Consider the following 71,770-nt stretch of genomic DNA (forward strand, 5'->3'; position numbering starts at 1 on the left):
CGAAGAAAACATTTCGTTGATACTCATAAACATAAAATAGGTATTTTTTTTCTAAGAATCTCAAAATGAGTTTCTCTTTTTCTAAGGTTGTAATATTTTATGAAAACAATAAATAAATGTGAGAAACAATTTATTATCTATAATAATAGTGTTTATTTATTTCATGCAATATGTACATATTAATAAGAATTCCAAAGAATATATGACTGAAAATAGAATATGAATATATATATGTATTTATTACCTTGAGAGTTGCATTTCACTAAAGGGCGCTGCTGGGTTTTCTGATGAAGTTGAACGGTATATTTTATTATTAGAAATTTATTAAGGTTAGATTTGATATTTCACTGGGCGAAACAACTCTTCGAGTTCTGTCTTAGACCAGAAAAGTTAAAGACTTACTCTCTGACGTAATTACTTTCCTTATTTTCTGTTTCAAATTTCGGAATTTTACGTAATCAAAGTACAACTTCGACGCTATCAAAGTCGCAAGTAACAGTAGTGTATAATTTCATAATAATTTCTCTGTTGAACTCGAATCGCTTTACATTACTACATTCTATTATTGGAGGATTTTTTACTGGTTCAGACTGTAACCCTTACATAAAATTCTTATAATTAAATAACAATTTTATTTTAAAAAAAAATATCTTTCAAATCTATTCGTACGTTTGTCATGAATTTCATCTGTTTGTATATTCTGCGTAATTATCTTCCTCTATTTCAATGACAAATTTCACGCATTTCCTTTAAAAAAAACTTCAGTGTTAATCCACGAAATAAAGCTACATTTAGTTCTCTTTTTTAAAAAAGGATCTTCTGTAATATTGGGGAGTCGATTTACTCACGAATGTGCCTCGCATCGTCATTGTTTGTCATTAAGCTCATTGCTTTTTGAACCATGTTTATGCTTTTTCCAAGAGCATAAGAGAGACATCAGTCAAGTTACTGACGAATCTGTGTCGTTTCGTGATTGTTCTGTCACTTACCTCATACCAACTGTTCTCTTGGTATCGGCTCCGGAAGCTTTACGTTTCTTTTGAACTTCTTTCGAAACCGAGAATTTTTCATGGTACTCTCTCAAAGGTTGGATCTCAGGCAGAGAGGTTTTGAAAGCCTCGGCGTATGTTTGAAAGTCGCCTAACAATTCGGCTTCATCTCTCCACGGTTTAAACAGAATGAGTAAAGCGTGACAATACTGCTCTTCTTCTTCCTTCGGTTCATGAATGTAGTGCTCTATGATGTACGGTTTCCCTCTCCGTCTCATCAAACCCAGTCCCTTTTTTAACTCAATGACATTTTCATTTCTTTTCGCACACTCTATGTACTTGATGGAATCATAAAATCGTCCAAACTCGTACAAGCTCACGTTTTCCAGACTATCTGGTCGATTGGGGTATTTGTCGTCCACGAAACCCTTTTGGCAAGTTTCCTTGCTCGTGGGATCATTTTCTCTCAAGCGGGCAAGCTCCGCGAATCCTTTCAACACCTTGGATCGTTTTTCTTTTACATTCGTGTTAATAAATCGTATGGTGTCGGACATTTGGTACAATTTTTGACCCATCATGAAGTCGAGCGCTTCGTAGATGCCGACAGATTTATTTGTTAGAGATTTTAACCCAAAAGCAAATAGTTTTTTAGACAAACTATCGTGCCCCAACTCGGCGAAGGATTCATCCATTTCAGCCCGGTCACCTTTTGTCACGTACCCCGTGACGTATCTCGCCACTATCTCACTGTCATCCGCGACAAATTGCACATCTATGTTGGCTTTCGAAGCCAAAAGCAATGCCGGGTTGTAGTCATTTATGAAAACTTCGTTTTCTTTTCTAGGTAAATCATACAGACGTTTTTGCCGTTTTCTCATTTTTCGGTGGCGAGTTACTGATTCAGTGGAATTATAAGTCGCAACGTTTGTAACGTTCCGGGGGAAACCGTAACAACACACTTTCACTTCCTTGTTTCCACTCTTTACCTTTCGGTAACAACTGGTACAGCATTTATGTGCTTGAAATTTTTTGACTAGGCGATGAAGTTCCGGACTTTCAGCTCCGTTTGGAATTGTACACGAGACATGCTTTTGCACATACTCCAAAATATCTTTCGGCAAGGAAGAACCAATTATGGGAGCGCCCTTGGCCCAAAGCAAGCAATGGTAGTGGGCTAAACCTCGAGACTGGTATTCAACGCGCACAAAATGGTGGGCTATCTGCCCCAGAACCGGATTTTCCTTACACAGCACAAAGTTGTTGAGAAGCGATCTCACTTTTTTGTGAAAATGCTGGCTGACGGTAAGAGGATCAATGTTTAATAGTTCAGTTACGGTCATTAATTCTATTGCTGGTACATCGGCATTCACTTTTCTTAGGTGCTCGTGAAGTTTGATATCATTGTATTCGGCGGGATTGAACGTTAGCAACCATGTTGGGGGTCCATACTCTCTAACCATAGCTAGAACACGTTTTTGAACCTTATACCAGTAATCCTTTGTTCCTCGTATGTGGCCCATGAAAGTCGCCAAATTGCTTTCGAGCTCTTTATCGAGGGATTCGACTTGATTCATCAAGTTCTCGACTGATACATTGATGGGTTTTTTGACGCGCAAAACAAAATTCATACTACTGTTTATCGCTTTCATCGCGCATTCTTGGTACAAATGGAACAGATACGAATAATCTCGCCTAAACATTGCATTTTCGTTCAAGAGACGAGAAAGGCGGTAGTCAGTTTCTGTTATTTTCCCAAAAGGTCTTTCGTCGCTTTTACCGAAGCGAGCCTTTGAAAACAAGTGCACAAAGGTCATGTACTCTAGATTTTTGTCCCAATAGCTAGCTGGTTCGGCTTCAACACGCTTCATTTGGAAAGAAGCTAACAAATCCTTCGGGGGTTGAACATTCACCGGATGGATTGTATAGTGATCGTAAAGATCTTCAACTTCATCTTTTGAAAGCTTTCTTAACAATGCTTCTGGTTGCGTTACAATTCTGTAGGCGTCATCTCGTGAGAGATTAGACCCATCAACTACAGCGCCAACGCAATTATTAAAAGCGTTTTGATCCGTTTCCGCCTGCTGATTATCTATGGCCGAAGCGTTCTCGCTTGAAACCACTGCATCATGACTGTCGTTCACTAAGGCGAGGGGATCATTTCTTCTAAGCAATTCATCTGGGGTTGATGAATTCTCACGCTCATCGACAATCTCTTCGGTGCCGCAAATATAATCCTCATTGATCTGAGTGGCATCGATGAGTTTGTACAAGGGATTAATATTTTTCAGTACAGTGATGGCTTTTTTCAAGGCTTCTAGACGCACTATTTTTTGCCAAATTTTTCTGTCGCAGGTGGGGAGGCCATTAACCAATATGTGCAATTCGTGATTTTTAGGCAATGACGTCGGTATCATGTCGAGATTTTTTTGAACTGGAATTGGGAGGTATATGATTTTACCTTTCAAAGCTTTCACCGCACCAAAGTGAAGGTTTGAGTTCGATTTGGTTCCTAGCCGGACGACAGTATGAAAGGACTTCACAAGTTGGATTAGAGCTTTTTCAAACATGTTCAATCCAGCGATTTCCACTGGAGGAGCGTCAACTCCCAAACCATTAAGGAAACACCTATTTGGAACTTTTCCTTTCCCCAATTCTTTAGAACAGTAAGGACATAAGACCATGTCCATTTCTATAAAGTTTGGATTTTTCAACAGCAATCCAGCTCTTAAAATGAGATAGGCAGGGTTTTCAAAAACTGAGGTGTTTGCCAGTTTTTCTACGGACCTTAAATCAGATTTTCTTAATAATCTAGCACAACAATCGCAAGGAGTGTCGTGAAATTCATTTGTATCTCTCTCAGCTCTAGTAAATTGTTTACTGTAGTAAGCCAAGATTTCACTCTCGTCGAGACTAGGCCTTACATCGTTTTCGGTGCCTTTTGTCGCCTCGTTATCATTTTTGGAAATTTTTAAGCCACGTGTAGCAACAATTTTTCTCAATTCTGGTATAATTTTCCTGAGAGATTCATAATCTCCATGATCAATCTCGTCGGTCAACGTCGATAAAGCGTTTTGCAACGCTCTAACAGAGTAAATTTTGCTCATAATATTCCTAATCCCCGAGAAATGAGGAGCCAATTCTCTGAAGGCTCTCAAGTAACTGTGACATTCCTCGCTCTCGGAGCAATATGCGAAATGCCCAAGATACGGGAAGAGTTTAACCTCCAAATCTGAATCATCCGACGGCAACACTACATTAGATTTTTTGTAAAATTTATTTTTAAAGGAGCAAACATCAAAATCAGACCCAAATAGGTTACTTAAAGCGCTCTCGCTCGCATTTGCTGCCATGTTGATGAAAGCTATGACGGCAAAAATGGCACGTTCTCTAACGTTGCAAATGTCGCTGCATTCCCAATACGAACATTTTCCCTTCGTTTCAATTAATCCAGATTCGTTAATGACGATGTTCGCCTTTGGACGTTTCTCTTTGGAAACGTCTTCTACTTCGTTGAAAATATTTGTGACAACGCCCAATTGATTCACTTGTAAGCAACGTTCAATGACAAAGGCACTGTCTGGTCCATTTATGTCGAGGAAGTTGCCATTTTCATCAACCCATAATTCATTACTTTGTTCCACACTATGGCACTTTTCTCTTAAAACCATTTTGAAAGTTCCATTTTCGTCAAATTGTAATATTTTTCCATATCGCGTTTCACTGTCATCGTTTTTCCTTATTTTGCCATGATTCCCCAAAGGAAAGTACGAAGTCTCTCGATAAAACGCTTCGGTAAGACTGGTGTGAAGCCTTTTTCCGCCAATGATTTTGACAAAATTGTGACTATTTACCAATCCAATTTCTTGCAATTTCTCGGCAAAGCTTTTGAATTCTTCAATAAGGATACCGCGCTTTGCATGGCAAGCTGAGTATATCTGCCTTTTCAAATGAAAAATTTTTCCACACAGTAATTGGCATTGGAGTTTGTGCGATGTAAATTTGGAATTTTGTTTGCCACATGCATTAGCTAAAGTTTTGGACGACATCAATCGTTCAGTAAGTCGCGTAACTAAAAAGCGCTTAAAACTTTCCGCAATCATTTTTTTGTTTTTGGTTTTAAAAATACCTCTATTAAAGTAAACTTTTTTAAGGGGATTTTTTGCCTTACGCTTGACTCTGTACGTCGAGTTTTTACCTTGTGAGTGATGCTTTTTTTTTGAATAATACCTTTTACAAGATAATTTGGTTGCTTCTGATGTTTTCACAACTTGGGCTTTTAGGGCCCTTTGGTTTCTAATTCTTAAGCGTTCTTGCTCCTTCTTTCTACGTTCTCTAGAAACCATTCTAAATATCTAAACTCTCTCTTAGAGGCAACAAAGGTCTCTCTTTGAGCCACAAAAGGTCTCTCTTTAAGCCACAAAAGGTGTCTCTTTGAGCCACAACAGGTCTCTCTTTGAGCCACAAAAGGTCTCTCTTTGAGCCACAAAAGGTCTCTCTTTGAGCCACAAAAGGTCTCTCTTTGAGCCACAACAGGTCTCTCTTTGAGCCACAGAAAGGTCTCTCTCTTTTGAACCAAAAGATATCAGTAAGTGCCAGGAAGGCACACAATGAAACATAAAATCGTGTTTACCTAATGAAATTTGCTAATAAACAGCAAGGTATAGCCTAGTCCGCTTTTAAAAAAGCGTCAAACCCAAACTAACCGAAAATGCCGCTTAAAAACAATGCGAAAATCAAGAAAAGGTACCCAAAAAGTCTTGAAAAATTGACGGATCCTGAAACAGAAATCGTCACTTCAAGAAATAATTGGGCGCAGCTAAATCTTCCACGTGTTAATCTCGTTAAGGTTCGAGCTTCGTATGTAGTTCAGTTCAGTTTTTTTGAGGCATCACTTTTCCGTGGCTAATATAATGTAGGTTCCCACGGGATGCAAGCAATCTGTTAACATAGACGCATTTTTGGAACTGGATGCATTCCATTTAAGGAATTTTCCCCCCTGTATAATAATTCGATCGAAAAGGTCACTGGTCAATCAGCTATATGGTCACTGGTGTTTCAGACTAAATTCTAGCGTACTCCTCCAAGCTCGTCTCTATACTCTATGGCAAGAAGACGTCAGTGACGTCACTACTTTTTTGGTGAATCGGCTGCTCCGTGTTATGCTTATAGTTTGAAGCAAAAAAAAAAAAATAATAATAATAATGCCATAATTTCCATTTCTACCCGATTTGAGTCTTGGAAAATCAAGGAAAGTGGCGATAATACTAAAGCATTATAGATGAGTAACAAAAGTGTTCATTAAAACAGTTTTACGACCATGTTTACATGTGCGCAGAATTGACAATGTTAAACAACTTTGGCAATTGGAGTACACAGGGTTGCATTTTTGCTATATTGACGTTGGTGTGTGCTAATTCACCTAAATTGTTGTGAATACTGTCGGTATTTAATTTAATTCTTCAATTCTTGAAATTAAAGCCAAACTAGGGGACATCATCATACTTTAAGATATTTTCCAGATTGTGTTTAAGTTATCGGAGCCATTTTTCAACGTTACCATGTTGGTATTTGTTTATCAGATTAAATAGGGCCGACCATTGATTTATTTACTCAAATTGAAGCCAGCATAGAGTGCTTCATCATTCGTTAACATATTTTCCTTCATCAACTTAACGTTCAAGTAATTAATTTTATATTTACTTGACTTTAAAACCCTTTTCCTCTAGATTTTGTACCAAGGGATAATAGGTGCCAAAGAATGCTTATCTCTGGATTTAAACTTGTATTTCTTTAATTTCGAATATGATAAGGTGTAAATTTCAAATAAGTGTATTAATTATTCCTTTGTTTTGACAATAGTTATTTTATTGATTTTAGAAATTATAATGAAAAAAAATTATAATGAAAAGAAAAATAAATTATAATCATTGAAAAAAAATCATTCTTGGATATCCACCCTGCAGGAAAATCAGGATTTTATTAAAGATTGCCATAGTCTAAAGCTTAATTATCAAAAATTAATTCACACTTCTGTTTGAAAATTCAGTGAATAATTCTTAAAAGGTTGTTAAAGGGAGAATGAAATGGCTACATATCAATTTTTTATTTATATTGTTTAAATATAATCAAAATAATCTATGCAACTTAAACCAAATTCTTCTGTTAATTAATTTTATATATATTTTTTCCAAGTTTCAAAAGCTGATTTTCTAATTATAAGCTTAACAAATGACTATAAAAATATAACTACTTAGTTAATTTACGTATAAGTGCAATGCAAATTTTAGTATCTCTAATCGTAACTCTTGTTTTTGAAAAGGGAGGATAGTATTTTTATGAAAAATCAATTTGCGACCGGCACCTCACGTGATTTTTTTCAGTCATTACAGCACACACTACTGCCAAGGAAAGGGAAACTCAAAACATGTGCAGGAAAATTTACGTGAAGTGTTGATCGCCAATTGTTTTCCATAAAAATACAGTCGTTCTTTCTCAAAAATAAGAGTTATTGGTCACCGATACCGACCTTATCTTTTTGTGCCCAACAATACTTTTAAGAACTATTTTGGATTAATTTAATAAATTTTATGCCCAGCTAATACTAGTCATAAAAAGTTGAGAGAATCCCTCTGGTAGAACCTGTAGTTTAAGTAACTTACGCATCCATTTCCTCCTCCAATTGATGGAGGAGCATCTCTTCGGCGGCCTCCTCCGGCACCTGCGGGCCCGCAACCTCTACCACGACCTCCGCCACGACCTGCGGCCCTGCGGCCTCAGCCACGACCTGCGGCCCCGCGGCCTGCGCCACGACCTGCGGCCCCGCGGCCTGCGCCACGACCTGCGGCCCCGCGGCCTCCGCCACGGCCTGCGGCCCCACTGCTAGTTGGCTCCGTGGGCCTGTTATTAATAATGAAACTTTAGAGTACGTTTAGCATTTGAAAATTTATAAGTTCATAGGACTCTCAGTAAGTCTATAGCATTACGAAGTATAGGTAGCGTCATACTTATGGAACGTATAAACTTATGCCTTAAGCAACTAATAAAGTACTATACCACGTCGAGCCCAGCACTGGCGTTCAAAGTGACCGTAGCGGTTGCAGTTGTTGCACCGGCGTCTTTTGCCGATGCCGCCGCTACGGCCACGATTTTGTCGGTATCCGTTGCCCCGGGCAAGACGGCCGGCCTCACCGCCCCTTCCGGATCCTCGGCCCCTACTGGGCCCATGCCCCCTTCTCGGCTCGCGTCCCCTTTCATTTACGTTCAAATTTATGGTGCAATTTGCACCAGTGACGGTGAAATATCTGTCCATTTTGAACTGAAACAAACTTTAGTTTGTTAAAAAATATTTTTGCTAATTTACCCTCTTCAGACGAGGATAAAAAGCTGGTATGCTAAACCTGGTGTGATATATAAACTATGAGTGGGAGAATAACAGTAAAATAGGATATTGTCCACATAAAATTGTATAATTTGTTATTAAATTTTGAATTTAAAATCGTAGGGATCATTAACCAAGGCTTAAGATCTATATGGTCAAGAAAACGTTTTAATAGATTTGAAAGTCAATATATAAACATTAAGTGGGATAAGAACAGCAAAATAGGATATTGTCTACATAAAAATGTATAATTTGTTATTAAATTTTGAATTTAAAATCGTACGGCTCATTAACCAAGGCTTAAGATCTATATGGTCAAGAAAACGTTTTAATAGATTTGAAAGTTGATATATAAACACTGAGTGGGATAAGAACAGCAAAACAGGATATTGTCTACATAAAAATGTGTAATTTGTTATTAAATTTTGAATTTAAAATCGTAAGGCTCATTAACCAAGGCTTAAGATCTATATGATCAAAAAAACGTTTTAATCGATTTGAAAGTCGATATATAAACTATGAGTGGGATAAAAACAGTAAAATAGGATATTCTCGACAAAAAAATTATATAATTTGTTACAAAATTTTGAATTTAAAATCGTAGGGAAAGAAAATTAGAAGCTTACTTACTTCTTCTTGCTAGTCCTGATAATAAAATGACCGCGACGCGAGAGACGTTGTACTACCAAGCGGGGGGGGGGGGAGTGATCGAAAAGTTCACGAATTTTCCCACCACCCGTTCAGCAACGAGCTACGATCACCAATCGGTTAACTACCACATTATTTTCTCACTATGGTACCGCTGACCTGCAATTTAACCACGTTTGTATTCGATAGGTCTCGCTGAACGTAGTTCATAAAAGCGCGATAAACGGTGAGATGCAGCAGATATTGTATATTCGCTAATAAAAAATTTCCCTTCGATGTTCAAACTAACATACAAGGACACAAAAGTAAGGAACCGATATATTTTTATTGCTTTTCTTGAATTACAATCTAGAAAGAACCATAAAATGGTTTTAAAAGTGGCGGTATAACAACTTTGTCCTGTTCCTAGCGACTTCTCACGGGAAAGGTGATAAACACATATATCTTTGACAGTCGCAAATGGCAACGTAAGCCTTGGTCGAAACTAACAACTGATAAAAAATTTAACAAGGTATCTTAAGTAAAGTATTTCACCTTGGACACTTAATTAAACAAAAATTAGGCCCGCCAGTAAGTTTTTAATAGAAAAAATGTTATATTAATTGAAAAACACTAAGCAAAAGTTTTAAGGCGGTGAAATGGCAAATTAGCGTCGTCTGCTGTAGAGTAATGGCAAATTAGCGTCGTCTGCTGTAGAGTAACTTTTTGAGGTACTTCCATTTTTGATTTAATTAACATATTTAGACTTAATTGTTTTTGATAAAACTTTTAAAAGGCACACCTTTAATAGTTACTTGTTAATTTGAAAGTATTCCGAAAGCTAACTTCAATGTAGTTTTTAAATGATTCGATGTACAGGAGCACCAAAAACCCCATGTTATTCCTATGGGAAAATCAGCGAAAATCTGTGAATTTTCATTTAACATTACTGGAGGGTCTCGGTTCTTATCTAGAAGGGCCTCCCGGCCCTCTAGAATAGGGAATCTCAGAGTAGGATTTTAGCCATGTCATTATCAGGTTAATGTCAATATACTTTATGCATGACGTCACGAGTGACGACTTCTACACCTGCCCCCACTAATTGACGCAGAAAGACCCAGAACACGGCTGTTAAAGATTCCAAGCAGACGAAATCTATAAATTCCTCCCCATATATTTGAGGAGAATTCTTAACAAACACTTCGAATTTGAATTTGTGTCAAACCCTATAAGATTGTTTTAGGTATTTCAACAGACGAGTGGGGTCTATTAAACACACTTTTCTAATTTCATGTATATTATAATTTCATAGTTAAAATATTGATTATTATAATGAAATTTTGGTATTTGACCTATTTCTAGCTTAACACTTAAGTGTTGAGCTAATTTCAGGTTTACAAGTGGGGACCTTAACCGTCTTCCAACCTTATATCTGGGGATATTTGTGTATAAATTATTAGATTTTGTACTAGTGTCGAAGCCTATATGGTTCCATCAAGTATTTCAATTTCATTTTTCACACTCGATAAATTTACAAGTGGGGACCTTCACTGTTATTTCAACAGACAAGTGGGGTGTTTTAAACACACATTTTCAAATTTCATGTATATTTTAATTTTATAGCTAAAATATTGATTATCAGAATGAAATTTAAGTAATCAGTCCTATTTCTAGCTTAGCAGTTAAGTTTTGAGCTAATTTCAGGTTTACAAGTCGGGACCTACCTTATATCTGGGGACATTTGTGTATAAATTTTTAGATTTTGAATTAGTGTCAAGTATTTGAAGATAATTTTTCACACTTGACAAATTTACAAGTGGGGATCTTCGCTGTCATTTCAACAGACAAGTGGGGTCTTTTATACACACATTTTCTAATTACATGTATATTATACTTTTGTAATTAAAATACTGATTATTATGATGAAATTTACGAAATAGGATCTTTATGTTTCCTTCAAGTATTTGAAGATATTTTTTAAAACTCGAAAATTTTACAAGTGGGGACCTTCGCTGTCATTTCAACGGACAAGTGGGGTCCTTAAAATATGTTTTCAAAATTCATTTTTATTCACATTTTTTAATTAAAATATTGATAATTATGATGAAATTTACATTATATGTAACGTTGGTCCCATTTTAAAATGTGGGGAACTTGGCCGTCTTTTAAATGTACATCTGGGGACATACAGTTTTTTTAATCGAGTTAATGTTTTAAACGAAGTTAATTTAATGACGCCTAAAGAATTAGGAAAAGTAGTTTTCGTACGTCAAGTGTAATTAAATTATGAAAAAATCACCGTTCGGTCTGTGAGATACAAGATTTTATATTGTTATAGCTGAATAATGTATATTTTCTATTTCTAAAGTAGCGACATCTATCTGTGCTTATTGTAATGAAAACCCATTTTTGAGCCCCCACATGTACGCCGAAGAGACCATATGGTCCTCATTTCGTACAACTGGGTACCCGGGTGTGTGAAAACCTCTGGCGACATCTCTCGGATATGTGTTAATTTCCATGGTCCCCACTTGTGATGTGAAAACCCCAAGTACCTTACAAGTGGGGACTTTTTCAAAAAAATTAATTTGGGCTCTAATTAGTCTAATTATATCATTTATCTAATTACTTACATGTGAGGACTTTAAAATGTCCCCACATGTAAGTCGGGTCCCCACTATGTGGGTGAAAAGATTGTCAGAATCGCCACTTGTCAATCTTATGCAGACGCAGACAGACACGGCCGGTGTAATACCTCTCACGTGACATACGTCACTCGGAGAGGTAAAAATGGACGATTTACTGTATTTTCTTCGAGAAAATTTTGTTTTTTAGAGATTTAGGATTTATTTGTTCATTTTAATTAAATTAATACCTGGATTTTGGCACATATCTAAAACGTAGTTTACAAATTAAAAATGGTTAAAATTTGCTTGGTTCCCGAATGTTGAAGCATTTCAACATCAAAGAAAACATCATTTCACACAGGCATGTTTTCATTTTTTTATGTTTTATTTCATAATTAATACTCGCTGTTTTACGGTTATTAAGATTCCCACTTTCAAACAAATTGCTATGCCATAAATGGCTTGCAGCCATCAAACGGTCGGACTTAGCCACCGGTAATAATAATTAATTTCGTTTGCGGTGATCACTTTTGGGAAAGTGACTATGGCGTACGTGAAGACGGTAACAAACGGAAATTACTTAAGGAAGACGCAATACCTTTATTGTTTTACTTAAGATTTAAGGATTCTGGCTTAAAAGTATACATAATGATTGTATAAAGTTTAATTTGGTATTCCAAATGAAACTTTTCCGTATTAATTTTACATTGAGAAAAAAGATTATCTTAAATATTAAAATAAATATAATTAATATTTAATATTTTCTTCGTTATTTGTTCGCTTATTGAGCGTTACATCGTTTTAAAAAAGAACAATTAAACATTGTTGAGAGACTTGACTAATATATACGTTTGACATGAAGCATACACCTGTTGCTTCGCCTTACTCAAATAGGTAGTATATAAAGGATTCGAATCACAGCTGTAGATAAGAACATTGCACTTGCGTGAACCTTTGGAGGAAGACCCCGGCATTGGAAGGCTAGACGCTTCTCATAACCCTAGCCGATCGCCGCCTACGTCTTAACCTTAACGATGATGATGGAGATAGAAGCCAATATGTACAGAATTGTGTCCATGTGGGATGGACAATGACCAGAAGATGGTGGTGTTTAGAAGCCAGTGTGTACAGACTGGTGTTCATGTGGGATGGACAAAAGACCGGAAGATGGTTGTGTTTAGAAGCCAGTGTCTACAGACTGGTGTCCATGTGGGATGGACAAAGATCAGAGGCTTGTGGTGTTAGATAGGCAATGAAGTAATACCCTGTAAGTGGAACACAATATCCGGGAGCTGTAAATGCGGTCCGGGAATTTAAAACACCTTTGCTCCGATTTGCAAACTGCGAACGCGGTCACGTGGGTGTAAGAACATTCAGACAGACACACAGACACGTCGAATTTAAAACCTCTCCGTGACATACGTCACTCGGAGAGGTAAAAACCAAGCAAAAGTATACTCAAGAAATTCGAAGCTTTGCCATGACTGTCCACTTCTATTCGCCTAAAGTGTATGCATTTTTAAGGAAACCGTTCTGTTTGCCCCATCCAAAACTTTGCGTGAATGGACAAATAAAATTGATGGCCAACCCGGGCTCTCTACTGTAAGCTTCGGGTTTATCAAATCTGAGGTGGAAAAATCAAAACATCCAATATTGAAAACGCTCTCTTTGGATGAAATGTCTTTTAAAAAACATACGGAATGGACAGAAAAAGAATTTTCCGGCTATGTTAACTTGGGGTTAGGCCATTGAGCTCAAGACTCTGACGAGATCGCAACATCAGCCCTAGTTTTTATAGCTGTTGCTATAAATGCACATTGGAAAATGCCAGTTGGCTATTTCCTGGTTCATGGAACCCCCAGCTCCATGTTGAAAACTCTGGTAACAGAGTGTGTTTTCAATATACACTAAATTGGGGCTAAATGTATCGCTCTTGGTTGTGATGGGCTGAAAAGTAACCTCACAACGGTTCAATTACTTGGAGTAATAATCTCAAAAGATGTCATACAGAGCATTTCCCGAACCCTGGTACTATATTATTTTGTCTTTTTTCTTTAGCCTTTACTCTATGTGTACACTGTTTCTAAGTTATTTTACACCATTCAGCAGATACTAGTGAGAAGGTATAAATTGCTCTAGACGCATGCCACATGCAGAAACGTTTGAGAAATTTATGGGAGCACTATGGTGTTTTTCTAACCAACGCACGGGCGAAGAAGAAAAAATCAACTCTTTTCTTTATATAATAAACATTGCGTATTTATTTAGCGTATTGGCTTGGTATATGTCTCCATCTTACATAGCTACAGGATTACGAGGGTTTAACCATGGTAAATAAGCTTAAAATAAGCTTTTAAAATTTCACATATATTTTAAAAGCCAAAAATTGAAAGTAAACTTGGCAGCGCAAACTATTATAAGCTCTGTATCGAAGGGTATGGACTTTTATGGAGAAGGCTGTATCCAGTATTCCAAGAAAGTGGCCCAACATTGAAGTTTAAAACATTCATGGATAGGTAGATAGAATTTTTTACCTTTATTATTTATGTCTCGATACCTTCGACATATCCTTCCTCTCTTGGACTTCCACTGATTGTTTGACGTTTTGAATTCGAAAAATGCTATGAGTAAAGGCTTTAATTCGAACTTTAAATCTAGAAATTACAGAAAGGCATTTCTAAAGAAAAAATAAGTTCTACTAAATCTGACTGACACCGAAGTCAACTTAATTCAAAAAAGTCCAAGGAAAACAGTCATTTTGGGTTTTGCGGAAAGATATATTACAATCACCACCAAAGTATATGTTAAAAACACTAATTCTATTCTGATCAATATAAAAACCACTCATTGCTTTTGAAGGTACTTTTTGACCTACAAACTGTTCCAAGACCATCTTGAATTGTATTTTATTACAATTTGACAAAGAGGAGGCTAAAACAATATTCCTAGCTGTCGAAAAATTCACTGTATTATGTGACCACTGGTGGGCTCAAACCACCAAACTTTCGGTTAACTGCCGAAGGCGCTAACCATTGCGCCACGGAAGCTTTGAAATTACATGGTCATCAGGTACTGTGGAAAAACTTTGACTTTTTACGTTACATCTGAGACGTCAAAACACCGCTCTCGGGTGGGCTCTAACCACCAGCCTTTCGGTTACCAGCCGAAAGCGCTAACCATTGCGCCACGGAAGCTTTGAAATTAAATGGTCCTCAGGTATTGTGGAAAAATTTTGACTTTTTACCTTACTTACAAAACTTCTCTACAACATTCCCGGGTGGGCTCGAACCGCCAACCTTTCGGGTAACAGCCGAACGCGCTTACCATTACGCCAAGGAAGCTTAAGAATTAAATGGTCGTCAGGAATTGTCGAAAAATTGTGATTTTTTACGTTACTTTCAAGACTTCACAACAACTCTCACGGGTAGGCTCGAACCGCCAGCCTTTCGGTTAACAGCCGTAGGCGCTTACCATTAAGCCAAGGAAGCTTAAAAATTAAATGGTCGTTAAGTATTGTCGAAAAATTGTGACTTTTTACGTTACTTTCAAGACTTCACAATATCGCTCCCGGGTGGCCTCGAACCACCAACCTTTTTTTTACAAGCCAAACCCGCTGACCATTGCGCCACGGAAGCTTAGACATTAAATAATCGTCAGGTATTGTGGAAAAACTTTGACTTTTTATGTTAAATCTGAGACATCACAACAATGATCCCGGGTGGCATCCAACCGCCAGCCTTTCGGTTAACAGCCGAACGCGCTAAACTTTGCGCCACGAAAGCTTAGAAATTAAATTATCGTCAGGTATTGTGGAAAAACTTTTACTTTTTACGTTACATCTGAGACTTCACAACAAAGTTCCCGGGTGGGCTCGTTTCACCAAACTTTTGGGTAACATCCGAACGCGCTAATCATCACGGTGAGGAAGCTTAGACATTACATGGCCGTCAGGTACTGTGGAAAAACTTTGACTTTTTACGTTACATCTGAGACTTCAAAACTACGTTCCCGGGTGTACTCGAAACCACCAAACTTTCGGTTAACTGCCGAAGGCGCAAACCATTGCGTCACGGAAGCTTTGAAATTAAATTGTCCTCAGGTATTGTGGAAAAACTTTGACTTTTTACGTTACACATGAGACTTCTCAACAACGTTCTTGGGTGGGCTCGAACCACCAAACTTTTGGGTAACAGCCAAACGCGCTAATTATTGCTACACAGAAGCTTTGAAATTAAAAGGTCATCACGTTCTGCGGGAAAACTTGGACTTTTTACGTTACTTATAAAACTTCACAACAACGCTCCCGCGTGGGCTTGAACCACCAACCTTTCAGTTAACAGCCGAACGAGCTAATCATCACGCCAAGCTTAGAAATTACATGATTGTCAGGTACTGTGGAAAAACTTTGACTTTTTACGTCTCTTATAAATCTTCCCTACAACGTTCCCGGGTGGGCTCGATCCACCAAACTTTCGGTTAAAAGCCGAACGTGCTAACCTTTGTGCCACGGAAGCTTAGAAATTAAATGATCGTCAGTTATTGTAGAAAAACTGTAAATTTTTACGTTACTTATAAAACTTCACACCAACGCTCCCGGGTGGGCTCGAACCGCCAACCATTCAGTAACAGCCGAATGCGCTTACCATTACGCCAAGGAAGCTTAAAAATTAAATGATCGTTAGATATTGTGGAAAAATTGACTTTTTACGTTACTTGTAAAACTTCACTCCAAAGCTCCCGGGTGGGCTCGAACCTCCAACCTTTCGGATAACAGCCGAAAGCGCTAATCATCACGCGAAGGAAGCTTAGAAATTACATGGTCGTCAGGTACTGTGGAAAAACTTTGACTTTTTACGTTACATCTGAGACTGCTCAACAATGTTCTTGGGTTTGCTCGAACCACCAAACTTTTGGGTAACAGCCGAACGCGCTACATAGAAGCTTTGAAATTAAATGGTCATCAGGTACTGCGGGAAAACTTGGACTTTTTACGTTACTTATAAAACTTCACAACATTGCACCCGGGTGGGCTTGAACCACCAACCTTTCAGTTAACAGCCGAACGCGCTAATCATCACGCCAAAGAAGCTTAGAAATTACATGATTGTCAGGTACTGCGGTAAAACTTTGACTTTTTACGTTACATGTGAGACGTCACAACACCGCTCTCGGGTGGGCTCTAACCACCAGCCTTTCGTTTAACAGCCGAAAGCGCTAACTATTGCTCCTCGGAAGCTTTGCAAAAGATTGATCGTCACGTATTGTGGAAAAACTTTGACTTTTTACGTTACTTATAAAACTTCACTCCAAAGCTCGAGTCCCGGGTGGCCTTGAACCTCCAACCTTTCGGATAACAGCCGAACGCCCTAAACTTTGCGCCAAGGAAGCTTAATATTTAAATGATCGTCAGGTATTGTGGAAAAACAACGTGCACTTGTAGAGCAAAAATTTTACTTTCTAAATATGTATTTAAATTATACTGAGGTACAAATCTGAATATGAAATTAATATTTTTCAAAAATATCACCGGCCGAAACCCTATTTATTTTTGTAATTAATCCTGCTCTAATTAAGGTGTTTAATTGAGTAGAGAGCGATATGTGTACTTTTAGAACGCATACTTAATTATAAATTAAATTTGAATCCAATAGGTAAACATTATAAAATAAAACGCAAAAATCGAAAGAAATAAATAATAGTTTAAATAAATGAAAACTTAAATTATTTTGGTTATTAATCTTGATCTAATGAAGGTGTTTAATTGCTGGCAAAATTAAAAATAGAACGTAGAACGAAATGTTTTCTTTTAGAATAAGTATTCAATTATAATTTTAATTAAATTTGAATCCGATAAGTAAACATTATAAAATAAAACGAAAAAAAATAATAATTAAAAACAAAATAAAATGAAGACTGACCTATTATTATTAGCGGTGGTGGAATTTGAACTCGTCGATTCAACTCCATAAATGTTAAGTGTCTGATCACTCATGACGTCGTTGCCGACTTCGGAATTACACTTCGGCGGAGGAGTTTCTCGATGGACACTTAAGGAATTAGGCCTAAAAAGAAAAATCGGAATTAAAGGTTAAATAATTATAAATTTCGAAAGAAGGAGCCAGCCAGCGCCGAGGATTTGTTAAACGAGAAGCCTTGTATCGGTTCCAACTTCCACCTAAGGTTAATCAATTTTTATAAAACATAATAAAACACTCACTCATTTGGTAACGCGGCTGCTGGTAATGTCGCATTTTCAACATGACTCAAGGCTATTGGGGTAAAAAAAGGGTGGTCTTAAATACAAATAAATATGACATAACGACCTTCGTTTTAAAGTTTAACCTTAACCATTTTCACATGGTAAGATTTATTCGAGGGGTAATACACTTTTAACGAAAAATTTTAATAGACCCAAGTGTTTTAAATTATTTATAGTCGTCTGTGGATATTTAATATTAAATGATTTTAACTAGTTTTAAATTAAATATAAAGAAAGGCTTACCACTGTGGGGATTTTCACTTAATGATTGATTTAGGTTAAGGTTTAAGAAGGCATTGTTGTCAGCAACAAAGTCACACTTTCGGTTCGAACCTTATTTAAAAAAATATGCATAAATAAATAAATAAATATTTTGTAAAGGCTTATATCTTCAGATCTACAGTAGATAGAAAAAAATGTAAAAACATCCTCAGAAAGTAGACATTCCGTAGACCATTCCCTCAAATGTTCATCAATTTCTTACTTTTAATAAAATTGCTATAAATTGTTTTATAATTATAACCAGAACTTTATACTGTATATTTTGAATTACAACGAGGTGTTGAATCATAATAACAAGATTATTAAATATGCCGGGCCGCCCAAGTTGACGTTCGTCGAGTTGAACATAAAACGGGGTCAAAGATAACAGTCTGAAAAATTGATTTGAAAAAAAAGCACAGAATTTTTTCTGTTTTCTTGTATTTTATATAGTCTGCTTTAAATAACTAATATGACGTAAATCTCTACTAACTAGTTACGTAATATAATAGAAACCAGATCACCCTGATCAAACTAAAATACTTTAACCATTAATTTTAGGAATATATATTACGGACAAACAAACACAGAGGCAAAACGGACGCCCGTTTAAGCTAGCTATACATAAAAATCACAGGGAACCATATAAAATTCATAAAAAATGAAAAAACACCCGTACATATTTCAAACCAGGATATCAGAGAATATCAACGCCTTCCTAAAACACCATACAAAATAACTAACCTTCACGCTAGCATAATACAGTTATACAACTTCAAACCCAAATAATTATAAATGGTAATTAAATATTTGAGAAATTAACTAATTTAAATAAATAATGCCGTGGGGAATTTCTGAATTAACTATTATTGTAGGCCTATAACTAATAATTACGAATTACTAAATATTTAGGGAAAAATTCAATAGAAGACGAAAAATATGAATAGATAGAAATGAAATAATATATATAAAATCAGCCTTACTCTTACGTCATAAACAGAAATAAACGGATGTGTACGGGTATTATGAATTATTTTGAAGGTCTAATCGAGCGAAGACATGGACGTAAGTAATTAACTATAAGTTTAAAATGACTTCTATACTCGTCTAACTTAAACCATTTTACGAAAAATTGGTGGAACTATAGGCTTTGGTTAATTATTTGTCCCCTTATCAACAAGTAACCGCGATGGAGGGTTCATAGTGAGTAACACCTTTTTTAGACCAAGATAACGGATAACACTTCGAAGGATGACTCATAGTGCTTATATCTTTTTTATAACCCTCAAGGTGGATTAGCTATGCATAGGTTTTTTAGTATAATTTAGTAATTTTTCTACTGTGGTATTAGAGAAATTCATTGGAACCGTGTTTGCGCGTCTAAGGTATAGAAATGACCTCGAATAGCTAAACCACCCTATAATCTAATCCCCGGGCAATTTTGGGGGGTGAAATATACAATAAGGGGCCATAAAAAGTTTCCTTACCGTAGAATTTATTTAGTTGAACTTTAAACCCACCTTATTTTAATTTAACCTTATTCTTAACCGTAGTTTAATGACATGACAATACCACATGACGTTAATTTTCAAATTTCATTGTTGCCAGTGCCTAGGGCACGTTTCTAGTTGGCCAATGAACTTGTTTTAACTGTTAAAAAATATAAATTTTGATATGTACATACTCTTGTACAGGCGTGTTTTTCCATGTACATACACTTTAAGATAAATTTCTAACAAGATTTATAGTCTATCATAAAAAATTTCAACTTCCATCTTAACCTTAGTGATATTTATTATGTCTATGTTGGGAAAGTTTGCATAGAAATAGGCCAAAACAAGGAAACACCTCCGAAGCCCCCTGTAGCACGATTTACGCTCATCTTCCAGGGAAGAGGCGTAGGTCTAAGCCTTTGTCATAACTAAGTTAAATGTCAAGTCGTCAACCAGGGACAAACGTAGAGCTAAGCCTATGTGGTTATTAAGTTAACGAGCTTACCATAAAGTCCGGTAGTATTTGCTTTTAACAGGTTGAGAGGCTCGTACAATAATAAACACCACACTGTATCCAATTGACAAAGGCTTATAATACACACGTAAAATTTAAACTACTAAGGGCGCGGGAGCCGCCACCGTCTTTGATTCAATCACAAAGCCGACACAGACACGACTGAGTCTACACCCCCGATTGAAGGCTGCTTCCCGCCACTTCCCTCTCCACATTGCATCACTGATTAGACCCTTGAGCGTGAGAAAATAACTAGGCTTACAGCGACATCTATAAATGTACGGTTTAATTTAAATAATAGTACTTTTTACCTCTCCGAGTGACGTAGTCCAGGAGAGGTTCTGTAACGGCCGGCGGCCGTGTCTGTCTGTCTGTGTGTCTGTCTGTCCGTTGTTACACCCACGTGACCGCGTTCGCAGTTTGCGTATCGGAGCAAACGTGTTCGCCATTTCTGAACTGCTTTCACAGTCACGGAAATGGCTACTCTACTTGAATTCTCACACCACCATCTTCTGGTCTTTGTTCATCCCACACGGACACCAGTCTGTACTTACTGGCTTCTAATGACCACCATCTTCTGGTCTTTGTTCATCCCACACGGACACCAGTCTGTACTTACTGGCTTCTAATGACCACCATCTTCTGGTCATTGTCCATCCCACATGGACACCAGTCTGTACACACTGGCTTCTAATCACCACCATCATCTGGTCTTTGTCTATCCCACATGGACACCAGTCTGTACACCTGGCTTCTAACACCACCATCTTCTGGTCTTTGTTTTTGTCCATCCCACATGGACACCAGTCTGTTCACCTGGCTTCTACTCCATCGAAATCGTTTGGTTTAAGACATTCGCGGCGATCAGCTAGGGTTACGAGAAACGTCTAGCCGCTCCCTAGGGTAGGATCGTCTACCAAAGGTTTTCGCATTTGCGGTTGTTCTTGCTTTTAACTGTAGTTCGACACCCTTATATACTACCTATTTGAGTAAGGCGAAGCAACCGGCGTATGCTTCATTTCAAACGCCAATATTAGTCAAGTCTCTCAAGAATTTTTAATTGTTCTTTTTAAAACGATGTAACGCTGAATAAGGTGAATAACTAACGAAGAAAATATATTATAATAATTATATTTATTATATTTATTTTAGTATTTAAGGTAATCTTGTCTCTCAAAACAAAATTAATACGGAAAGGGTAAAACAGCAGTCTATGTGTTTGTCTGTCCGTTGTTACACTAGTGCTTCGCGTTAGCAGTTCGCCTTGTGTTGATGTGGAAAGAAATTCTACAAAACCTTAATATTTGGTTTTCTCATAATTTAAAATTAATATATGGAAATACTTTTCGTAATTTCTATGCCTTTAGTAGTTTTGTAGCTTTAAAGCTCTGTTTCATTTTGATATCCCAAGAATATTTTTATAATTATTATTTGAAATGGATGTTTATATATTACTTAAGCTATACTACATCTGTTTATAGCATAATCCTTTCGTTTTTGATAAGAAGAAGAACGATACTATGTCGGTCAAATGAACTTTTATTTGTCAATAGGCTTAGTGAACCCAAAAGTAAAGGCTTGGGTTTGGTTCTCGTTTCTGTAATGCAGAGACATTAACGGTTCAGAGTGGGCCGAAAGTTAAATACACTTTTAAATAATCAGGCTTAGATTTTATAATTGAATAAACCATCATGGTGAAAATCTAAGCCGCGTTCAGCAGAGCTCAGCGCTGTTAGCAGTGTCGTACAGAAGGGGATTTTGTTTTTGAATTTTAACGTCACGGTGCTCAGCGCGGTCACCAAAGAAAATAGTCGGGTATTAGGATAACGTGACGTAAAACTCGTAGTTCTCAGCTTGGCTGTAAAAACATGGAGGTATTATTACAAATAGCTCTTGCTGATTCTGATGGGACTATACCTATTTAATTGGCGTGAAACCAGTTGATCACGCGAGAATTTTAAGAGACATGTTAGTCTTTTTAATTTTAATTATAAAGGCCGGTTTACAAAGGCGCGTAAAGCCGATACAACACTGGGCAGACGTTGAAGAAGAAGCGTTTTTAAATCTCGCGCCTGTAGACGCGCTCCTCCAACAGTTCCCTGTTTCCGCTTCGGTTCGTTCCCTGTCGTTTACATACAAGCGATACAATAGGTCGCCTATAAAGATATCGTCTGCTATTTGTGTCGGTAAATTTGGAGAAACGTGATCTAAAATGGCCGTGACGTTGTTGACAACACTTCTTCTACTCAAGAAAAAACTGTTATTAATGAAAAAGAAACGACTATTTCAATTAAGATTATAAAAAAACGTCTTGGTTTGGACCAAGGCCGAAAAAACAAACGATATGTCTGAGGTTTATCAGTTGACTGAAGTTTCAGATATTGCAATTTCTTTTTAAATTACTTTTATTCCTTTAATCCTTAATCAATATTTAATTCAATCAACTTATTTTTACTGTTAATCGATCTATTCCCTCTAAATTAATTTCAAAAATTACATATCTACGCTTTTTCAAGAATAATTCCATTTTCCGAAAACATTTTATCATGAAATTAATTATTTTGAAGGGAGTACGTGTTGGGTGACGAATATTGAATATTTGAAATATTATACGAAGTGTCTAAAAAGAGCAAGCGATCTTTGATATAACTCGAAAGGAAAATGTAAATATTTGATAGTGGATGCATATATTGGGGACGCGAATTTATACATTTAACTTCGAATATCGAAATGTTACATTTTTTTGTCGCGACTATGAAGGAAAGGTTGCACTGCAGTTTCCCTCTCCGAACTTCAAAGCTTCTTGGCCATAACTCAATCTAGATTTGGAACGTCATCACCCCTTACTACATTGTTGGCGTTACTTGTATTGTACACCGGTTACGTATTACGCGGAATGATTTTATCAGGCGTAGAGACCATTTCCGAAAACACACAGGGGCGAGGAGACCATTGGGGTATTCTTCCTTGCACCAAGGGCCATCGTCAGACGGTGCCAAAGTTCACTACAGGCGGGAGGAAAGTCAACTCGCACTGCCTCTAGCGGTGCTTCTAGGCGAGAGGGAGAAGACCCCAATGGCGGCATCGCCCCAGTGTTTTAGTTTCTCCTTATGTAATTTGTGTACGATCGGTCCATGGCAGTTCTGGTAAGGTATGATGTGTTCAACCATTTTATTTCCTCAGGAAATAACAAGTCATCGGAACTGAGAAGTATTTCTTTTTATGTAAACTTTACCCTTTCCTTTGGTTATATTTACACCGATATCATATTTTTCCAGTGCATAAAAGGAGAGCTACCTACTAAAAGAAACAAGACAGGACCGAGGTTGTTGCTTTGTCTTAAGTAGACAACATAAGTTTATAAATTAGTTTGAGCAAAATAAATTCTTTATCATAATTTCTTGACATCAGTCTTCCCAGCAACTTACAACAGATTTAACCTTTTTTGGTGCAAACTTGAAAATTTGTCAAGGCAACAAGAATTAAAACTGTGCTTCCAACTTAGTAATCATCGACACGAAATCCCTTCAAAATAATTAATTTCATGATAAAATGTTTTCGGAAAATGGAATTATTCTTGAAAAAGCGTAGATATGTAATTTTTGAAATTAATTTAGAGGGAATAGATCGATTAACAGTAAAAATAAGTTGATTGAATTAAATATTGATTAAGGATTAAAGGAATAAAAGTAATTAAAAAAGAAATTGCAATATCTGAAACTTCAGTCAACTGATAAACCTCAGACATATCGTTTGTTTTTTCGGCCTTGGTCCAAACCAAGACGTTTTTTTATAATATCTGTCCCTTCAGTCTTAATGTAATTAAAATTTGAATAATTTCATGTTTTTTGTACCGACATACATTTGGGGTGTATCTATTTCTAATAGCTTAAAGAAGTACTTAAGTATAGTTAATTATATGAACTCATATCCAATAACATAGTTTTCGAAAAGCATATAATGTTGTACTTTATATATGAAGTTAGTTCAAAAATGACAGTATTTGAAATGTAGAATAAATTTTTTTATTTGTTGTGTACACTCTAAACATATATCAATGAGAATTTTTGAGGAAATGCATCATGAGTAGAAGAGCTTGAAGACGATGTCTATATAAGCATATTGTGTTGTACTTTATTTATGAAAAGTTTAAAAACGACGGTATTTGAAATATGGAAGAAAAATATTTGTTTCGTACACTGTATACATATACAGTGTTGTCGAGATCAGACCAACAGCTTCCTTTATGTACAACCCCCAATACTGCCAACGGGTGATGTCGTGCTAAATTATACAGGGTGTAAATAAATGTTTAGAATTCATGTTTTATTGTATTTAAGTGACAACGAGTGGCAAGATACACAAAGAATACAGGAGAATATGCGTGAATGCAACAAAATATTTTAAAGCACAGTCCTACGATTAGTCTTAGAACCTGGGCCTCAAATTGCAACCTCTAAACTGTTTAGTAAACAACTCAACGTAAATATTCGAAGTGTCTACCATTGTGGTTGAGGCACTCTTCCAGATGACTGTCCGTGTCTTGCATTACATTTGCAACCACTAAACTCATGACGCATGGCAAGACTAATGGTATTGCCGTCTTAGGTACTTCTCGTCCGTTAAGGCTTGATGTAGGGGGATATGATTATGCCTGTAGTAATGCCCTTGTAAACTGGCACGAACAGTAGAATGGCTTAGTGCAACTTCTTGTTCCACCGCTCTACTACAAGCATGAGATTGGCTTCAAAACTTTCTACGATGTCAAAGTCTGTATCCTCATTACAGACTATACAGTCTCTTCTACGTTCACGATCTTGCACTATCGAAATGACGAAAGTCCTCGCACCCAAATGTCGGTGTGGAGACCGTTCGGCATAAAGCACTACCTTTAGTTGAACCAGAGAGAATTTTACACATGTGTAAAATTCTCTATGGTTGAATGTTACCGCGACCTTCACCCAAAATAAACTTGCTGCCCAATTTTTCCTGGTTAGAATAAGTTGGCATTTTGCTAGGAAACGAGACCAACTACTGTAATTCTACTACTTAGCGACACTGAAAGCCCCTTTATATCTAAAAAGACCGGAAGTTCCTCAAAGTTGAGTTTTCAAAGATTGTCAGCTTGAGCAGCAGGTCATAGTATGTATAGTGGTGAAGGTCGCTTTAACATTCGACACGTGACACCACGGTATGTTTGGTCCTCCAATGTCCTGACCCTATAGGTCCAAACAATTACCATCCAGTTTTTCGGCTCAGCGTTGCGGTATTGCCGGTCCCATTTGAAATACAATTTCTGTAGTGTTACAATTTTAACAATACGCCTGTTAAAAAGGCACAAATACCGAAAAAAGAAACCATTGTAATAAAGGTCGGCCCCCTAACCTTAAACTATGAACAAAATAAAGAAAACATAAAGGTTTCTTTGGGAATGACTTTGAAGCAGAAGGTCCGAGTTGTCTGAGGAACCGAGAAAAAAGGCCGTAGTGAAAACTAATCGTCGTTACGTAGCAGTTAGGACCGAATTTAATTAGTTAGTCTCGTCTTTTAGCAAAATGCCAGTGTATTCAAACCAGGGAAAATTGAACATGATGTTTACGAGGATTACCCAAAACGGCAAAACCTTTGCGTGAACTAATTGAAGCCGATCCATTATTTTTAGAAAGGTACTGTTCTCTGACGAGGCTATTTAAGGATGGTACCTTAAACCTTCATAACGTGCATTTTTGGGAGGGCATTCTTGGAAACCAAATTATCGGACCCTTTTTCTTGATAAGAAAATCTCTGAAGGCATTTACTTGGACTTCCTGCGTCATGAGTTCGTTGCTTGTAAAGTAATTGAAAGACATGGACAGATGAAGAGTGCCTGCACCACAATGGTAATCACATTGAACATTTACGTTGACGTTGATGTGTACCAAACGGATTCGATTAGAGGCTGTAATTTGAGGCCCAAATTCCAAGACTTATCGTAAGACTGTGCTTTAAAATTTTCTGTTGCTCCCCCCACTTGACTGGTATGCTAGGTGGTATTTCAGTAGAAGAAAATTTATTGAATTAGGGATAGCGAGAGATGGCTAGTGATATGGCTTAGTTATGGGCTAGACGCCCTTGTTTTATTGGCAACATTATTACATTGAATGTTGCCAGATTAAATTGTTGCTGGTGATTTGGCGAACTATGCTAATGATATATTAAAATTTAAATGGAAAAGTTTCATTTTGACACATTCCTTACCCTAAAATTTTGTGTTTGGAGCCTATTAATGCATTATAGTGATAATGTAATTAATTTTAGTGTTAAATAGGAAAACATTTAGGCTGAAAGAACAACTGGCGTAGTTTAATCTTATTTTGTTATTTCAGTTAAGGGTTATCTATAGTTACCCAAAAAAAACCTGTTGTTTTCGATTAATTTTAATTAAATATGATCATTAAGTTGAAATTAACGGCTTATCTTCTTTTACTAGTGTTATTTCAGTTTATTATACGAGTTTGAACAAGAAATTCTGCAAACTTTAGAGGAGTGACTGTTTGACTCTTGCAGAACAATCACTACTTTGCCCCAAAACTTTTAAATATCACGCCTTTTCAATGGCTCTCTTTTCAAAATGGGGAAAAAAGCTTTTAAATGACAATTTAATTAATCGTAAGAATTAAACAGGAAAATGGAGGCTGGGTGAAAGATTTGTTAGTTTAATTATAAGGTATCCATGAATTTACCCAAAACACGAATCTTTCACATTCTGGGAGCACTGCCGTGCTCCCAGCCAAGTCGAGCACTGACATCCTTTTCTCGAAGCAACTCGTGGCACTTTTAAGCCCACTGTAACTTCGTGATGGGTATAGGTGAAAGTCTGAAATTTTGCTTGCCGCGAGGACTGTCAATCCTAGCTATTGTTTCCAAATTTCAAGTTCCTACCCTATATGCTTTTCGAAATATCGCAGGTGAAATCTACCTTATTTTGTCACTCACTCACTCACCGATCATCAAAATTCTAAGGTACTTCTAGAGGAGATAGAAACTTAAAATTCAGGATTTAGTTTTCATTTATTTTATAAAGCACAGAAAAATTAAAACATCCCGAATTTTTTATAAAATTGTTCTTTAGTTCTTTATTTTAAAACTAGATGGCGCTGCCGTCTTTTCAACAGAAATAGTGTGTGTTCTTGATGAAAGGACGTAATGGTCCAAAGTTAACCGAAAGTTAAATATATATTAAAGCTAATAGGAGTAGTAGTTTAATAGAAATGTGTCGTAACTGATGCTACATTCTTTTATTAGGATATCGCGTACAATCTTTATTGCATATTCTCTGCGGGTCGAAAGGGGTAATTCAGCGTAAATATGGACAAACGTTAGCGATTATATTGGCAAACGAAGTACCACGAGAGGGTCTTGTTTTAATATAACTACCGAAGTATAACGAGAGGGTCTACAAAAAGAAGTGAGATCCTAAGAAAAACATTAACATGTACAAAAATGGGCCAAGCCTCGCTTCGTGCCCTCTCCGCCGTAAAAGTTCTGAAATCCCATGTAGAGCCAAGTCTGCCTTTTGGTCTCATTCAATCGCCAATTGAACAATTATGTTATAAATTAAGTACTTTTCCTAATTAATAACCAATATTCTTTGACTCTATCATTATTATACATCTTTGTTCGTATCAAAAATATCGTGACTTGGCAAGCGCAGGTGTACATAAGGTTATGCATAACTCGCCTTATAAACTTGTAAATAGGGTTATGCATAACTCACCATATAATTTGTACATAGGGTTGTGCATGACTCATCTTATAAACTTGTACATATCCCCTCGACCATAAACGATTTAGTGAATATCCCTTCGACTTCCTTTTAATATTACTTACTTGCGATTGCCAAGTCACGATATTTTTGATACGAACAAAGATGTATAATAATGATAGAGTCAAAGAAGATTGGTTATTAATTAGGAAAAGGACTTAATTTATAACATAATTGTTCAATTGGCGATTGAATGAGAACAAAAGGCAGACTTGGCTCTACATGGGATCTCAGAACTTTTTAGGGCGGAGAGGGCACGAAGCGAGGCTTGGCCCATTTTTGTACATGTTAATGTTTTTCTTAGGTTAATTATACTTGATTGAGTTTAATTTAACGGCTTATCTTGTTTATCTTGTGTGGATTTATTTTATAATAAAAGTTTCAATAAAATATTAACTTAAATTGCAATTACCCTAAAATTTTAATGTATGCGCTTTTGATGTATTTTAATGATCATTTAGATTAATTTGAAAGTGAAATAGGAAACTACTGTGGCTGTACGAAAAACTTGTGATGTTTTAATCTTAATTTGAGCGTGGTTCGTGAGAGTGGATTAAGCTTAAAATTTATTTGAATTTTTTACCCTATTTGCAATGTTTAGTGCAGTTTAATATTTTTGCCATATATTCATCATTATGGTACCCTAAACTTTTGGGTAGTTTAAACAGTTTATTTAAAAGTTATTTGAGCTTTTATCCAAAAATGTATATTTTGGTTTAATTTCACGTTAATTATATTTAATTGAGTTAAAATTAACGTAGGATTGTGTTTTGGCAGTGTACATTTAGGCTATAAAATGAGTTTAAATGTATACTTCACCTTAGTTGCAATTTTTAGTGGAGTTTTCGATTCTTATTTTACCCTAAACTTTTGAATTTCGCGCCTATTAAGGTGCTTTCGAGATAATTTAAATTAGCTTAAGTGTGAAAGAGAAAACATGGGGCTTTACCAACGGCTTGGTTAGATACAATCTTAATCAAGGACATCATTTAAGAGTTATCTGAGTTTTCATCCAAAAAAAATGTACATTCGGGGTTTAATTTCACGTTAATTACACTTAATTACGTTGAAATTAACTTGTCGTCAGTGCTCATTAAGCTTATAAAATGACTTTTAATAAATAATTCACCTTAACTCTAATGTTTAGAGGAGTTTTTGATTATTTCCAACACATTGCGTTAAATTTTTATCATATCCTGTGCTAGGTTTGTGGTAAAGATTATCTATACAATATGTTAATGAATGATGTTATTCTATAGTTTAGCTTGAATACCAGTAATTAAATCAAATACCTATACAATTCATAGCAATTTAAACCAATAAACAAACGGCAACGTGGACTGTGGAAATAGCAAACAACGTAACCCTCCGTTTCTAACGTGGTTACGTTGAGAGAATCTGTGATGTAAACATGAAAATTATTTGACTAATTAAATTATATAACGACACTGTCCTCCTGGATTAACCAGCACCACTGTTACTTATGAATTAAACAATCCACTGTTGGTAACAAATAGTTTATAAAATGATAACGTAACATCACAGTATAACTGATTCAATAGGACCAAAATTGTTTTAACGAATAATCTGGTCCTCTACATTGGTTTAGTTTTAAGGAATTATATCACACACCTTCACAATTAGTAGCATTTTAGTGAGATTAACAAATAATGAAACCGCGTATACCTGTCCTCAAATGAGAATGTTGAGTGAACTGCGCTAACCAGTAACCTATACACCACTCTTTTAACTGCCGTAGGAAAACACATTGAACATTTTGTGATCTTTCCTGTAATATTTTGAAGTTGAATTCATCACAGGGTGAAAACACTACCGTTGATTTCTAAACCATTAACAAATAATGAAACCCAGTATACCTCATACGTAACTCTCCGTTTCCAACGTGGTTACGTTGAGAGAATCTGTGCTGATGTAAACATGGAAATTCCTCTACATTGGTTTAGTTTAAGGAAATATATCACACACCTTCACAATTAGTAGCATTTTAGTGAGATTAACAAATAATGAAACCCTGTATACCTCAGTCCTCATATATTTGTTTGTAGCAGGAAACGAAGCAGACTGCGTATTTTTGGAATACAGAGCTGGAAATGAGCTTTTTTTATCTTGAAAGGGGAAAGACTATATAAATACTATATTACATAGACAAACTAAAATACAACTTAAGCCTTGGCCGTAAAGAACGTTCAAAAACTTACTTTAAATGATATAAAAACCTCTGGTAACTGTAATTATTTACCTGAATTACTTTTCTAGACGAAAATTCGACCTGATAACGACCTATTTCTTATTAAGGGTGCTACAGTTAATTAGAAAATACATATAAAGGTGCTCAAGCTCGGATGAAATAGTAAAGTAATCTGTCAGCGTCTACTGCTAGATAGTCTGACTCAAAAGTAATTTTGACGTACTTTCAGAATTAACTAAAATTAACATACTTAGAGTTAATTGATTTAAATTAAACTAGCCGATAGCACACCTTGAATACATAATTGTTAAATTAAGAGTATTCCGAAAAGTAACTTCGCTCTAGTTTTTCAGTTAGAGGTGGCTAAATATCACGAAAAACCCCATGTTAATCTCCATAGGAAAAATGGTAAAAGCATGTGAATTTTGCTTTAACGTTACAAAAGAGTATCAAGTCATATCTACAAGGGCCTACCGGCCCTGTAGAATTAAAGGAACGCAGGAGAAGAAGACGACGTTGGTGGGTACACCCTATATGGTTGGAGCGAAACCATGAAGGATATTATCACACACTGGTAAGCTATCTACATAGACAAGGCTTAAAGGCTTACTTGTATATGGAATTAATGATAAATCTTTAAAGCTTCAAAACATGCGATTGCACGATCACGTGTATTTTAAGAATTTTACACGTATGTCACCTCAATTATTCGATGAACTCGTTTCGTTATTGGAACCAAGAATTAAAAAGTACCCAGTATCTCGAGAACCCATTTCCCCAGGTCATAGATTGGCTATCACGCTGCGGTAAAATGAGTCTACCAGCAAACGTTCCGTAACAACGCAGGTAAAGTTTCATGATTTTGTTAAATCAAATAGATTCTTAACCACTGGAGATAGCTTTATGAGTATCGCTTACGGATTCCGAATTGGAAAATCTACGGCCCATTGTGTGATAAAGGACACTTGTGATGCCTTATGGGAAGTTCTACAACCCATATATCTTAAAGTGAGTAATTATTGAGATTATCGTAACACGTAACTAACAATATTGAACAGGCTCCGGCACGGGAGTCCTGGAAAGATGCCGCATACGAATTTGGCCGTCAATGTTAGTTTCCAAACTGCTGCGGTGCTGTGGATGGCAAACACGTCATCATCCAGCAACCTCCAAACAGTGGATCTATGTATTATAATTTATAAAGTAAATAATAGTGACAGTTCCAATGAATTGACTATTAACCACATACGTGTTGGCAGGGCACAAATTCCGTGGTACTAATGGCAGTAGTCGATGCTGCGTATAGATTCTTGGCTGTTGATATTGGAGGGTTTGGGTCTAGTTCCGACGGAGGTATATTCAAGGCTTCCGCAATCGGTTCAGCACTTGAAAGCAAACGACTGGGTTTACCATCCCCATCAAAATTACCATGAACCAACGTGTTTGCACCATATGTATTAGTGGGGGACGAAGCATTTCAACTTCAAGAACATTTCTTGCGACCGTATTCTTCAAAAGAATTGAACCCGAAATCTCGCGTTTTCAATTATCGTCTCAGTAGGGCCAGGTAAAAAGGCCTCGCTTATTAGTAAACAATAATGAAGACGTGCAACTACCTAGTTTAATGTTTAACCATGGATATGTCTTTTACAGGCGTTGCAGCGAGAATGCTTTTGGAATATTGGGTGCGCGCTGGAGAATATTTCACCGGTCAATGACCCTAGCACCTGACAATGTTGACAAAGTGATCAAAGCCACGGTAGTTTTGCACAACTACTTGATAACCAAAGAAGCACGTATGCCATCATCTGAAAAGGTGTACTCCCCTCCTGGATATTCGGATTTCACTGACAGCTTAGGAAATTATCGATATGGCGCGTGGAATGACGAACCCGATAACGCTCTTCATGATCTTCAGAGTACCAACGCTAGGAATTCCACGGAAAGGGCAAAGCGGTGCCGTGTGCATTATACAAACTATTTTTGGTCGGAAGAAGGAGCGGTTCCCTGGCAATGGGATATGCCTGGTGTAATTCGACAGTAATGTAATACAATGAAATGAAGAGTTTAGTCTACATTTTAATGTGTCAAGTGTACAAAATAATGTTATACATCTCTTATTTACACAACGTTCCATGTTGAAAGGAACGTCATGGGGTTTCATGTGTCATATATTTTCGAACAACTCTCATTAGTTCAGTTTCACAATCCAATTGCAAATTGTCAGGCACTAAAGTGAGGAGATCAGCCAAATATTTGCAAAAGCGTTGAGGACGTGTGTCGACGTGTTTTTGGCATTCGTGCGTAATTGAGGCTTCTAGAAGTCTATAATGATTGGGTTAGGACCTTTGAAAGCGTGAAAGAATGACATCGCCAGTTTGCAGGGTCATGCTGTTTTGGTAGTCATTATACAGTAGCGTGCCGTAGGACAAAATCCTAGAGCTTGGGTCATAGAAGACCGACCGCCGCTAGCTGGTTGTTGTTTGGAACTATGTCTATCTATACTCACCGGTCAACCCTTGATAATTCCTTTTCAACATTGGTGACCTCGACATCTTTATCACAGACAGTATCTGGAACGCGCTTCCTTTTTTTTTGGTGGTTGGATGGTTGATGCCCTGGTCATACCCTTGTGTCCTGAACCTGAGGCATTGTCACCATCTAGGGTCGGCATGTTGTCAGATGCTACTACAGTTTCACGCACCGTTGGAGTTGTTTTGGGGCCTGAGCTTGAGATGGTGTCACCAGCTGGATCGAGGATTTCAGGACATGATGTGTTCGTTTTGGAGGTTGAAGGCTGATCAAATTCAAGGCCAATGTCAACGAGAGGTTCTTCTCTGCTGTCAATGTCTTCATCCCAGAGTGTTTCACATCCAATTGACTTAAGTACCTGCAGTGATTTGCAGTTCAGTTTACCTAACTACCACATCTAGTGGTACTAGACCGTCCCTAGTGTCTTGGGTAAAAACACTGTGCGGTAGCTACACGTATGGGTGGGGTACTTGCTTAAGCTATGTACTTACTTTGTCCGCGTCTTCACCATCATTTTCATCATTGGTCTCATTACCACATTCTTGAATGTTTGACACGGTGCTAATGTGTTCAATTGGCGTGGTTGTTATATTGTTTAAGTTATGTCCATAACGATTATATTAAACGACCAAATACTTACTCTCGACGAGTAACCACATCCTTCAAAAACATTAGCTGTCTGAAAAAGGGCCATTTAGCTAAATTTATATCAGACTCTTCCACGTATTGTTGGCCGGACATTTTTTGACTTATGGCATGGAAATTTGTACGGAATTGGTCCTTCAAGTACTTCCACATATTCTTAACGTCCTTGACTATTGAAGCAATGTAAGGTGTGTCCAATTACATTTTTGAACTATACGAATTACAATACGTTTACTAATACTGACCAGACATCTTCATTATGGCTGATACTTCTTGCCATTTTACACCTTGTACATTTTGGTCTCGGTAGTTGACATTTGTTTTATCCCAGATTTCCGGGTAATTTGTGATGACATTAATAAGTGTTTCCTTTCTTTCAGCATCTTTTTGCCTGATTGAGGACTTTAATGCCTTGTGTTGCTCTTTTTTCTCTTTTAATGACATTTTCAGTCCCCTATTTTCCCTTTGAACCCACGTTCATACGACGCTTAAGCAGACGAAATACAACATTGCCTCCCATTGGTTGTCATAGGCACGTGACATTTCGCTAGAGCTAAACGCTGACACCCATCACGCGAGAATATCTGCCGTGGCAGATCGGGAGCTCGTTCACAAATTCAGCCTAATACGTCATTAAAAGCCCGTTTCTGTTCAGCTATCGCGCGCGTGTGAACGATCTCGTGAGAACTAAAAATCCGATTAAGCGTCAGGCATATACTTTCGGCTTCCAATTTTGGGCTTTCTCGCGCCTTTGTAAACCGGCCTTAAAAGTTGTTCTTATCTATCTCTATAAATATGTTATCATACAATTTTTGTTAAGCCTTGGTACCTTGCACGCTGTATTCATTATTGCGCTAGCGTAATTTTTAAAACACCGATGACCGGAGAAAAGCGTTCAGCAAAGCTATGACGACAGAGCTCGCCGGTTAACGTTTTCCAAAATCCGCTGTCTTTTTTGGTGAGCTCTGCTGAACGCAGCCCAGATCAGTGAAAGGTCTGATCGTAATCGGATTATAGCTTCGTGTTTTCATGGTGCCTTTCAGTGCGTGTAGCCACAAATAAGCTTTGGTGTTATGAAACCTTAAGAGTCATGTGTAACAAACTAAGAAAATCGTTAAGGTGAAACGAGAGGCTAGTGTTTACACGGCAACCCTGTTGTGAATCTGGCTTTGAACATAGAGGGTATACAGTTGAGGAGTAGAAAATTGGGCCTTTACAAACACGTAAAGGTAATATCCCTGCAAAGTTTTATCTCTTCATTTCCCGTTTTCCCCCCATCGGATGATTTTAATGTGTACAAGTATATCCTTATTGGATGTAAAATGTCGTCTGATTTAGAGTATACTCCCTATGCTTTGTATACCTCTTTAAAGGGAGGGTGAAGAGGAAAATCAAGTGATTTTTTATCGATTCCTTAACTAAAAATAATACTTCTTTGCATATTAAAAAAATTATGAAATAGCTGTGAAACTTTTAAAAAATAAAAAAAGACGACGAATTTGGTCGATTTTCAAAAATTTTAAACAAGGACTGCCGACCAATCAGAGAGCGCCCTCTTTCGAACCTATTCAAAGGGCAAAATCGCGCGCTTTCGCGGCGCGCTTACCCATACTTTTCTGAGGCGTAAATTGTGGAACAGAGGCGCTTTAGAGTTTAGAGACCCAGCTTTCTTAATTATATCAGATAAAAACTCAAAATACATCGGAATAGTACTTCTTTTTAAGGTTTTACGCCATATTTATTAAAAATTTCGGTTTAGTTTTATAAGTGAGCGGAGAAAACTACTATAAACATCTGCTAAACGCCAAGGCTTAGTGGTGAGTGACAATTTCCTTTTTATAATGCAAAACTGCAAATGTACCAAATATATATATTATCCATATAAAAATGTTAATCTAACGAATGTGTTCGCAGTTGAAGTGATAAACAAAAGCCAGTGACAAATATCATCATGTCAAGCGCAATTTGCGCAGTACGAGGTTGCCCTATTACCGCGGAAAACGCCAAGGCGGAAGATATCCAATTACATCATTTTCCAAAATTTCCTGAGAATAGAAAATTATGGTGCATGGCATTGGATAAACGTGATGACTGGGTTCCCCGAGAAAAGTTGAGAGTGTGCTCAAGGCATTTCACACCAAGTTCATATGGTTCCAGTGAAATTCGGAAATATTTGAAAAGAACGGCTGTACCAAGTGTTTGGGGACCCATTTTATCTCTCAAAGTTCAAAAATGCACCAAGATGGATAGCAAAGAAACTTTTGGAAATGTTGGAACATCTGCTGGCTCTGAATCAAGAATGAATTCAACCAAAAATTTCCAAGTAATAAAGAAATGGTTTTCTTCAGGTATTGTTCTAACCTCTGCAATATTCTTTGACTTATTAGATGAAAAACAAAGCGAAATGCCAGATGAAAAAAAGGACAAAATGCCAAAAGAGTTCTATTGAAGAAGATTGCTTTGAGGACCCTGTTTTTTCTGATGATGAGGATATTTTCCATGAGGAACTAGTGCCGGAACCCATTGGTTCTTCGGGATCTACTCTTGCATTGGGTATTGATTCAAGTTCGTCATACGAGCCTAGTCCTTCTGGTACTCAAGAAAGTGAAGAAATAGAGTCAGAAGACGAGTTAGTATACAACGTTTTACACTTATGTTCAGGTTTTCTAATTTTACAAATATGTTGAGCTAGATGTTCAGAGGGGTTTGTTCCTGAAACCAAACCACACCTAGAGGATAAATACTTGGGTTTTCTCTCCCAATTGCTCCTCCTATTCAAATTTTGCCGAAAACCAGACTGCCAAAACCCAATCATCCATTTGAGTAGAAAGGTTTCAGGAACATGTTTGACAGTGACGACTGAATGTTTAGCGGGTCACGAGGACATTTGGGAAAGCCAACCTAGATTTGGACTAACTACGTGGGGGAATTACCTACTGGCAGCATCAATGTTTTTCTCAGGAGAAATACCTGCGAAGTGTTTGAGAGTTTTTAAAAACTTGAATATTAAAGTTTTTTCAACAAGAATGTATTTCATTTATCAAAGGATGTTTCATCCCCTAATAGAAAAGGTATGCTCTTGAATAGATGTTGGATGTTTTCGCTCTTTTCTAATAAAAACCATGTAGTTCTGGGTTGCCGAACAAGAAAAACTACTACTCTTAGATCCCTTGAAGAAATACACCCTTTGTGGTGATGGCCGAGCTGATAGCCCTGGTTTTTCGGCAAAGTATGGAACATATACTTTTATGGATGCGGAAACTAACAAAATTGTTCATATTGAAATTGTTCAAGTACTAAAATACTTGCCTACTTTTATTGGATATTTAAAATAAAATTACCCCTAATTTTAGTCAACTGAAGTAACTTCCTCTAACCAAATGGAACTAGAGGGTTTGAAAAGAGGATTGAAATTTTTCTCAAACATGATGATTGTCATTGGGAAAATTGTCACAGATCGTAATCAAGGAGTGATAGCTTATCTGAGGGACAAACACGCTGATATTGCTCACGAGTTTGATAATTGGCACGTTGCCAAAAGTAGGAGTCGGATATGATTTGAGTTGTTTGACAACTATAGACTATTTTACGCACCCAATTAATTCTGTTTTATGTTTAGAAATAAAGATTAAATTAGTTGCAATTGGTAAAATTAAAAAGAACAATGCAGTAAATTGGTGGATACCCGGGATAACTAATCACGTATACTGGATTGCGGCATCATCGTCAACCAAAGATGAAAGAATAGCTAAGTGGGTCTCACTACTAAATCACATTACTGACGTTCACGAAGGACATTCTAAGGAATTTCCAAGATGTATGCATGGGCCAATTGAAAAGAAAGATGAGAGAGTATGGCTTCAAAGAGGTAAATAATTCTTTTGGTAGCAGCCTATTGTCCAACCTAAGTTTCTTTACCTTTGTTAGGAACTAAACTATTTGAGGAAGTTAGCAAAGTCATAAATAACCCATATACGCTTGCGGCTATTTGCCAGCTTTCAACCAAATATCAAACCTACTCGGTGGAAGTGTTTCACTCCGTTCTCAATTCATTTTGTCCAAAAATGTATCATTTTACGAAAGATTCCATGTACTCGAGGTTTGTTGGATTCAAAAATAATCGGTAGTTTCTTAGTTGCTAAGTATGATAATCACAAATGTAAATTTGAAACGTACGGTATGCCTTGCTGCCCTTCACTATAATGAAAATGGTAAAAAAACAAGCTGTAACAGCTGAAGGAGTAGAAGAATATTACATAAATTACCCTAAAGCTAAAGGTGGCATTGCTACAGTAAAGAAAGTGTTAGAAGAAAGCACATATGGTAAATTAAATTTCATATGCCTCAAATTATCAGCATATTTAAACTGATACATGTTATCTCAATGCGTGTTTAGATAGAGGTAACGGGCAACAGTTTCCTAAAATAATTATCTCCTTTCTAATTATCTTGCAGAATATGTCGAAAAACTAATGGAACTGGCTTATGAACAAGCCGTTCTGCACCCCGTGGCTACGGATTTAGTCACTTCACCATCAAAAGCAGCCACGCTATCATCTTTGTATTCAAAGGATGTTAGTAAAAGTGAATTAATTTCAAAATTCAGATCAAGATTCAATTAGTTTTTGAATGTAAAGATCAACAATAACATTTTAAAAAGAAAATACATCTTGAGACATGACTCATATATTACTCTTGGTTTTTGGGAGGGCTATTTCTAAGTGAATTAGGGAGAAAAAATTTCCTAAACACTATTCCTACATATTATCTTCTTATATATCTATATAAATCAAAGTCTTGACTGACTGATAATCAACGCCCAGCCCAAATAGCTTGCCCTAGAAGGCTGAAAATTTGCAGGAACGTTAATCATAAGTAGAAGACGAGTACTAAGAAAGATTTTTCCAATCCGCCGCCATCTTAATAAATGGCGCCCAGAAATGTAAAAGATCTTCTCTATGCAACAAAGTCCGTGCGTTTCAACCGATTTCACAAATATTTAGTACACTTATAGACGGGCTGAAAGGTTTTTTGGGTTCTATTTGTTGCCATCTTTATAAATGGCGGCCAAAAACTTAAAAACCCTTCTTTATTTGATGGAACTCGAACGACGCCGCGGGCAACAGCTAGTGTATCCATAAAACAATAATTGCAATTATAGTGTTTATTCAATGAAGGTTATAAATGCACGAAAGAACCGTTCCGTTGCCGACATACAATCCTCTTTTTGTTTCGCTGAACTTCCTCCTCCAGCACAGCTAAACACATTCATTTCGTACGTACTTTCACGTTCAGCGTTGACTTGGAAACGATAACAAATCCGTTCAATGGGGATAGTCCGAAATTAAGGATAGAGTATGGACCATTCACGTCTCTCTCCCTCCAACACTATATCAACTATAAACACCCTGGAACATCTGATCTAGCTTGAAACCTGTGAATTCTAGGAGAGCGGTAGCTCTCATAGATAAGACCTCATACTGCTCTTAATGTATAAGGAGGGTTTTTTGTTTGGATGCAGTTTTTTTTGTATTGTATTAATTGTTTTGAAAAATTCCACCGAACTACAATTCGGGTCCTCAATATGTGGTTAAAATTTCAAAAAGATGCACCCATTAGTTTTTTCATAGAAAATAAAGTTGCTAAGGGTGGTTTTCATTTCCATAAAAAAATTAAGACATTTTGGCAAAAAAATGGAAATTTTCCCATAGGAATAACATGGGAAATGTTTGCTGTTATGGCCAAACCCACTCGACCATTTTTTGAAGACTATTTATTCGATAGGTCTGAAAATGGTTTTAAATGAAAGTTTGAACATTAAACTGGTGCCTTTCGAAGTTTTATTGAAAACAATTAATATTAAGTATTACTTTTTGTACTTTTAAGCACATACTTAAACTTACGACCTTTTATTCTGGTGGACTTGCGTGGTATAATCCTAGCTAAAATCATAGAGAAACGTACTGTTGGACTTACGCTGTTTTACCGCTAATAGAGCGAAGTTTTTTGTTTACTAAATGCGTCGTCCGCTCTGTTTATGGGCGAGCTTAAGGCTAATTTTTTCACTTTTCATCTAAAAGAAGGGGTTAATTAGTCCCAATTTTATTTTATTCTCGTAAGTTAAACTTCATTATAATTTAATACAAAAGAATTTAAAGTTAAGATTTAGCCGATAATTTTTAAATTCACTGATTTTACTAAGCCTCGGTCAAAAGTTCAAGACAGGCTGATTGTACTATTGTAGACTAGAGACCAATTGGCCGTGTTGCGTTCGTTTTAAGGTGTTTCACCTGGTGCAATTGGCCAACGATAGCCGCTAATTAGGTAATTTGTTTAAATTAAATCAATTTTTGTTGTTTAAAGTAGATCAATGCAAACTACGCACAAGGGTTCGTTCCCTGGTTTCTCGACTGGTGCCGTCAGGCAACGGTTACCGCTACGAAGATACGTTTTTTACTGGTAAAATAAATGATAGATTCAATCACACTATCACTAAACCCTGTTACCAAATCAACCAATATTTTTAATTCAGGTCCTTCCAATCATTTGTACTTGGTAACAATTGAATTATTAATTATTTTGCGCTCATTCTAACGTTACCTAAGAAAACAATAAACAATGGCCAGATTACCAACGATAAACACTACAGTGATTATATCTGGTGAAAGCGGTCAACGGTAACCACTGCGTAGGTCATTTTGTTTGTTTAAATTAGTGGTAAAATAATTGATAGATTAAATCACACGATCACTAAACCCTGCTGACAAACCAGTTTTTTATCCCGGCTCTTGCAATCATTTTTATTAGGTAACAGTTACGTTTTTAATTACTATTTATAACCGCTATTTAGAATAAACGTTTTTGTTTAAATTAGATACATTTTTGACGTGTAAAGTAGATTAATTCAAACTACGCGGAAGGGTTCATTCCCTGGTTTCTAGACAAGGGTTACCAATACGAAGATACGTTTTTTGCTGGCAAAATAAATGATAGATTCAATCACACTATCACTAATTCCTGTCATCAAATCAATATTTTTAATTCAGCCTCTTCCGAGCGCGAAATTACATATTAAAGGGATGTACAGTGAGTTCATTAATTAATATAAAATTTGGATAAGTATGTAACACACCATCATTACAAAATTTCTGAAGAGAGGAAAAACGGTCGAAATTTGTTTTTTTTTTTGAATTTAATAAGCAAATTTGGCTCTTGTCTAGAATTAAGTCGCATAGAAGTAATAAATATTTCACCTAAGTCAGCTGACTTGGCCAGGCAGGGCATAGCCCACTCGATCCATGCTCACGGACGCTGCTCTGCATCTTGCGTAGTGTTACGCGTGATCTAGTGGGCTATGGGCAGGATAAACAAATACGGGGCTGCCAGGCTGTCTCTTACACAATAATGATGGCCATTATCCTTCATGAGAAATGCTTCCTTGTCCAGTGTGGGAAATAAGGCGATGGCACAGGGCAAATGACCAGTTTAAAAATAAAACCACGGGACCACTAAGAAAATGCAAGGGTAACCAGAGTCCAGACATTAACTCAAAAAGTTTAATTGTCCAATTCCCAAGTTTAGCAGACGACGTGGTCAAATATTATTATATAGCGCGAGCAGCTTGCGTCCATGAGCGCGGATCGAGTGGGCTATGCTTGCAGGAAGAAACTTTGTCTCAGTTACACCATGAATGAGAGAGGAATGGAGTACAAACCCCCATACCTATAGCGTTGCCTGTGTACCCCCACGTACGGCATCGTAGTCCTCCCAGCATCCTCAGCGGTTAGGTAGGGTCGTACACTCGTACCGATGAAATTGTAAAGGGCGCCCCCTCTATCTTAAAATTAGAAGCTAGCTCTGATACAAATAAAATGGCGCTACGCGGCAGCACTTAGCAATCGCCTACCGAAGGGTAGGGGCGTGCGCGAGGTGCATTGCGAGAGATACGGTGCCGTAGGTCGCCCATCATCATTTGCAATCCATCTCAACTCCCTTATCCCTGGTTACACTGCTACAACGAAAACCAAATACCAGCAACATAAGTCCAAGCCAGTCATCTGAAAGACTCAAAACGATGACTCTCATTCTTCGGAATTTGAAATATCAGTAGAAATGATTCTAGATAATCCTCTGAGTTATTTTAAATATTTTAATACTCAAAGCCAGGGGATAAGGAAAGGCCAAAATAATTTTATTATGAAAATTTGATGTTTTCAGTGATAAATTAATCACATTGGTGATAACTGATTAAGTGGTACCTGAAAGCATTAGTAACTAACTAGCAATATTAGGTCCCTTGTACTTACCCTCCCCTATATTTATGTTTGTGCTTAGTGCAGATTTTAATAATGCCACAGTTTCTTAACAATCTTAATTAAAATGAAGACTGAAGGAACAGATATTAATAAAAAATGTCTTCGTGGACAAAGACTTCAAAAAGTAAATGATAAGAAAACAAAATGGAATGACCGAAGTAACAGATATTAAACTTTTTCTTTAAAGACATGATTATAAAACATCAATTATTTGAAAAAAAATACTTATCTTCGTTTTTTTCACCAAAATTACATTTGCACAAAAATTTTGTATCATCAAATTTTCCATTCTTTTCAAAATGGTTCGTGTCAAAGATTTACTATATAACAGAAACATGCGACATCGTTTATATTTACAGCTAGATTTCAACTGTAGACCATGATAGAAACAGTTCCTCGTTAGTGATATTTAAAAGGATTGCAGCTTTTCATTTGAACTACAATACGTTTTAATACTGGAAACTAAGCCCAATAATGAAATAAATACGTACCCCACCATTTGTTGGTGTCCATTTACGTGTTTCTTGTTATACGGTTGCTCTACAATGTGTTCCTCATAGCGAGTTGAAGTCATACCAAACTAATTCAATAACAACTTTTAAAACAGTTCTCACGCACTCATTAATATTCCAAAGGTTTTTTGTTAATAATGTCTTTTATCCAGATTTTAATGATTCATTTATAAAACATTTTAAATCATCGACCCAAAACCAAAGCACCCTAAAGCGAGGTTTAAAATATCAAACATGATGAAAGATAAAATTTCTTCCTTCGGTTGCATTTAGTCGTTTTAAACAACGTTTTGCCTTATAGTTCGAAAAGAGAAACCTTTAAAAATAACCCATATCCATACTCGGATATTTATTCTAATCCTTTTCATTCGAAAACTGTTAATACCACAAAGGATATATAGAATGAATAATCTGTCTTTCGAAAACAATGCAAATGTAATTTTGGTGAAAAAAACGAAGATAAGTATTTTTTTTAAAATAATTGATGTTTTATAATCATGTCTTTAAAGAAAAAGATTAATATCTGTTACTTCGGTCATTCCATTTTGTTTTCTTATCATTTACTTTTTCAAGTCTTTGTCCACGAAGACATTTTTTATTAATGTATAGAAGGTCTGGACTAATTTACTATATAACTATCCCTATTTTCGATTGTAGATTCTAGTCTTGTAGATTCCTTTCTAGCATTTATTAAACTCAAATTTACATTGGTAATAGAGCAAACATAGCTTGTAATAACTATTCATTGGTACTTGATAATGTCTTATCTTAAATTCCACCCACATGTTTTATTCTGATAAATAACAGGTAATGAAAGTATTATTTTATTTGACCCTGACACATCAAAATTCAAGTTTATGATATACATTTTACAAATTTCTTATTTATAAAATCACAAAAACTACCTGCTGGAGATTAATTAATCACCAAAACTTGGGTATTTAAACCCACAATACTCTTCTGATGGCCATGTCTGCCGAATCTTAGCAATGGCACAGCTTGGGATAGGGGTGCGGCGTTTATGGCCCAAACGCTTAAAAATTATGCGTATAAATTGCCGGTAAGCTACGTATCTATAACGCCTAAAAATAAATAAGCATCAGAAATTGTCTCAAAAGAGAAATGCTCTTTCATATGAAGTTCAGATTCACACCCAGAACTAACTCGTGAATGTTAACGTTGTCCTCGTGACGGTCATTAGTATCATCAGCATACGCGTAGTACGCTGGACCGACAACGTCTAAATCGAGACAATTTAGCTGGAAACGCCTCCAGTTCACAACACAATCCAAATCCGGGGTGTTTGAAACCACCTTCTCCATTTCACGGCAACACAAACTTTCATGAACTGTGTTCATGGGAACGCAATGGTTACAGGTACACCTAGTATATAACAAAATTCCTTTACAAATCCACTAAGCAGAAGCAAATTAAAAATGACTAACCATGTTGTGTTGCCTACACGTTCATTGGGAATATTTATGCCATTATCATTATCATTTTCATCGCTTTCACTGGAATTTTCAAGGAATTCAGGGTGGTCCAACAACAATGGCTCAAAGTTGTACGGGTGTATCCCTAATTCTTCTACATTTGGTTCCATAATTAACCTAATATCGTTAGATTAACATTTTTATATGGATAATATATATATTTGGTACATTTGCACTTTTGCAGTTTTGCATTATAAAAAGGAAATTGTCACTCACCACTAAGCCTTGGCGTTTAGCAGATGTTTATAGTAGTTTTCTCCGCTCACTTATAAAACTAAACCGAAATTTTTAATAAATATGGCGTATAACCTTAGAAAGAAGTACTATTCTGATGTATTTTGAGTTTTTATCTGATATAATTAAGAAAGCTCGGTGTCTAAACTCTAAAGCGCCTCCGTTCTACAATTTACGCCTCAGAAAAGGATGGGTAAGCGCGCCGCGAAAGCGCGCGATTTTGCCCTTTTAATCGGTTCGAAAGAGGGCGCTCTCTGATTGGTCGGCAGTCCTTGTTTAAAATTTTTGAAAATCGACCAAATTCGGCGTCTTTTTTATTTTTTAAAAGTTTCACAGCTATTTCATAATTTTTTTAATATGCAAACAAGTATTATTTTTAGTTAAGGAATCGATAACAAATCACTTATAGTATATCAAGCTATAAAAGGTTTCTAGTCAAACGTCTAACTCAACGATTGGGGGCGTCAAACTCTTTTGGCACCGAGACCAAAAATAGAGGCACGAAGTCTATCTCTCACAAGCTAAAATGCCAAGTGCTAGCTGGTAGAATATTGCATTTAAAAAGGCAATTATATTCGGCTTACCACGCCCAACTAACGGGGGTTGTTAGTGAATTTAAGGATTTTGTTGAGAAAATCAAAAAAATTGGGTCCATTGATCTTGGCAATTTGGCAGAAGTTGTGGGTGGGAAAAGGCTTCACAGTAGCAAGAAAGAGGCCTATTTTCATGAAACTTCCTATTATCTGATTGGAAATAATGGTAAAATATTGAAAAATGACGATGAAGTCACATTACGGCAAAATTTTTCAATTGGATTCTGATGGTCGTGTACGAAAAGTTCTGAGAGACCGTGCTACCAGTTCGACTAAAGAATTGTTTGTTGACGAAATGGGAAATTTCGTTTACATAAAAAACAATAACGCAACTAGTAACGTTGAACGAGTTTTACAAGTTAATGAGTCGGGAATTGTTACGAATCTTTTCAAAATTGTTGAAACTGAAGAGAAGAATCCGAAAGCAAATTTTGTGATCAATGAAGGGGGGTTTATTGAAACCCAAAACAAAACTGTATATTGGGAATGCAGTGATATTTGTAATGTTCGAACTCGAGCCGTTGCAAAAGTACTAGCTTTCGTAAACACAGTTGCCAATGCTAATGAAAAATCTTTGACTAAAATTTTTGAGTCTCATTTGGACCTTTGCGAATTAAGAAAAGATTTTTGCAAAAAATCAAACGTGTTTATACCACCAGATGGGGACGAAATAGTGGTGAGGATAGTTCCGTTCCTAGGACACACCTCCTACTGCGCTGATAGCGAAGAGTGCCAAAGTCATTTGCGTTCTTTCGCTGAATTGGCTCCACACTATTCGGGAATTAGAACTATTCTCAATAAGATCTATCAAGTCAAAGCGTTGCTCAACGCGTTAACTAAAATTTCAACTGAAATTGAAAGTGGTGATTACGATTCTCTGACGAATGTCATGGTGCAATCGAGAAAAATCCTAGCCACACGTGGGAAAAATTTAAATGACGAACAAAACAATACTCCCACAGGAAGCGTTAACGCTCCTCGGCCGACTCTCGATGAAGGTGAAATCTTGAGTCTTTACGAGAATCAATTCGCTCGGGCAATGCTAAACACCAACGAGTTTCACGACACGCCCTGCGACTGCTGTTTTAGATTACTGAAAAAAACTGATTTAAGAGCTGTAGAAAAACTAGTAAACAGTGCTGTTTTTGATAACGAGGCCTATCTGATTTTAAGAGCTGGCTGGATAATGAATAATTCGGACGCTAGAGAAGCGGACATGCTTCTATGTCGTTACTGCGCTACGGATTTGGGAAAGAGTAAAGTTCCTATTAGATGTTTTCTGAACAACTTGGCGGTTGACAATCCTCCGCCAGATGTCACCAATTTAAACATGTTCGACAAAGTTTTAATTCAGCTTGTGAAGCCCTTCGACGCTGTGGTGCGGTTAGGCACTAAAACCAATTCCAACGTGAAGTTTGGTACGGTTAAAGCTTTAAAGGGAAGAGTAATTTATCTTCCAATTCTAGTGGAAAAAAATTGAAGATGATTCAAAAGACGTTGCCCAAAAATCACGAACTGCATATCTTGGTGAATGGCGTTCCCACTGCGGACAAAAAGGTTTGGCAGCAGGTTGTTTGCCTCGAAAAAGTGTTGAAAGCTTTCAGTGTGCTGAAAAAATTAATCCTTTTTACAAACACATTGATATTTCGACAATGAACGAGGATTATATTTGTGGGACACAAAATATCGATGGCGGGGAAAATTCATTGATTCCCAATTAATTACTGAGCGTACCAGATCCACTTGCGCTGATCAACGATGGCTGTGATGCGGTGCCACGTGCTTCCGCTGCGCTTCCAGTGGATTGCAGTCATGACATGCATGTTGACCAAAACGCTTCAAATATGAGCGTTCAGGGTGAAAATCAGTTGAATTATGCAGCAGATGACAGAGAAAAGTAGGCCGCGATACCCGCGGGCAGCGGAGGGTAGGGGGGATGAATTTTTTTCCCCCATCCGATATACCCGCGAAGGGTGGGTCGAAGTTTTTGCCCCCCGGTACTTTTTGCCCCCTTCAATTCCGCCCCCGGAGGGGGTGGTTCTTTTTGCCCCCCTCACCTGGTGGTGACTTTCACCGTCTCTTTATTTCACCGTCTCTTTATTTCGCTGTTTTTCACCGTCTCTTTATTTCGCTGACTTTCACCGTCTCTTTATTTCACCTTCTCTTTACCCTGGCTCCTTTCCCGCCACTGTATTTTTTTTCACCGTCTCTCTCACTTTCTCTTTCGCCCGAGCTCCAGGCCTGCGAGAGCGCTGTCATTGCGGGGGAGAGCTCTTTCTCTCTACCTAAGTTTCCTCCAAATACATGTACAAGGCTGGGGAGTTCCCTCTCTAGCTAAGTTTAGGATGCGCGCTTTTATATAGGTCAACTCTCTCTCTCGTTTTAAACTTTCCCTCTCCGAATTTCTCTCCCGAATTTTTAGTTTTGCATTCTCTCCCGAATTTTTAGTTTTGCGCTATGTATGTATAAATCAAGAGGCATTGAATATTTTTACAATTTTTTATTTTTTTTTACATAAAGTATTTTTTCGAGTAAATTATTAATATTAAGGATGCGTTCGTTAAAATGCAATTTATCGATATAATAATAGTTCAAACGATCCTCGTAAGGTATTTTATATATTACGATTAAAGGACAAAAAGTAACTTTTTTTCACCATTGTTAAAGTCTTTTAGCCAAGGCTTCGTCTCGAGTCGTTTTCTTGATAAGGCAGATATAGTCCTCGTTTTCCGAAGTAACGTATACTAATGATTCGATAGGCACATTGAACGTCTGTTTCCCGAGAATGAAGGGACAGTCGGGGTACAATTGTCTATGTTTATCGCGTACCGATTCCGAGGTTGTCCATACTTGAAGAGTACCGTGGCAAAAGAAACATCTGAAGGTATGGTCCGTGTGGACTAGCGTTTTTTGCCCGAAAATGAATGGACAGTCGGGGTACAATTGTCTATGCTTATCGTTTACCGATTCCGAGGTTGTCCATACTTGAAGAGTACCGTGGCAAAAGAAACATCTGAAGGTATCTCTACGGCTCGTGTGGTCTAAATAAAACCCGTCTCGCGCTAGTTCAGCGGCATCAACGTAAAGCGACGTCTATGATTGGAAAGTTTTTAAACGGGCTTTTCCGAATTCATGTCCCGTTCAGCATATCGCGGTTCTTGGGGTCGCTGAAAATTTCTTTGACGTAGGTATCCAAAATTGCCTTTTGGATGACAGACTTTGGAATGCGAAACTCCATATAATCAGAACGGATGGCGGTGGGTGGAACGTCGTGGCCCTTGTCGTCTTCGATCGGTACGTTGTCTGTTGGAAGTCCGCAGATGAAGGGGCAACTAGGAAAGTGACGTTTCTGTTCTTCGTGCACAGAGTCCCGAGGTTTCCAGCCTTTTAATATACCGTGACAAAAATAACACTCTACGGTATCGTGACCATATAAATAGAAAAATCCGTCTCTAGCTAGATCTCTGGCGTTTGTGTACGGAGCCTTCCAGTGATAGAAACTTTCACGTCTTTTCGCCTCGGCGTTCATACTAGGTTATGAAGCCCAACGGCCTTACCCGTTTGCTTATATGAAAAACATGTACACCACCCTAGCGGCTAAAATAATTCATGCCCAGACTCGTTTGCCCTCTTTCCTTCCCCCTTGATGGTAACTAGAACTAAACTCAAACTAACCTATAACAAGAACCTACCCCCATTCCACCCCCACACCAAACTAGAACTAACCAAAAAAACTTCGCCCGTCTTTGCCCAGACCTGTTCACCGATTGAAAGAGGCCAGATTCTAACTTTAATTAGAACCCAACCTATAACTAGAACCCAACCTATAACTGGAACTAACCCTAATACGTGCCTAGACTTGCATACTCTAACTAAAATACTTTAAGTGTGTCAAGGTTACATCATCTCGGTTTTATTAGAAATGAGGCCCATTCGTCCCGGTTCCTTAACAACAACAACCCCGACTAATGGGTCCTTACGAAAAAATACGTGTTTAGACACGTTCGCTCTCCTTGCTAGAAAAAATAGACCCTATTTCAAACTGTAATATGTGTATGTTGGAAAAATAAAAGCGTTTTTAGAGAAAAATACATTTATTAATAATTTACATATAATTTTATTACATATAAAATTCATTAAGAATGTCTAGATTGCACGAAATATTAATTTCGGCTTTGTTAGAATGAGCCCATAGGGCGTAAATTAAAGTCTTTTCAAAGGCGCAAGCGGTTCGGTGTTCACCGGACGGGTGTGGGTACAAACAGCGTACGGGAAGAGCGACAATGTCCGCGATGGTGGCTTTCGGGCACTTGAAGTCGTTCAAGTCGTGAACGATTCTGTTGAGGCGGTCCGATAGAAAGGCGACTTTGGCGTCAACCTTTGAAAAGATCAGGTCGACCCCTTGAAGACCGGCGGCGAGGCATTCGTCGAGTTTGCTGTAAGAGGTTAGGCCAGCGGTCCAGTCCAGTCGGTGCAGATTACGCGAGACCCATTGGTTCTGGCGTTGTTTTGAAATCGCCACGTGGGATTTATTGTACGGCGGCGCGAATGTCCAGGAAATGGTTGCCGGCTTTGCCTCGACGGTGGTTATGGCCAGTTCTTTAACGATAAGGTCCGTGCTGCCATCACTACGAGTGCACCCGTTCAGATATTCTAACTCGATAACGGCGGACTTCATAATAACTAGCAGCGAGTCTGTTTATGACTGTGTAAAACCGAACCGGGAGTAGATATGAATCCTCTAACGGGCCGTTGGGCTTCTTTTATAGAGGCTGGAACGACTGACGTCATCCAACCGAGTCAGGATTGGATACGAGAATTCAGTGGGGGTGTGTTTCTCTTATAGAGGTTGACGTCATAGCGCCAGACGAGTTGGGATTGGATACGAGAGTGCCGTGGGGGGCGTGTTTCTCTTATAGAGGTTGGAAACGATGACGTCATTCCTCCACGGATCCCTCTTTAATTTCTTGAAAAACAAGTTTGTGCTTCTTCTCTTCGTTCTGTGCATAATGTATACCACGCAGTAAATACCGCAAGCGGAACTGGTGTGGGACTGCAAAGCCCTCCTATTATAGTTTATTTTCGTAGAATTTTCTCTCATAAATGTTTTAATATCTTCTGTCAAGGGACCCAAGCCCAAGGAATCAAAATAATAACATTGTTTATTCCCATCGAAATAAAGACAAATCCAATGACTACCCTTTCCATTGTGATTATCTAGATTTATAACAATGGAAGCCGGATATCGAAGGATATATTTGGGTAGAACATCGCGCGGGTATACGCCCATGAAACCTCGGGTGTCTCTCAAAACCCTTCTTATGGATGAAGCGTTCATGGCGAATCTACAACGACAGCCCTATTATGATCTATGTGCATTAAACTTTGAAACTCTGAATAAACGATGCAGCTCAGCGTTTCGGGTACAGGTTCTTCGAAACCGAGTTCGAGTCGTAATTGTCCCTGTCGTATAGGGTTGTATTGATTTATATCTGACGCGGTACCGTCTTGAGTCAAATCAAAGCAGTAAAGCGTATAACCTTTGGGATATACCTTCATAGATATTTCGTTACCGTCGTCTCTGTAATGAGTACCAGATCCGCTAAACAGAGAATAATATGATCTAACATAAAGACCCTTTTTGAAATTTGGCCGCAAAGGCTTAGCGAGTACTTGTTCCGAACCGATAATCGGATTAATATAATTCACGTTAAAGTTTTGGAATTCGAAAGGGTTCCAACTCAATTTTCCGTTATACGAGTTACGGGTTAGTAATCCCACTGTTAATCTGTTTGGTAAAACCCCTAAATATACGTTATCTATAGTAGTTTTTTGAATATTTGCCGAAATGGTAAAAACTTTCACTTCTGTCCTAGTGAATGGATATTTAGCCGTGGCTTTTGTCCAGGCCGATTCTAAAGCTAACATTACTAGGGGCGCTACTCTCACTTTACGAATATATAAACCTACTTCGTTAATTACGTGTTTGTACCATACGCCACCTGGAGGGGGGCTCCAAACAAAACAAAACCTGGTTTATTTCGGGTCATTCGAACTCTAAGACTAACGCCATTGGGTATGAATTTTGAAACGTTAAACAGGTCAGCGTGTAAGGCTCCGTACATTTCAATCTCTTTCGAACCCTTTGCTAACTCTTTTCTGAGAAGAAATCCCTGGTTTTCCGTTACAGAAGCCATTTTCCCCGCCGTATCTTTATGCCATAAAGAGGAAGTTAAATGAGATTTTTTAGCTTCTCCATTGTTTAGCAATGTTTCTATGTAGGCTTTGAAGGCGTAGTTTCCGGTTGAAGATGAAATAGCCGTATCATTGGCGGTTACTTCTACTGTATCCCAGAGCGAGTGTAAAAAATTGTTGACGGGTCCTACGTTATCTGTATCACCGAGATCGCTACCATCCGTTCGTATTATTTTATCCCGAACATAAAGCATAGTTAGAGAGGCGTCAATATATTCTTCGCCATTTCCAGGAACGTAAAATTCAATCTGAGAGTCTCCATCCAAAACTGAAATAGGTCGATAGCAAACATACTTGGCCGATTCTACCGACGTTTGAATCGGTACAGATTCGAAAAAATCCAGCTCAGATTTGGTCGCTTGAAACATGTTTAGGAGAATATGTCTTGTCGTCTTGACCTGTAGGGTATACGACGGCGAACTGGCTTTATTTTCCTGGTAGTCACTCGTTTTATCCCTTTTTTACTTTAAACCCGTTTTCGCTTCAAGGGTTTTTTACGTCTCCGACGTTTTCCCCCTGCCCCGTGTTGAGTTCTAATATCATCTAAAGTTTCCGTTACTCTTTTCTTAGCAGCCTCTTTGAGATCCTTGCCAGATACTACGTCACTGAAAATTTTGGTCCCCGTACTAACGGCTTTTCTGCCGAGAAATTTGGCACCGCTTGTAAGCAAAGGCAAACCTTACCAAACCCTGGAAGAACGACCCAAATCCGTGACCTTTTAAATTAGGGTTACTTCCTATATAATAACTTCCGGTTCCGGTCCCCGCTTGGTTATTGTAATACTGCTTGTAGCAACATTGTCTCCGTTCTAAGACGTCGGGCTTAGGCATCGCAAATGTAGTTTAACCGTTAAGCTCCCGTATTCAAATGGCGCCGGTTCCCCCAAACTATTCCTTATATTAACCTCGATGATATCAAAGTAATTTTTACCAACGGGTACGTAATGAGGATTGGTAAAGGTTTGAAATATTTGGGACCCGTACGGTTTCTTGGCTTCGACCGAAACGATCCGTAGTAAAGGAACCGAATGATCGCCTACAATCTGATCGCTAGCGATATTTAAATAGATAAATAACTGGTCCGGAACGTGGTAATTCAAATTTGCTGGTCTTTCGCTACGACCTAGGCATACGCTAGCTTCTTCGTATCCGAGAATTTCGGCAACGGTTTTTTCGAATTTCAAATAGGGTCTCAAAGTTTTAGTTACCTTAATAGAACCAGAGGGCGTTGTGGTGACTACGTTTTTAGATGATATTATAGTAACATGTCCGGTTACGTTATCGTGCGTCAACCGCGATTCTGGCCATTTTTTGTCGAACGAATTATTTATGACGTTTATTAAATGATCTATAGACTTGTAAAAACCCGGGGGAACAATGGGCATAACGAGGGTTTCCCTCTTCTCGTCTTTACTTTTTCTCTCTCTTTTCTTTCCTGCGACTAAGTCCCCAATGGTATAGTTGCTCCCATATTTGGAAACGTTATGAAAACTAACATCACGTTCTTCCTTAAGCCTTGGCACGTTGTAAAAAGTAGACGTATACAGTATATCAACTAGCGCAACTTCCCATTTTCCATTTAAATGAATAGGATTAGGCAGCTTGGTACAGTAATGAGCCCTGGTGTTATCAGGAAATAACGACCCGTTGACGTTACTTGGCAGGGTTAGGTAAAACGATTGATTCGACATCTTCCCCACGAACCCAAGAGGTTTGCGTTTTCGGGTAGCCTTCCCAAGATACTAATAACTCTAATTTTCCACGTCTTTTTCGCCGCTTTATGATTTTTTCAATGTTGAACCTTTCGGGTTTAACCGTTTTCTGAACCTCTTCGCGATAGAACACTCCACTTATAGGGTTTCCTTCCAAATCCTTTAACTTGTAAATCACCGGATCACGTGCTGTTCCGATAAAATCAACTTGGAAAACTTCGGTGGAGTAATTGGCTTCGTAACCCTTTTCAAAAACCATTTCTACTTTGCTAACCCTAACATAATCACCCACTTTTATTCTAGGAGGAGGCCGTTTTTTCGGTCCCTTGTTTTCCGTCCCGTAAATATTTCTATACACTTCTAATATATTCGTTGGTTTAACGTTATTCGGTGGCATTTTAATAGTACTATGCCAAGCGCCGTTGTAGGCCGCCACTATATCTCGCAGGTGATCGATATACCTTCTAGTATGGAGATGGGTAAACATTTTAAACATACGAGACTTTAACGTTCTATTCACGCGTTCTACAGTGGGGGCGTGGTGAATGTCATTCTCGGTCGTAAAGAATTTCACCCCCTTTTCTTTGAGAAATTTTCTAACCGAGGAATTCAAAAATTCCTTCCCTTTATCTGTTTCTATTCTAATTGGTATTTGATCTTTGAATATAAGAGCTAGGGCTCGAACAACTTCTTTTCCAGTCTTACGTAGTAAAGGCTCGACCCATAGTTTTCTACTAAAACAATCTATACACGTCAATAGAAACGTATAGTTATCGTTATCTTTGGCCAAGGATCTCATGTCAACCAAGTCTATTTGGTACAAGTCACCGATATTGTGAACTAAAATTTGGCGTCTCTTAAACTTTTTACGAGCCGTTTTATGCAAAGTATACGGGGTGGAACTTTCCAAAAACGAAATTACTTCCGCTTTCGATATACCTTGATCTTTAACAGCTCGATGTAAAGCGTCTATACCCGAAAACGAAGCGGGGTTTGAAGGATCATAATATATGTCTTTTAATTTTTCGGTGTTGTTGGGTTGAAGCTCAGCCATTTTGGTATTTCAGAAAATTTCCTTTTCGTAACGTAACGAGACCCGCTTGAATTTTCTTTACCGTAATTTCTTAGCCTTTTCTTTAGCGGGTTTCGTTTTGGCGGGGAAGCGAGATGGAGGAGAGGAGGGGGAAGGATGGGGGCTGGTTCGGGAGAGACGCTTGGTCCTTCAATTTCTTTTACAATGTTATGAAAATCGCTCCAGCCTTCGGGTATTTCTTTAAGGGGGGAAATCTAATGGTATACTAACTGCGCTATATCAGAATTTTTTATCTCTCGTCCGTTTACGAAAACTCTCCCTTCTTTCGACCACCTTAACGTTTCGCCAAGCGATTGCAACTGAGTAAAAACCTTTTTTGCTCTCCCCTTATATTTAAGAGGGAACATTTCAATCCATTTTTCGGTAGGATCCGGCATGATTTCTCGAGAAACGTTATTGTACCTTTGGATTAGTTGTTGGTACATAATCCATTTGGAGCGATCGTCTAACGAATTGTTGTTTAAAACTGTTTGCATCTCCCTATTCAATTCTTGTATAACGTCTGTCTTTAGACTATCAGAGGGTTGAATAACGGGCTTAGACGGTATTTTCCGTTCATTCAAGGGTACCAACGTCATTTTATGGTACATTACGAACTAAAGGCTCCGATAACCGATGAAAGAAGGGGTACGAGCAAAGAAAAAAGACCTTCGCCTTTTTGGTTCGATAAAATAGCCCTTTTCTTTTTCCAAGCTATTCTTTTACTAGATATTTTGCGTAGATTATTCTTATACCTGTATAGCCTACTTCTTTGAGCCAAATTCAATTTCACGTTTCCGTGTAGCGTATTTAAAACTAATTCGGATATAGCGTCTATTAAACCTTTATCCGCGGATCTTATAAAAGCGTGTCTAGGTTCTTTTTTAAGTTTACTCAAGAGTGCAAGAACGTCTCGCTGCGATGTAATCGCTCGGCGTTTCATAATTCAAATGAATGTTCGTGTATGATACGTTCCTTATTTATCTCTTCTTGGGCACGTAAACTACCAATGTCTCATCGGGAAATATTTTTGTTCTAACCCTATAATCTTCGGGACAGTTTTGTTTAAAGTCCAATAGCAAATACGAATGAGGTTGTTCAGTGGCGTCCAAGTAACTTTCCATCAAAAATTTTGGGTTACGCGGGTACATTTGTCTAGCTAGATAATTTATTTGCAATTTATCTCTAACCTGTTTGAACAGTATCAAATAATTTGTGTTTAAACTTATGTCCCTAGCGTCGCTGGATTTATGATAAAGATTTTGAGTTAAATATAACACGCTTAAATTGCGATGGTGACTAAACTTGGTGAAAATTGAACCTATCAAACCTGATTTGTTCTGATCCATTAAATCGTCTATTACTAGAAGGCAATTTCGAGAACCGTCGTACTCGTTCATATCCGGCAAACCTTCTTTAAAGACAACCAAACCTTTCAACCTGTCGTAAAATGACTGATATTCTGAATAATAGAAAATAATTTCAGCGATATTGGGTTCAAACATTTCCCGATGATTTTTACCTCTCCGAGTGACGTATGTCACGGAGAGGTTCTAATTTCGACGTGTGTGTGTGTGTGTGTGTGTGTGTGTGTCTGTCTGTGTGTCTGTGTGTCTGTTGTTACACCCACGTGACCGCGTTCGCAGTTTCCAAATCGGAGCAAACGTGTTCGCCATTTCCGAACTGCTTTCACAGTCACGGAAATGGCTCCTCTACTTGAGTTCTCACACCACCATCTTCTGGTTTTTGTCCATCCCACACGGAGACCAATCTGTACTTACTGGCTTCTAATCACCACCATCTTTTGGTCTTCGTCCATCCCGCATGGAGACCAATCTGTACTTACTGGTTTCTAATCACCACCATCTTTTGGTCTTCGTCCATCCCACATGGACACCAGTCTGTACATACTGGCTTCTAATCACCACCATCTTTTGGTCTTCGTCCATCCCACACGGACACCAGTCTGTACATACTGGCTTCTAATCACCACCATCTTCTGGTCTTCGTCCATTCCACTTGGACACCAGTCTGTACACCTGGCTTCTACTCCATCGTCATCGTTGGGTTTAAGACATTCGCGGCGATCAGCTAGGGTTACGAGAAACGTCTAGCCTCCCTAAGGTGGGATCGCCACCAAAGGTTTTCGCAATTGCGGTTGTTCTTGCTATTAGCTGTAGTTCGACACCCTTATATACTACCTATTTGAGTAAGGTAATGCAACCGGCGTATGCTTCATTTCAAACGCCAATATTAGTCAAGTCTCTCAAGAATGTCTAATTGTTCTTTATAAACGCGATGTAACGCTCAATAAGGCGAACAACTAACGAAGAAAATATTTAATATTTATTAAATTATTTAAGTAATATCTGTGCTAACTAAAGCCATATAGTCAAAGTTTATATAGGACGAGTAATGAAGATTGCGTATAAAGTCGATACACTGTACACATTTCATAGTTAATATAGAGCGAGTATTTAAGAATTTCGCCCACTGTATTACTAATCATGGAAACTCTAGAAAATTAAAATAGGTCGAGTATTGATGTTAATAGAGACGGAGTAGAGGAGTTGAATTAGGATAAATAACAAATGCAGTTTGTTGTGTCACTGTCTCAGTTAGAGAGGTAACGGTTGGTAAGTGCGATACTATCGTAAGAGTGTTTTGGGCACATTCGCGTTGTTGGTACACAATTAGAAAGATGTTTTCAATCCACGGCCATATTTGAAACTTCCACACCTCTGTTCTTGGGTGTTTTAAATTTCTTTTCTTAAAGAATTAAGAAGTTGAAACTATATATTTTATTAGCGGCGTATTTAAATATTTTTTACCGTCGCGAAACACCACAATGATAAGGAAAAATATTTTTTTAAAACATAATCAGATGAATTTCAGTTATAAAGAACTAAAATCCTGTGAATACCTAGGAGTAATGGAGTGAATTTTTACCAATGCCCAGAGATGATAAACATAAGCGGGATTGTTTCATATTTGAATAAAAATACTGTTTCCACTAATAGGTTTATACTCCTTGTTTGTGTAAGAGTAGTGTAGCTGTAGAGTGTAATCAAGATAAAAGCTTAAATTAAACTAACATTTTTTAATCCTCTTGATTTATTATTAATAAGAATTTTAAACATTTATTTTTTGTTAAAAATAGATTATGAGCTATGATTCTAAGATTGCTTTAGAAAAATCCGAAATGTTGGGCAGGGTTAAAAAATACATTTTTAAGCAAATTGTAGAGATAAAAATTGATATTTATGTTTTGAATAAGATTAAAGCTTCCACTATTGTGTTTACACTCCTTGTTTTTGACTTAAAACCATCTAGCTTTAGATAACAGTTCGAAAAAAAAATCACAAAAATGATATTTTTTAAATCTAATGAGATAACGCCCACCTAGTTGAAAATTGACCTTTTTAGCCCGCAGGAGCCATTCTTAATAAGAATTTCTATGCTAGTAGGTTGTCAATTAAACTACCGGTATATTATTATTGTTGGAAGTTGGAGATAAAGTGAAATTAAGTGGTTGTAAAGAGCCAGCAGGTTTTTGCCGCTTCTTTTTGTGAGTATTTGACTTTTTGTATGTAAAATGGAGGAAGATAATGTTGAGAGTAAGGAGGAAATGCGAAAGCGTAAAGCTAGGGAAAGGATGAGGGCAAAAAGATCGGATCCAGAGTTTAAAAAGAGAGAAAATGAAAGGAGACGAGTTTTAGCAGCTCAGAAAAAAGCTAAGGGTGAAGGTAGCGGTGCTAGAACGTCCAGTTCTAATATGTTTGATAGTTCTATGGCGTCGCCAGTCGGCCACGGTAGTTCTCTTTCAGATCGCTCTTTTGTAAACCCAGAGCTGGTTACTGACGATGAACCTATGAATTTAGTTAGTAATAATGCTAATAGTTCGACAATGGTAGCGAACGATGAACAATTACCTTGTACGTCTCATGGTAATGTGTATCCGTTAGAGAGAATGAGAATTTTGAGACAGAATGAAGAGTATAGAATGAAAGAGGCGCGATCAATGGCCAAAAAGCGGGAGAATGAGTCATATCGTGAAAGGGAACACCAAGTTGGTATACTGACCAAGAGAGTTAAAAGGCTGGATGAAAGGTATAGAGCAAGCGAAAGAGTTAAGAACCAGATAAGTATGGCTAATAAACGGCAAGATTTAGAGTACGTTGAAACTGAACGTGTTAAAAATCAATTGAGTGAAGCTAGTAAACGCCAAGATTTAGAGTATGTTGAAACTGAACGTGTTAGAAATCAGTTGGCTATGGCTAGTAAACGCCAAGATTTAGAGTACGTTGAAACTGAACGTGTTAGAAATCAGTTGAGTAAGGCTAGTAAACGCCAAGATTTAGAGTACGTTGAAACTGAACGTGTTAGAAATCAGTTGAGTAAGGCTAGTAAACGCCAAGATTTAGAGTACGTTGAAACTGAACGTGTTAGAAATCAGTTGGCTATGGCTAATAAACGACAAGATTTAGAGTACGTTGAAACTGAACGTGTTAGAAATCAGTTGGCTATGGCTAATAAACGACAAGATTTAGAGTACGTTGAAACTGAACGTGTTAGAAATCAGTTGGCTATGGCTAATAAACGACAAGATTTAGAGTACGTTGAAACTGAACGTGTTAGAAATCAGTTGGCTATGGCTAATAAACGACAAGATTTAGAGTACGTTGAAACTGAACGTGTTAGAAATCAGTTGGCTATGGCTAATAAACGACAAGATTTAGAGTACGTTGAAACTGAAAGTGTTAGAAATCAGTTGGCTATGGCTGCCAGGCGTGAAAATGTAAATGTTAGAAACCCAGAGCGTTCTAGAAATAGATTGTCTATGGCTGAAAGGAGGACAAATCCTTTGTTTATAGAGCAGACTTATTTTGAAAGTATTAAAGAAGGTCCAACGTTTCCATGTGAAGGATGCTCAAATCTTTTTTTTAAAGAATCGGGTAGCTTAGTTAAGTCTGCGGTGTTTCTGGCTGTCCCTGGTATTCACGGTCGTGAATTAGGTGACAAAGTATTTTTATGTAGTACTTGTAATAAAGCTGTGAAAAAGAACGAAATCCCCAAGTTTTCCAGAGAAAATGGATTTGAATTCCCTGAAATTCCGGCAGAACTAGTTAATTTGTCTAATTTGGAGGAAAGAATGATTTCACCAAGAATACCTTTTATGCAAATAAGAAGGTTAGGTTGTGATCAACAAAGGGGGATTAAGGGAAACGTGGTCAACGTTCCTATAAATGTAGAGTCTACCGTTTCAGTGTTACCTAGGTTACCACGTGAAACAGATACTATTCAAATTGAGTTTATGAGAAGAATGCAATATAATACACCCTATTTGTATGAAACTGTTAGGCCGAAAAAAATGCACGAAGCTCTTAAGGTTTTGGTGAAAACACCGTTGTATATTAAGCATGGGATAACCGTTAGGAGCGATATATTAGATCCAATTCCAGAAGAACTTGAATTTATTGTTGACGAAAATGACCGTCAGTTAAACCATGGTGATACATTAAGTGAAAACCCACAAGGGTCAAGAATGTAGAGAATGAGAATGATAGCGATGAAATTTGGAATGAATCTAACGAATCAAGACACGTGAATCAAGACACGTTGTTAGTGTCATTGTCTGATTTCCTACCCACTAATACCATGCATGTTAAGTTTGCTCCTGGTGAAGGTCAAACGCCAATGTCTTTACTCTATGACGAGGACGCGGAGGAATTGTCATTCCCCTGTATTTATGTGGGTCAGAAGAGAGACCTTAAAGTTAAAGGTAGTTTTGGGGACATTGCCAAGTGGGAACTTCGTAATGTTGATAGGCGTTGTGCTAAAAATCCGTCTAAATTGTTTTACACTTTTGTTAAGTTAGAAACTATGAAAGTTAGAGATTCCATACAAGTTTGTATGAGAAAAACCAAGAGAAAAGATGGCTCAAACTACACTGCTGGGTTTTTATCGTCTGCTGGTGCACTCGATTCAATTGTTAAGCAGGATGATGGTTTTAGAGTATTAGAAAATTTGCAGTCCTCGCCTTCATATTGGCAGCATAGGCAGAAAGAGTTAATGGCTATGATTAGACAGCTTGGTACGGCTACCTTTTTTATAACGTTTTCAGCTGCGGAAGGCAAATGGCCTGAGCTTTTGAACATATTGAGGGTGACTTCGGGTCAGGATCGCTTAGCGAATGATGATATTGGCAATTTAAGTTTTTCGGAAAAGGCAAAGTTGATTCAGGATGATCCTGTTACTTGTGCTAGATATTTTGACCACCGTTTTCGGGCTCTTCTTAAAGCTCTGCAAAAGCTAGGCCCTCTTGGTGTTATTGAAGATTATTACTTCAGGGTTGAAATACAGCAAAGAGGCTCTCCTCATCAACATGGGTTGATTTGGATTAAAGATGCGCCGAAGCTTAAAGGTGACTTGTCAAATGTTAAAAAGGTAGAGGAATATATTGATAAAGTTATTTCTTGCGCTGGTAAATTGAACGATGATAATGGGGATTTGTTAACGTCATTGCAAATGCATAAACACACGACAACGTGTAGGAAGAAGGTTAATGATAGTTCAGTTTGTCGTTTTGGAATTCCATTTCCTCCCATGCCTAGAACTATTATTTATGATCCGAGTTTAAGAGAACCCGGTACTCTTGACGAAGAACTTAAGTGTAAGAACAATTCCAAGAAATTGCGTGAGCTTTTGCAATCGAAAGAAAAAGAATTGTGGGTAGATAGTTTTGAGGAGTTGTTGGAAAAGTTGCGTATAACTGAAGATGATTATATTAAAGCCATTACGTATGATCTCAAAAGGAAAGTGGTTTTATTGAAAAGACACCCTAAAGATACTAGGGTTAATCCGTACAACCCGTGCACTTTGCGCCTCTGGCAAGCGAATATGGACATTCAGTTTGTTCTTGATCCTTACGCTCTGGTTATGTATATCGTGTCTTATATAGGAAAATCTCAGCGTGGTATGTCAGTGCTTCTGCGTGAAGCTGCTAAACGAGCGCAGTCAGATAAATGTACGGTGAAGCAAAAGTTGAAGGTGATTGCTAATCAGTTTTTGAACGCGCACGAGGTAAGCGCGCAGGAAGCGGCTTATAGCGCTTTACAAATTCCAGTCTCCAGGTGTAGCCGGGCTTGCATTTATGTTAATACAAATGTGCCCGAGAATCGTGTTCATATTCTCAAAAGCAAATTTGAGCTTGAACAATTGTCCAAAGATAGTTTGGATGTTTTCGCTTCTGGAATGTTAGACCATTATGTTCAAAGGCCAGATGATTTAGAGGCAGTAACGTTAGCTCAATTTGCGGCTTGGTATGAATTTTCCAGAAGTCGTAGAGTTTCGAAAACTCAAAGTCATATTGATGACGGTGAGAGCGATGAAGTTCAATGTGGTAAATGGTTAAAACTGAAAAATGATTCAGGGTTCATTAGAAAACGTGGTCATTCTAAAATTGTACGGTATCGTAGATTCAATTTAGTGAAAGATCCCGAGCAGTTTTATCGTGAACAAATCATGTTATTCTCGCCTTGGCGTGATGAGAGTAGAGATATTTTGACAAAGGATGTAAAATCTGAGTATGAGCTTAGACTTGAGATTATAACAGAATCTAGAAAAGAATTTCATAATGAAATTGACGAAGTAGCTATTGAACAGGCTGTGAGAGATTTCGAAAGTGAAGCTATTGAAGCTGATCTTACTAATATCCAACCTGAATTGGAACATCAAAATGAAATAGATAGGTCTTTAATTGTTGAAGATTCTGAATTTTTAATTAATACAGTGGAAGAGGCAATAGGAAATATTAACAGAGATATTCTTGATGGTAATGCGGAAAAAACTGTTGCTCCATCAGTCACGTTAGTTAATGATTCAGAATACAATGCCCTTGTTAGAAAGCTGAATTTGAAACAGAAAGAAATATTTTATGAAGTTCTGCACCATTTAAAGTGCAAAGAAACGCCTTTACGGCTATTTGTTACAGGAGGCGCTGGTGTTGGAAAAAGCGTTTTGATAAGTGCCATATTTGAATCTGTTACTAGATTTTACAATAAGCAACCAGGGTCTAATCCCTCGGAGGTTAAAGTTCTGCGATGCGCACCTACGGGCAAGGCTGCCTTTAATATAGGTGGGGCGACTTTGCATAGTACCTTTTGTCTACCCGTCAGTCAATTTGCCGGAAACATTTCCAGATTAGAAAGTGAAACTCTTCACAATTGTAGATTGATGTATGGTCAAGTGAAGTTGTTAATTATTGACGAAATATCAATGGTTGGTGCGAAGGTTTTTAACCGAGTTAACTCGAGATTGCAAGAGATAATGGGTTGCCCATATTATTTTGGTGGTGTCTCTGTACTTTTAGTTGGAGATTTTAACCAATTTAGACCCGTCCGGGATCATTTCGCTTTTCAAAGTCAAAGTGATAGTGACAATCCATATGCGTCTTTAATTGGTAACCCAATATGGGAGGAATTCCAATTTAGTGAGCTTGAAGAAATTATGAGGCAAAAAGATGATAAGAGGTTTGCGGAAGCTTTGAATAGAATGGCTGTGGGAACTATGAATCAGGATGATATTGACTTATTCGTAAGTTTGGAAGTAAACAGAGAGCGTGTACCGCCAAAAGAAGCGATACATCTTTTCCCTACTAACGTTGAAGTCAACCAATTTAACCAAGAGACTCTATTAAAAATGAGTACGGAAAAGTGTATTTCATTTTCAGTAGATGTTGTAAATGGTGATCTTAGTAGCGAAGTTAAAAGTAACATTCTTTCCCAAATTCAAACGTTAGCAACGTCTGATACGTATGGTCTCCCTAAAGAACTATCACTCGCTTGTGGTGCGAGATATATGATGACTAACAATGTCGATACGTCTGATGGACTTACGAATGGTGCGACAGGTTGGTTAAGGAAGATAGAGTACGGTAAAAATAGGCTCGGGGAACAAATTCCGTTCAGGGTTTGGATTGAGTTTGCTTATGCTAATGTTGGGAAGTGTTTGAGACAAAAGTGTCTTGGATTGTACGAGCAGAATAACTACAACAGGACTTGGACTCCTGTCGAGAAGGTTATTAAGGCATTTAGTAGAAAATGGAGGCAAAATAATGTTTCAGTCTCTAGGAGACAGTTTCCTTTGGTAATTTCTGAGGCTATTACGATACACAAGAGTCAAGGCGATACATACTCGTCCGTAGTAGTGCATTGTAATCCCAGAAAAAAATTAGAGAGAACTCATTTATATGTTGCTTGCAGTAGGGCGAGAAACGCCTCCGGTTTGTATATTGAGGGTAAATTTCAAGTTCCAAATGCGCCTAAAAACAATCAAGTAGAATTGGAACTTCGAAGATTACGAGATACAAAGAGTATTGTATTACCGTTTTTGAACGAAAAGGTGTACATTTATGTTCATAATGTGCAGTCCTTAAACGCGCATTTGGAAGATATTTTATCAGACACGGTAATAAAAAATGCCCAGTTATTATGCTTTGTTGAAACGTGGAAGAAAGATACCGATGATTTTAGTGTGCCATCCTTTAAGGAAGTGGGCGGTATTTATCTGCCAAGAACGGCACGTAGAATTGCGTTTGGTTCTTCCATTTATTTAAAAGACACACCCGAAAATGTAGTTAACGATTTGGATAATAGGGTTTTGCGAACCGATAGACCTTTCAGAAATTCGCATGTGGAACGTTGCTGGTTGGATGTTTCCATTGAAAATGAACCGATGACTGTTGTTTTGTTGTACAAATCGCCCGGAGCGAGTTTGAGATCAGTATTTGAGGATTTTAATCCTTTATTCGATATAAGATACGATGCCTCTGTTCCGACAGTTGTTGTCGGAGATTTTAATATAAATTTTTTAAAAAGTAAAACGGCCCTGAAACAGTTCTTTGATTCTTTTAACATGTCTCTTCTGCCGGGTCTTGAAGAGAAAATTTCAACTGACTATCATTGCCAGTTAGATTTAGCGTTCGGAAACAAACTTTTTCAAGACAGATTCGAGGCCTCTTACAGAGAATCGTACTATTCGTATCATAAAGGAATATGTTTCGTTAAAAAGAAATAGCTGTAGAAGTTTGGTATACCGTTATGCTTGGTGAACGTCCTAGCTCTCGAAGCTTTGTATTATAACCCTGTGAAAGTCCTAGCTCTCGAAACTTTGTATTATAACCCTGTGAAAGCCCTAGCTCTCGAAGCTTTGTATTATAACCCTGTGAAAGCCCTAACTCTCGAAGCTTTGTATTATAACCCTGTGAAAGCCCTAGCTCTCGAAGCTTTGTATTATAACCCTGTGAAAGCCCTAGCTCTCGAAGCTTTGTATTATAACCCTGTGAAAGCCCTAGCTCTCGAAGCTTTGTATTATAACCCTGTGAAAGCCCTAGCTCTCGAAGCTTTGTATTATAACCCTGTGAAAGCCCTAGCTCTCGAAGCTTTGTATTATAACCCTGTGAAAGCCCTAGCTCTCGAAGCTTTGTATTATAACCCTGTGAAAGCCCTAGCTCTCGAAGCTTTGTATTATAACCCTGTGAAAGCCCTAGCTCTCGAAGCTTTGTATTATAACCCTGTGAAAGCCCTAGCTCTCGAAGCTTTGTATTATAACCCTGTGAAAGCCCTAGCTCTCGAAGCTTTGTATTATAACCCTGTGAAAGCCCTAGCTCTCGAAGCTTTGTATTATAACCCTGTGAAAGCCCTAGCTCTCGAAGCTTTGTATTATAACCCTGTGAATGCCCTAGCTCTCGAAGCTTTGTATTATAACCCTGTGAATGCCCTAGCTCTCGAAGCTTTGTATTATAACCCTGTGAAAGCCCTAGCTCTCGAAGCTTTGTATTATAACCCTGTGAAAGCCCTAGCTCTCGAAGCTTTGTATTATAACCCTGTGAAAGCCCTAGCTCTCGAATCTTTGTATTATAACCCTGTGAAAGCCCTAGCTCTCGAAGCTTTGTATTATAACCCTGTGAAAGCCCTAGCTCTCGAAGCTTTGTATTATAACCCTGTGAAAACCCTAGCTCTCGAAGCTTTGTATTATAACCCTGTGAAAGCCCTAGCTCTCGAAGCTTTGTATTATAACCCTGTGAAAGCCCTAGCTCTCGAAGCTTTGTATTATAACCCGAAAGGGTCTGTGAAAGTCCTAGCTCTCGAAGCTTTGTATTATAACCCGAAAGGGTCTGTGAAAGTCCTAGCTCTCGAAGCTTTGTATTATAACCCGAAAGGGTCTGTGAAAGTCCTAGCTCTCGAAGCTTTGTATTATAACCCGAAAGGGTCTGTGAAAGTCCTAGCTCTCGAAGCTTTGTATTATAACCCGAAAGGGTCTGTGAAAGTTCTAGCTCTCGAAGCTTTGTATTATAACCCGAAAGGGTTAGTGATAGTCCTAGCTCTCGAAGCTTTGTATTATAACCCGAAAGGGTTAGTGATAGTCCTAGCTCTCGAAGCTTTGTATTATAACCCGAAAGGGTTAGTGATAGTCCTAGCTCTCGAAGCTTTGTATTATAACCCGAAAGGGTTAGTGATAGTCCTAGCTCTCGAAGCTTTGTATTATAACCCGAAAGGGTCTGTGAAAGTCCTAGCTCTCGAAGCTTTGTAAAGTCAGCCGTAATCAATGGTTGATGGAAATCCTAGCTCTCGAAGCTTTGTATTATAACCCGAAAGGGTCTGTGAAAGTCCTAGCTCTCGAAGCTTTGTATTATAACCCGAAAGGGTCTGTGAAAGTCCTAGCTCTCGAAGCTTTGTATTATAACCCGAAAGGGTCTGTGAAAGTCCTAGCTCTCGAAGCTTTGTATTATAACCCGAAAGGGTCTGTGAAAGTCCTAGCTCTCGAAGCTTTGTATTACAACCCGAAAGGGTCTGTGAAAGTCCTAGCTCTCGAAGCTTTGTATTATAACCCGAAAGGGTCTGTGAAAGTCCTAGCTCTCGAAGCTTTGTATTATAACCCGAAAGGGTCTGTGAAAGTCCTAGCTCTCGAAGCTTTGTATTATAACCCGAAAGGGTTAGTGAAAGTCCTAGCTCTCGAAGCTTTGTATTATAACCCGAAAGGGTTAGTGAAAGTCCTAGCTCTCGAAGCTTTGTATTATAACCCGAAAGGGTTAGTGAAAGTCCTAGCTCTCGAAGCTTTGTAAAGTCAGCCGTAATCAATGGTTGATGGAAATCCTAGCTCTATAGGAGCTTTGTATGATGAAAGAGGTATCTTTGAAAGTAATGCATAATTTAGTGGCGTAGCGTGAGGGGGTGAAAGGATCTCTATTCTAGGGGATTAGATTGTACTGTTTAGTCGAAACTTGAAAGCGGTTAGCTAACATTGTAATGCTGATAATATTCATCAAAGCTGCATTAAGTATGCGAGTTGAGAGAAGATTCTCGGAATTGAAATTGATCAAATGTATTAGTCTACAATGTCCAAGTCGAGATTAACAAATCTCCTTATCTTGACAATCGAACAATAGGTATAAATCAACTTTTGTCACCATACTAAAGACTTTACATTGGGAAAAACACGCAAAATAAAAGTATTTAATGAAATACATTTCATTTTAATCCTTTAGAAAACAGTGAAACATTATCACAGCTTTATTACAGAGCTTAATAAGCATAATTGCGAAAAAAGGGAGGGCAGAAAATCTATTGTTGGCCTCGGGTGGGATAAAGTCACGCTACGCCACTGCTATAGAAAGGGTTGCCCAAATTGAGTTGAAATGCTAGCTGTAGAAGCTTTGCATAGTAACTCGGAAGGGTTAGTGATAGTCCTAGCTCTCGAAGCTTTGTATTGTAACCCGAAAGGGTTAGTGATAGTCCTAGCTCTCGAAGCTTTGTATTATAACCCGAAAGGGTTAGTGAAAGTCCTAGCTCTCGAAGCTTTGTATTATAACCCGAAAGGGTTAGTGATAATCCTAGCTCTCGGAGCTTTGTAAAATCAGCCGTAATCGATGGTTGATGGAAATCCTAGCTCTAGGAGCTTTGTAAAATGAACTTATAACCCAGATGGGTTAGAAGCTTTACCTTTTTAAGTTGTTGAAAACCCTAGCTGTAGAAGCTTTGTATTATAACCCTAAAGGGTTGGTGAAAGTCCTAGCTCTCGGAGCTTTGTATGATCAGCCGTAATTAATGGTTGGTGGAAATCCTAGCTCTAGGAGCTTTGTAAAATGAACTCACCCGAAAGGGTCGCTCAAATTAGAAACCTATTGCCCGAAAGGGTCGCTCAAATTAGAAACCTATTGCCCGAAAGGGTCGCTCAAATTAGAAACCTATTGCCCGAAAGGGTCGCTCAAATTAGAAACCTATTGCCCGAAAGGGTCGCTCAAATTGGAAACCTATTGCCCGAAAGGGTCGCTAAAAATTGGAAACCTATTGCCCGAAAGGGTCGCTCAAATTGGAAACCTATTGCCCGAAAGGGTCGCTCAAATTGGAAACCTTGCCCGAAAGGGTCGCTCAAATTGGAAACCTATTGCCCGAAATGGTCGTTCAAATTGGAAACCTACTGCCCGAAATGGTCGTTCAAATTGGAAACCTACTGCCCGAAATGGTCGTTCAAATTGGAAACCTACTGCCCGAAATGGTCGCTCAAATTGTAAACTGTGGAAGTGGTAACTGTGATATCTAGATATAAAGGGTTGCTGAAACTGGTATGTTCAGTTGGTAGAGTTACTATTCTCTCATCAGATATAATTGGTAAGTGAAATAAAATCACTTTTGATAAAAAAAATAGAGGAGGTAGCCTATCGTTAAATATAAAAAAATCACTTCTGTGTTACGTATAGTGAACAAGTTTATTTACGTGAAGATGCGTTTGTACAAAGCGCGATACCAGTCGTATCCATATTAGTTATTACTAATGTTTAAATAAAAACAGATGAATAAAGTTTAGTTCACAATTTAACAAGAAGTGATTTTTATCTTTAACATTATCACCTTTGATGGGGTTTAAAACGTTTTTCTTTTACCATCGTAGAAAAAGGACGCTAACCATTATTGTATTGTGTGGGTGCAATCAAGAGTACAACGGGAATTGCAACGCATGCAACAGTTAGGCATCATAGTGCCCGTCACGGAGCTCACCGATTGGGTCCACCCAATGGTAGTAGTGGAAAAAGCAAAAGGATGGTCACACACGAAACCCTACTATCCAATGCCTATCGCTCAACAAATCTACGCTGATCTACACCGTCCTGGACGCGCAAAGTGCGTTCTGGCACATAGAGCTGGATGAACCAAGCTCTTGTGTACATTCGCAACACCTTACGGACGATACAGATTCCTCCGGCTACCTTATGGTCTCTCCTCAGCGTCAGAATTATTTCCAGCAACTAGCGGTAGACAAGATAGAATACTTGGGCAACATCCTGTCCTCCAAAGGCCTCGAAATTTCACCAACAAAAGTTCAAGCGATTCAATGAATACCGTCCCCAACATACAAAAAATCACTACCAAGATTCCTTGGCATGGTGAATTATTTGGTAAAATTCCTGCCCCAACACTCAACAATTACAGCTCCACTACACGAGCTCCAGAAGAAAGAGGTCTCATTCATGTGGGACGCAAAGAGGGAAGCTGTCTTCCTAAAACCTAAACGCCTCATCTCCTCGTCCTCAGTACTGGCAGGGGTAAATAACGAAAGGAGTTAGAGACGCTAGCTTCCGTAGTGTAGAATACAGTGGGACCTTGAAACGTCATAGAATTTGTAACTAACGTAGTGCCATCTTTGGAACTGTATTGTAAATAAGAGCAGAACCTTAAAAGTTTTGCCTTAAAATCTCGCGCCGCAAGGTATTCTGGGTAAAGTAAAATGGCGGGTGTCGATGTTGTGAAGTCGTCTCATAAATCAACCCAATATAATTAAACAGCGATTTAAAGAAGAAAGATAAGTCAACAATTTGCAATTTGAAGCCGGGGAAATCCTCAAAATGTGATCAAACTTGTTTTACAGTAAGCGCGCGGTTACAGAGTCGGCCCAGTGAGCCAAGGCTTAGTGTGAACTGTGGGATCAGGATCATCGACTGTATCTGTGACTAAAGAAATTAAAACAACTAAAACTGTATTGAAGGATGCAAAAACGACATTTAATTCCATTTCATTATCGAATAAGGAATTTACCAACTTTAAAGTTGCATGTTTCAAATTCAAGTGCACCTAAATGAATAAACTTTACTCTAACCCTAATTGTCACTCAGTCGTAAGAAGACGAACACTAGCAGACGAATACTAGCAGACAGGCGAAAATCGATATCCCAGCATGCCTTTCGAATCTTTGCTGCCACGCTATTGGTTGCAAAATATCATACTTATTTTGAATTATAGGCGGCGCAACCGAGGCGTTTTCTCTCTTCTGTGTCTACGTTTGAAAGTCCCACTGCATTCTACACTACGGAAGCTAGCGTCTCTAACTCCTTTCGTTATTTACCCCTGGTACTGGCCTATTACAATTCGCAAGCCACCAGGACAATATCAGTAGAAAGCAGCCTAATAGGCGTCGGTGCAGTACTACTATAAAATGGTAAACCTGTTGAGTATGCTTCAACCTCTTTCACCCGCACTCAACTAAACTACGCGCCAATAGAACGTGAACTTCTAGGCATAGTCTACGCGTGCGAAAGATTCCACTATTATGTCATTGGAGTCCCCTTAATCGTACAGGCCGATCATAAACCTTGGATTGTTTAAGACTCTCACCAAGCATCCAGCGCTTAGTTCTTCGCCTGCTCAGATACCAAATAACGATGGTCTACATACCTGGCACTCATTTACAAGTGGCCGTCACGTTGTCACGTGCTCCTCAATCCACGACAGAAATTGACTCATCCTACTTAGAAACCGATGATTCGGGAGTGTGGCTCTGTTGCAAGGAAAACAAACTCAATTCAACAACGCTAACGCATCTGAGCCACCTGCACAAACGATACTGTTCTACATAAAAGAAGGATAGCGATCTGCATGCGAAAAATTTCACAGCGAGTTAAAGCCGTTCTGGGCGATAAAAGAAGAACTTCATGCATCAGAAGGCCTAATTTACCGAGGGGATGCGCTTTACGTTTCGAAGTGCTCCGCCGTGATGTCATGACCCAAATTCACTCGGTTCATCAAGGAATAACCGCGTGCCTATCTAAAGCCAAGCTGTATCTCTACTGGCCACAAATGAAAAGAGGCATCACAAAGTATGTCCAGAACTGTACAACTTGCCGAAAAAAAGGGACCGTTCCAACACGCTATGCGCTTACGCCTCACGATGTACCTCAGCTACCCTCGCACACTGTTGGTGCGGATCTCTTCCACATCAATAATACAAACCTTATCATTCTAGTTGACTATTACTCCAAATGCGTAGAAGTTGAAGAGTTACGAAGCACTAATGATAAAGCGATAATAAAGTTCCTAAATCCACAATTCTGTCGATATGGTGCTCCGCAGAAATTGGTGTCTGATAATGGTCCTCCCTTTAACTCGAACTTTTTCAAGGGTTTACTCCAACAATGGGCAGTAGAACACGTAACATCCAGCGCATATCATTCTTAAAAAGCAACGGTATGACAGAACGAACCATACAAACAATAAAAAACCTGGCAATCAAAGCGCAACAGGAAGGTCGTGACCTACAGTATGTTCTTATGGAATATCGCTCGACGCCCATTGGAAAGCTACCGTCACCCAGCGAGATGTTAAAAGGACGCCGTACCAGAACACCGTTAACTATAAACAAAACAAACACTTCGAACGCACTTCTCAACTTGTCATATTCGCAAACCTTACTGGATTAAAAAACCCAATGATTAAACGTCAAAATCACGCGCACCGCACAATACCTGAAACCCTAATGGCCGGGAGACCAGCATATTACCATGTCGGACCACGGTAATGGAAACCTGCAGAAGTACTACACGGAAGCAATGAGCCCATGTCGTATATCCTGAAGATAAATGACGGAAAAACATGGCGGAGAACTCGCCACCAAATACGTCCGACACACCTACACAGTACAGTACCTCAAAGCGACTACGCTGAACCCAACACGGCACAAGAAGTACAACAGGTGGAGGGCAATTGTTTTAAGCATTTGCGGCAAACTTTAACCAATCTACCCAATCCTGCGGCCAATACTTACCGAACCACTTCAAGAGTCAGACTATGAAGATTACCACCACCCATACAAAAACAAACTTAAATTTCAACAACTCAAATTAATTCACCGACCTCGGCAACGCAGAACACATCTCCAACACCACGACCCTTGCAAAATCAAACTTCAGTCTTAACAACTCAAACTCATTCTCCGATTTCAGCAACACAGATCCGATCTCCTACTATACTTCAAACGTCAAGACCAGACCAATAGCAAATAGTGGTTGTAATTACACCGCGTAAACTCGAACCGCCACGTACAACATCAATATCAAACATTAGGACTTTAAGTCTGTCTGGCACGACGACTGCTCAGACGCTGAACGACGACTGCTCAGACGCTGAACGACGACTGCTAGAACGCTGGACAACACCCGAACAGCGCTACTCGAATTTCTCCGGGAACTTCCCCATTTCCCAAGACAATTTCTGTATCCGCCATACCCAGCACACGAGCACCATTTACACATTTACAGCAAGTACACAACAACCAAGGTCAACCCGAACAAGAACTAATATTTTCAATCCAAAACGTTTTCGTAATACTTAAATTTTTTAAAGAATGAAAGATGTTATATACTTTCGTAATACACTTGATATATACTCTTGCTATATACTCTTAATAACATTACAATATATTGTTAGTATCGCCACTAGTATACCCTGATATATTCCACTAGTGCGCGTCACCTATAGCGAATAACGAGGTTTCCTCATAAAGGAGCTAGCTACTTTGTAGTCAGTTTATATTGGACACTTGATGAGCACAGTCAATAAATATTTTATTATAATTAATTCTGTCGACTTACTAAACATAAGTGGGTTTTCCCAGAACCTTGTTTTAGACGTACGAGTGGGTTTTTTTGGTTCGAATTAGCCATTAGTAGTTTTGCATAAATTGGTAGTAATGAAAATTAGAGATACGTTTAGGACATATCATGTTGTTTTAATTAGGGAGACTAGAGATTAAATAAAGATTTATGATTTGAAAGTGAACTTTAAAATTACCGAGATAAACGCTAAGGTAAAAGAAACCCTTTCAGTTCTATAACCTTGAAAAACTGATAAGGAAAGTTCAGTTTTTCCTTAGAAAGGAATCAAGATCTTCTCGTTAAGGTATGTTCTAATGGAAATCG

General features: G+C 38.0%; 3 protein-coding genes, 2 long non-coding RNA genes and 1 other non-coding gene across 14 annotated transcripts; 2 read left to right on the forward strand and 4 right to left on the reverse strand.

Annotated features, from left to right (window-relative positions):
- The first annotated feature begins 6,026 nt into the window (after positions 1-6,026).
- LOC149663505 (uncharacterized) lies at positions 6,027-7,794 on the forward strand. The gene is made up of 3 exons (XR_016368415.1): positions 6,027-6,549; positions 6,716-6,799; positions 6,867-7,794. It is a non-coding gene; the product is annotated as an uncharacterized LOC149663505 (long non-coding RNA).
- Positions 7,795-14,742: 6,948 nt separating this feature from the next.
- On the reverse strand, positions 14,743-14,815 carry TRNAT-GGU (transfer RNA threonine (anticodon GGU)). The gene has a single exon. It is a non-coding gene; the product is annotated as a tRNA-Thr (tRNA).
- A 9,335-nt stretch (positions 14,816-24,150) lies between these two features.
- LOC149663507 (uncharacterized) lies at positions 24,151-30,347 on the reverse strand. 8 transcript variants are annotated; one of them, XR_016368329.1, is made up of 4 exons: positions 29,993-30,278; positions 29,830-29,938; positions 26,871-29,741; positions 24,151-24,432 (listed from the first exon to the last, which is right to left on the reverse strand). It is a non-coding gene; the product is annotated as an uncharacterized LOC149663507 (long non-coding RNA). The 8 variants fall into 8 exon arrangements; XR_016368331.1 differs by lacking the exon at positions 24,151-24,432 and having other exon boundaries at positions 27,180-29,741; positions 29,830-29,902; positions 29,993-30,078; positions 30,213-30,347; XR_016368328.1 differs by lacking the exon at positions 24,151-24,432 and having other exon boundaries at positions 27,180-29,741; positions 29,993-30,078; positions 30,213-30,347.
- Positions 30,348-30,854: 507 nt separating this feature from the next.
- LOC149663508 (uncharacterized) lies at positions 30,855-31,363 on the forward strand. Its single transcript, XM_089841875.1, has 3 exons — positions 30,855-30,967; positions 31,040-31,169; positions 31,277-31,363. Exons 1-3 carry the CDS (start codon positions 30,855-30,857, stop codon positions 31,361-31,363), a joined length of 330 nt encoding a protein of 109 aa, XP_089698001.1.
- Positions 31,364-43,020: 11,657 nt separating this feature from the next.
- Positions 43,021-43,805, reverse strand: LOC149663509 (uncharacterized). Of its 2 annotated transcripts, none has more exons than XM_089842097.1 (3): positions 43,611-43,805; positions 43,330-43,548; positions 43,021-43,247 (listed from the first exon to the last, which is right to left on the reverse strand). In XM_089842097.1, the coding sequence occupies exons 1-3, from the start codon at positions 43,766-43,768 to the stop codon at positions 43,085-43,087; spliced, it is 540 nt and encodes a 179-aa protein (XP_089698223.1). In that variant the 5' UTR covers positions 43,769-43,805; the 3' UTR covers positions 43,021-43,084. The 2 variants fall into 2 exon arrangements, with proteins under 2 accessions (XP_089698223.1, XP_089698224.1); XM_089842098.1 differs by having other exon boundaries at positions 43,319-43,548; positions 43,611-43,804.
- A 3,341-nt stretch (positions 43,806-47,146) lies between these two features.
- On the reverse strand, positions 47,147-48,014 carry LOC149663510 (putative inhibitor of apoptosis). Its single transcript, XM_089841876.1, has 3 exons — positions 47,688-48,014; positions 47,450-47,578; positions 47,147-47,257 (listed from the first exon to the last, which is right to left on the reverse strand). Exons 1-3 carry the CDS (start codon positions 48,012-48,014, stop codon positions 47,147-47,149), a joined length of 567 nt encoding a protein of 188 aa, XP_089698002.1.
- Between the last annotated feature and the right edge of the window lie 23,756 nt (positions 48,015-71,770).

Source organism: Phalangium opilio, unplaced genomic scaffold (assembly GCF_054372755.1).
Source record: "Phalangium opilio isolate 3A_F unplaced genomic scaffold, DU_Popi_V2 ptg000061l_1, whole genome shotgun sequence".
Lineage (NCBI taxonomy): Eukaryota > Metazoa > Arthropoda > Arachnida > Opiliones > Phalangiidae > Phalangium > Phalangium opilio.

Excerpts from the sequence above, each read along its gene's own strand:
- LOC149663509 (XM_089842097.1), bottom strand. The coding sequence starts at position 43,768 with ATGGAACCAAATGTAGAAGAATTAGGGATACACCCGTACAACTTTGAG. Across the intron at positions 43,549-43,610 it reads CGTGTAGGCAACACAACATG|GTGTACCTGTAACCATTGCG; the intron begins GTTAGTCATTTT and ends GTTATATACTAG. Across the intron at positions 43,248-43,329 it reads GACAACGTTAACATTCACGA|GCGTTATAGATACGTAGCTT; the intron begins GTTAGTTCTGGG and ends ATTTATTTTTAG.
- LOC149663510 (XM_089841876.1), bottom strand. The coding sequence starts at position 48,014 with ATGAACGCCGAGGCGAAAAGACGTGAAAGTTTCTATCACTGGAAGGCT. Across the intron at positions 47,579-47,687 it reads CAAAGTCTGTCATCCAAAAG|ACGTCGCTTTACGTTGATGC; the intron begins GCAATTTTGGAT and ends TTCCAATCATAG. Across the intron at positions 47,258-47,449 it reads TATGGACAACCTCGGAATCG|ACGTTCAATGTGCCTATCGA; the intron begins GTAAACGATAAG and ends CTCGGGAAACAG.
- LOC149663508 (XM_089841875.1), top strand. The coding sequence starts at position 30,855 with ATGTCACCTCAATTATTCGATGAACTCGTTTCGTTATTGGAACCAAGA. Across the intron at positions 30,968-31,039 it reads AGATTGGCTATCACGCTGCG|ATTCTTAACCACTGGAGATA; the intron begins GTAAAATGAGTC and ends TAAATCAAATAG. Across the intron at positions 31,170-31,276 it reads TACAACCCATATATCTTAAA|TTTCCAAACTGCTGCGGTGC; the intron begins GTGAGTAATTAT and ends CGTCAATGTTAG.